Source organism: Heloderma suspectum, chromosome 7, assembly GCF_057233095.1.
Source record: "Heloderma suspectum isolate Gila_16-S chromosome 7, 16-S_ref, whole genome shotgun sequence".
Lineage (NCBI taxonomy): Eukaryota > Metazoa > Chordata > Lepidosauria > Squamata > Helodermatidae > Heloderma > Heloderma suspectum.
Window position 1 is genome coordinate 48,087,681 of NC_139464.1, and position 72,089 is coordinate 48,159,769.

Consider the following 72,089-nt stretch of genomic DNA (forward strand, 5'->3'; position numbering starts at 1 on the left):
CCCACAGGCCTCTATAGCCATGTTCAGGACTGGCCCCAAGACATTTTGCTGAGGCAGAGCAGCAAATGGTGCCTTTTCTCCTACTCCAGTCAAGGTGCATAGCAGTACTCAAAGCTAGTCAAGTGGTTTTGGCCCTGGAGGCAGAAAATCCTACAAGCACCTCTTAATTCCAGTGAAAATACAATACAATGAATAAATTAAATAATGAATAATTTGCTGCTTTTTCATGACAGCCCAAATCAACTGTCTACGACAGCTGCCTCAGGCTCTAAATGTGTGTGTGTGTGTGTGTGTGTGTATTTCAAGGACCCTGTCTCCTAAGGAGACCCCCTATTCATAAAAAGGGCTGTATGGATGGGGTGAGGAGGGCATCTGATTTCAGAAAAATACCTCAGGCAGAAAGATTCAAGGGCAGCAGCAGGAGGAGAAGCTGATGTGGGCAAAAAGCTAGGGAGATCATATGTAACAGAGATCATAAGGGCTCCCGTACCTTTCTTTCAGCATATGCCATTTTTCTCCAGTTACATGAAAAGCAACATCTTATAGAATACCTTTCTGTACAGTGGACTCCTGTCCATGAAAGCTTATTATGCCATAGAAATTTGTGAGTCTTTAAGGTGTCACAAAGCACTGTGGTATTTGAATGCGAAGGAGCAAGGAGCCCCTATTCTCCTCCCACATTTATTCACCTTTCTCTAGCCTTGTGCAAACCCCGATGCCAAGGAGGACCATGCACCCACCAGAATCTGGCCACATGGATCATGCAAAAAGTAGGTGCATTCCAGAAAGATGACTGCAGAACCAAGGAGCTCCAGACACATGCAAGCAAACCAGGGCAAGCTGTGCACTTATACATTACCTTGCCCCAAGTTGCTGCTCATTCAACCCCTTTTTGCAAGCAAGCCCACTTCTATTTCCACCCAAGGTAAGGGGCCTGGGCCAGCCTGGAGGAAGCAACAGATGAGGAAGGCTCTGGCACTTCATCTGAAATGTGAGCAACCAATGCACCTGCTTTTTCTCTTGTCAGGACCTCGCTGTCTACAATGGCCCAGGGCACAAGTGCAGTTGTCCAGTAGCAATTGGCTGGGCAGGTCATCTCTCTGCAAAGTCAGGCACACTCTGAGAAAGCCAAGTGATGGTGGTGCTGTTAGGCAATTTTGGACTCTAGAATTAATGAAAATAATGACCAGATTGTGGAAGGAAAAGTGGCAGTCTCCCCTCTAGTTTAAAAGGCTGGTGCCTTCATGCTATATTCTAACAGGGAGTGAATCTGCTTAGGGAGTGAATCCTAAGGTCTCATAGTAACTGCAAGGTTACTAAGTTCAGAAGGAAGGAGCAGGTTGTATTAAGGCAGATGATGGCAACTAGAGTAACTCTAAAGATCCGGACCACAGCTCAGAAAATCTGGAGCCCGTGCCCCAGTATGCCATTCCCTAACATCACCCATGCTTGGGAGGTGTGATATTACATTAAATAAATAAATAAAAAAGGGTAGTGTCATGCACATCTCTTTGCTGGCCTCCACTGATTTCATGGTGGATCACGTTGCTGTTCATGCAATTCAATGACATTTCCCAATAGTAACAGGAATGCATTTTTTAATTATATATGGACTTTTTAAAAAAACAATTGTTTAATTAAGGTTGTGATTTGTATTTTGTATTTTATCTTATTGTTCAGGTGACCATAATAAACTTGCCACTGATTGACTGGTCATTACATTTAAAGCCCTAAACAGTTTGGGATCAGGCTATCTAAGGGCTGTTCCCCCCACATGATCTTTCCTGCCCACTTAGGCTTTCAAAGGAGGCCCTGCTCTGTGTCCCACACAAATAGTGGTGTGGTCCATGGGTATGTGAGAAGGATAGACTATAGAACTCCCTACCTTGGCAGGCATGTTTACCCCATCTTTTGATGTTTCTTTAGGCTGCAATCCTACCCCCATTTACCTGGGAGTAACTACTATTGAACTCATTGGGACTTGCTTCTGAGTAGACATGTGCTTTGCTGTAAAACCCATTTGTTCTAATAGGGGTATGGCTTATGGAACAACTTAAATGTTCCCCATATTTTGATGCTGGCTCTCTCATGCTGTGCTTATTTTTTTGCTGGCAATGTTGTTTTGATTTTTGATTACCCGTGGCTGTGTTTTAAATGTGGTTTGTTAGCTGCCTTGCAGGTTTTCTATCCCATTTTGTGGGTTAGAAAGGTATAATATAAATATTTTAATTAATTAATTAAATCTACTTTACAGACAAGGTTTATGAAGGCAAATTTGTTTTAATGTCACATTTCTGTGTATTCAAATATAACTGGTTCATTTCCAGGCAATCAGGCTAAAGTAAACATTTTCTTTAAAATCTAAAGCATTCTGTAAAATTTGTTTGTTTGTTTTTATTCTTGATAAATGCTTTAGTTTAACCTCCATTTTAAAAGAGATTTAAATTCTTGCAGAACTTATATTTTGTCTTGCTCTAAGCTAGTTTGCTAGGAAAAAGGTAGTTAATGACACTCCATAAGGATGACAAGGGGATCTGTCAGCAAACAGAACAGTAGTCATTGATTGATATTGCTTAATTTTATATTAAATGCTGAAGGATAGAAATTGCCTAGTGACACTTTGACACCAGTGATGAGTAGTATAATTTAGTTAAGAAACATGCAATCACTACATTTATTTATCACTTGGATGATCACATACATTGCTAGCCTTCTGGATGTGAGGACCAAAATGGATGTAACATTAATCACTTTTTAAAAATAGTATATTTAGGAATAAAAAGTAGCTTTAGGGGCCCTAGTGTGGACCAGGGCTGAATCTTTGAGAGAGGGGAAGTTTGACCCTTCCCCCTTCAGTGATGGCCCAAATCATTTTGCTGTCTGAGGTGAAAGGATAAGATAGCACCCTGCCCGTGGTTTGCACATTAAGGGAGCAATCCTATGTCCCCTAGACAGTGTCAAGCTCAGAGCCAGGAAACCATGCTCCCCTCCCCCTTGTAGCTGACACAGAGAGAACTGCGCTAGCTGCCTCTCCATGCTCTGGAAAAGGAGCGCAGAGATGCAGTCATTCTGGGGGGCAGGGAGGGGAGGAGACCGGAGTGGCAGCCATGCGAGATACGAGATGTCCTCTGGCCACCCAAGCCTCCTTCCCTCCCCCTCTCTGAAGTCTCTGCTAGACGGGCAAAATGACTCTTCTAGCTCAAATGCAGAGAGGTGCCTCCCACTCTGCATTGGGTAAACATAAGCCTCCGAGTTTGGAGGCTTACGTGTACCCAGAGTGGATCCCATAGGACTGCACCCTAAGCTAACCCATGGTTTATTTAATCCATGGTTTGTTGCCTACTGAGGCTTTAGGTGGGTTCGCATGTCACTTTAAGCCATGATGGTTTATAAGCTACTCACAATAGTTTATTTTGAAAATAAGCTACTATTATCCCCCACATGATCAGACAAATAAGCTACTGTGCGTAGCTTTCCCCCGCCCTCGCCCCTCTACAGTCCTACCGCTTGGCCAGGATGGTATCCTAGCTTCCTTTGTGTTGGAAACCTTTCCCTGATGACCCTTGTGCTGCAGGTACATCATGTTCCTCTCTCTGATTGGCCGGCTGCGTGCTAGGGGGTGTCTTCTTCTGTCTCTGCTTTGTTGCTGCCGATCTCACCCCAGCGCTTCCCAGCTTCCCACCACCACCATCACCCCACCCAAGCTGCACTGCACCCCACGGTCCCCAGCTGGATTTCTATGCTTTGCCCTTCCACCCTGCTCACCTGCCTCTCTGCACTAAGCATGGTGCAGGAGTCCAAAAAGGGGGTGGATTCTGATGGACTCCCCCCCCCCTCCAGCCTCCTGGAGCCTGCTCACCAAGGCCTGGGCACTGACAGACCTGGCTGCCAAGCACCCCAGCACTCTTGCTCTTGCCTCCTTGGGAAAGCCAGGGTGAGAGCGTAGGGGGCTGGCCGTGCCAGGATCCATCCTGTCTGTGCTGGCTGTCAAGGGTTTCCTTAACAGCCAGAGCAGGGAGGAAGGGCCTTGGTGGCACCCCAGCACTCTCACCCTGGCCTCCTCCCATGGAAGCCAGGGCAGGAGCACTGGGGGCTGGCCTCACTGAGAACTTGGCAGTCAAGCCCTTGTGTGCATAAAGTACAAGGACTTGACTGCCAGAGTCTTTGGCACAGAGAGGAGGCGCAGCTTGGTGGGTGGAGCGAGCAGGGAGGCTCACTAAGCGGGTCCGGGCTGCATGAGCTCGGGGGGTAGCTCATCGAGTCCCCCCCCCCAGATGGAGATATGTCCATCCATCCCTACTCTTTGCACTGCTGCGGTGGTCTGTAGTGCAGCCATTTTGTAGACCTTGAATTTTCTCTCAGCATCCAGCAACTCTGATCAGGGAGTTTGTGCCATGCCACACTTTGGTGCATAAGAGCAGGCCAGGCTGTTTTTCTTTTAACCATTTGGCAATCCATGCTTTCCCCCTGCCTGCCTGCACCAAAAAGGCGGTGGCAGCTCTAAACCCTTGGAAGTTTGCAGCACTGGAGTCCAGTTTTATTCATAGGGGCCTCTTGTGGGGATGCACCCAATGCACAGTGGAAAACCTCTGCTGCTATGCCTCCACAAGCTAAAACACCTTTGCACTAAAAAGGGACTGGCGGCTCTAAATCCTTGGAAGTTTGCAGGAAGGGATAAAATTTCACATACAGGTTCCTATCATGGGGAGGCACCTGAGGCAGAACTAAAACCCTGCACAGCTATGCCTCTCTGTGGGAAACGTGGGGGTTTGACACTTTGGAAGTTTGCAGAGCACACTGTCTAGGGAGGGGTGAGGGCAAAGATGGGCAGAGAGGGCAAAGATGAGCGGACAGTGCAATCTGTTGCCAGGCAGAGCTTGGAAACACAGATCTGCCAGCTGGAGCACAATGGCGGCCATGGTTTTGACCGCTCTTGCCAAGTGACTCTGTAAGCAATCTTAAACCACTCTTTAAGCCACCATGGAATGCCAGATGACACAATAAGCCATGATGATTTAAATAAGCCTCTCTGCTTATCAGGGTGGCTTATTTTGGCTAAATAAGCCACTGTGGTTGGGGAAAACCGCTTGCAGATGACACAATGAACTATCATGGCTTATTCAGAAAAATAAACCATTGTGGCTTATTGTGACATGCAAACCCAGTCTTTGTCTAGCAGATGATTGAACAAACTATGATTTGTTTTCTCAACTGATGGATTGTCTGTTTCCCTGTTTCTTCACCTGCTCCTTCCCTGTATCTCAAATGTCTTTACAGTACTGTAGTACTGGCATGTAGAGTGGCTGGTTTGTTTGTTTTTTACTGCTCTTGCCTGCTGCCTCGGTAGCCTAGTGAAACAACTCACAAACAACCCCCTGGGTTCATAGGTAACGACAGCCTATGGTTTAAACAACCCATAGTTCACAACCCAACAACAAACCATGAGTTCTCTTCCTGGGTTGTTCGTGGTTAACAAACCTTGGTTTGTTAGCATAACCACAGTCACACATCACAACTCGGAATTCAACAACCCATATATGGGTTAGCATTATATACAACCAAGGCTACTACAGAAACCAACAAGACTGGCAGCTAAAATGTATTTCAGCAGCACTAGTGACAGGACAGTTTGCTGCCCCTCACTTTGCTTTATGGTAAAAAGGTAAAGGTAGAGGTGTCCCCAACCAGTCGTGTCCGAGTCTAGGGTGCGGTGCTCATCCCCATTTCTAAGCCGAAGAGCCAGCACTGTCCGAAGATGCTTCCGTGGTCATGTGGCCGGCATGACTGAACACCGAGGTGCACGGAATGCTGTTACCTTTCTCGCTGAGGCGGTACCTATTTATCTACTTGCAATTTCTTGCTTTCGAACTGCTAGGTTGGCAGAAGCTGGGACTGAAGACGGGAGCTCACTCCGTCACGCAGCACTCGGGTCTCGAACTGCTGACCTGCCGACCTTCCAGTCTGCAGTTCAGCGTCTTAACCACTAAGCCACCGCGGCCCTTTTGCTTTATGGTAGGGCCACACATCTCATGCTATTTTCCTGCCAAAGATTACTCCCCTGAAGGCCCTCATTTCTGCAGATACTGCCATTGGTGGCAAATAGAAGCTTTGGTGGGGGTGATCTTTGGCAGGAGAACAACATGGGGAAAGGGTTAACTCCCCATGATACAGGATCCTGAATTGGATCATGGCTGCTTTTTGTAACGAAAGATATGTGGCATTCTTAAGCACACAATTAAAAACCCACAATTAATCCTCCAATTACTGCATGAAACAGGGTTTCTGGCTCCAGAGAATAAAGCAGGGTTGTTCCCTGATGTGATTCATCATCCAAGAATTTGCTGATTCTCCTATTTCTACTAATGATTGGGGGGGGGGGATTCCACAAACAAGCTACAGCCTGCCTGTGAGAGATGGTTCATTTCACAAAAACGTATTATAAATGGAATAATTAGAGATACTTACTTCCAGGTAAGTGGATATAGCATCGCAGCCTGAATTTCTAATGTGCTCTGTGTTTCCTCACAGGTATTCACAGTGGCAGCTGGCAACTTTTTCAGTTAATGTGGTGGTGGTGGTGGTGGTTTAAAGGTATCTTAACATCTATACTTGTTTTCATTGGCTTTGCTCTGTCCTGGAAATGCGAAGTAATAACTTCTGGCCATGTGCAGAGTACCCCTCACCACTTTGTAATCACAACTAGCCTCTATATGTCTGGGATTAGGGAGAAAACTTTTGACGTTTGAGCTGGGGAACAGGCTTGCGACACTTAAAGTTTTCATTTTTGAAATTTACCGATGAACTGTCCTTCAAATAAAGCCAGGGAATACAAAGCAAGTGGCAAAGTAAAGACCTTGTTTCCCAGCACCAAGAAACTACAAACAGGACAAACAGGATCCCCCCTGCACGGAGGAGCTCTTTATGTGCACGTTGGGCCATGCGTAGAGCTCCTTCACACATGTTCTGAACACGTGGATGGCATGGGTGTGTGGCCACCAGGTGGAGTGATGCAGGGCTAGCCTGTGGCCCCCTCACTTTGAATGTGTGATGGGGTTCATGTAAACCCCCTTAATATTTTTCAGCCAGGTGAGGGTGGGGGCTGGCATGGCAGCTCAAGGCAGGGCAGCAGAGTTCAAAACATCAGTAAGGCTGAAGCAAGGCTTATTATGGAACTCAAAACCAGGCAGGAAAGAGAGAAGTCTGATGACTCAGTTTGCCCCATCTTTTTGGGAACTGCATCTAGGCAACAGGTACCTCCCACACAGTCAGCTCCAATGAGCTGGTGATGGGCTCTGAGAGTGTCTGTTTTCCCTTAGCTCTGAGGGGCAAACATTGTATTTGCCTTTGCCAAGGGGGAAGTAGAGAAGGAGGAGCTAACAGGAATCTAGCTGCAATGCTTGGGCTGAGAGAAAATAAAGCCAGTATCAGCGGGAGAGATTATGCTTGTCACCAGAAGATGTCATAAACTTATCTCTAATAAAGGTGTTACACTTGCCAGACAACACTTTATTTAAAGGACATATCCTGTATAGATAATTTAAAAAGAAACATTTCAAAGCAGCTTACAATGATTGAAACAACCAAATGATTTAACAGTACTTAAAAACAATCACTTGATGTAGCTGCCAAAATAGTAATGATTGTCTGAGATTTTGGTATCATCCTCCAGCCCCACCCACCCACCAACTTTCCCACCCTCTCCTGTAAAGGCTGTTTGTGGGGACCTGGCTTCTATCCTAGTGGAGACCCAGCAAGCTGGGGGCAAGACACTGAGAAACTCATTAGATAATTAAACAGCAACTCTGACACTTATACTGGATGAGAGAGATGTGCTTGATATTCTCCATACAGGGAAGAGAGGAGATAGAAGAAGAAGAGGCTTGACTTTGCAGCCATTTACTCATTTGCTTCTGCCTAGATTAGATTATTTTGTTTACTAGGGTAGCTGTTGATCAGAACCTTTTAAACATTCGTTCTTTTGGGATGGAGTTAATATTGAAGTGTAATTTTACAACAGCACCAGTAGTCCTGAACAAATGACTGAATTGTGAAATAATTCAGAAGGGAAATCAGTGACTGTGTTTGCATGTAAGGCTAAGCCATGGTTTATGTTAACCATGGTTTGTTGCTTTAGGCATGGAATTGTCTTGCAAAGAAGCAAACAAACTGTGGCTTGTTTTGGTATTTCTGGTTTGTTTGTTTCCCACTAATTTTGCCAGCCTTCAGAGTGGTTTCATTTTCAGGTTGCTTTACTAGGCACCTCTGTTTCAGGGCAAACAGCAACACAAACAAGCCGGGGATAAGTCACAATTCTGGATTCAGACATCACAACAACCTATGGTTTCAACAAACCAGAGACAAACCAAGATTTGTATTTGTGGTTTGTAGCTGTTTAACAAAGCATGGCTTATAGAATCATAGAATAGTAGGGTTGGAAGGGGCCTATAAGACCATTGAGTCCAACCCCCTGCTCAATGCAGGAATCCAAGTCAAAGCATCCCTGACAAGTGGCTGTCCAGCTTCACCTTGAATGTCTCCAGTGTGGGAGAGCCCACTACCTCCCTAGGTAATTGGTTCCATTGTCGTGTTGTTTAACAGTCAGGAAGTTTTTCCTGATGTTCAGCCAGAATCTCGCTTCCTGTAACTTGAGCCCATTATTCCATGTCCTGCAGTCTGGAATAACCGAGAAGAGATCCTGGCCTTCCTCTCTGTGATGACCTTTTAAGTACTTGAAGAGTGCTATCATATCTCCCCTCAGTCTCTTCTCAAGGCTAAACATGCCCAGTTCTTTCAGCTCTCCTCATAGGGCTTTGTTTCCAGTCCCCTGATCATCTTTGTTGCCCTCCTCTGAACCCTCTCCAATTTGTCTGCGTCCTTCTTAAGGTATGGTGCCCAGAACAGGACGCAGTACTCCAGATGAGGCCTCACCAGTGCAGAGTAGAGGGGAACTAGTACATCATGTGATTTGGAAGCTATACTTCTATTAATGCAGCCCAAAAGAGCATTTGCCTTTTTTTGCAGCCACATCACACTGTTGGCTCATATTCAGCTCGTGATCTACAACAATTCCAAGATCCTTCTTGCTTGTAGTATTGTTGAGCCAAGTATCTCCCATCTTGTAACTGCGTTTGGTTTCTTTTTCCTAGGTGCAGAACCTGGCATTTATCCCTATTAAATTTCATTCTGTTATTTTCTGCCCAATGCTCCAGTTTATCAAGATGATTTTGAATTTTGTTTCTGTCTTCCAGGGTATTAGCTAACCCACCCAATTTTGTGTCATCTGCAGATTTGATCAGCATTCCCTGCACCTCCTCGTCCATGTCATTAATAAAAATGTTGAAGAGCACTGGGCCCAGGACAGAGACCTGCGGTACCCCACTCGTTACCTCTCCCCAATTTGAGAAGGTCCCATTGATAAGCACTCTTTGAGTCCGATTCTGTAGCCAACTGTGGATCCACCTGATCATTGTTTCATCTAGCCCACTTTGAGCTAGTTTGCTCATCAGGATATCATGGGGGACTTGTCAAAAGCTTTGCTGAAGTCGAGGTATATTATGTTCACAGCATTCCTACAGTCCACGAGGGAGGTTACTTGGTCAAAAGTGAGATCAGATTAGTCTGGCAGGATTTGTTCTTGACAAATCCATGTTGGTGTCGAGTAATCACTGGATTGTTTTCAAGGTGCTTACAGATGGATTGCTTTATCATCTGTTCCAGAATTTTCCCAGGGATTGATGTCAGACTGGTCTGTAGTTCCCAGCTTTTTGCCCTTTTTGAAGATAGGGACAACATTAGCCCTCCTCCAGTCATCTGGCACTTCACCCGTCTTCTATGATTTCTCAAAGAAAGTGGTTCTGAGAGTTCTTCTGCCAGTTCCTTTATTACTCTAGGATGCAGTTCATCTGGCCCTGGAGATTTGAACTCATTCAAAATAATTAGGTGTTCCTTGACCATATGCCTATCGATCTCAAGCGCAATCCTGTCCCTTCAGCCTGTACTTCACCTTTCCCAGGGGGGTCATAGACCCTCTTTTGGGAGAAGACTGAGCCAAAGTAGGAATTGAGCACTTCCGCCTTTTCTTTGTCATCTGTTATCATTTTGCTATCCTTATTTAATAGCTGAACAACCATTTCTTTCCTCTGTCTTTTACTATGCACGTTGCTAAAGAAAGATTTTTTGTTGCTTTTGGCATCCCTCGCTAACCTCAGCTCGTTCTCAGCTTTAGCCTTCCTGACGCCATCCCTGAAATTCTGTGCTACCTGCCTGTAATCTTCCTTTGAATCCTTTAATTCTCCCTAGTCCTTATATTCAGGGGTCTGCCAGTAATTGCTTTTCAAACGGGGACCAACTGTTCTAACTTAGGGCATAGGGATGCTGCTGCTCAGATCTAGTCGCTACCTGTAGAGCTGTTAAGTTGTAAAAGAAGAATAAAGCTTTGAAAAGAGTTCCTTTGTCTGTGTCTGGACTTGGCTACTGGATTAGACTGAGAGCCCTCCAAGGAGCCCTTGACACTCCCACGCAATAGTGGGGGGGCTGGATTCCAGGCTTATCTCCCCAGAACTTTACCAAAACAAAAAGCTGTACTGGGACTCCTATTTTATAGGAGAAAACAGGGCTGACGTGTTCTATAATAATATATGCTTTAAGAAATATCAACAACCTCTGAGGGATGATTTAAGAAACGTTAACAATATTCGAGAACATCTGAGGACCTGTAAGATCTGTTTGAGAGAAACATGTCTGTGCCGAGAAGAAAGGAACTGGCATCTACTCCCCCCGCATCCTCTGTGTCAAAAGTGTCAAAGACAGAAGATATAGGGGAATTCTTTAAGCTGATAAAGACTTTATCTTTGCAATTTACGGAGCAAGTCAAAAGGCTGGATTTAATCCAAAATTCCATCACTGCCCTGCAAGGAGCTGTAGATTTAATTAATGAGTCACAGCAAAAAATGGAGATGAAAATTAGTGAGCTTGAAAACCGAGTGGCAGGAAATGAAACTACATCACAAATTTGTTTTTAAAATATCTCTGGTAGAATCTCCCAACTGGAGACCTTCACAAAAACATCCAGTGTACGGATAATTAGGATTAAAAATCTGCCTAATGATGTAAAATTGCCTATTTTTGTGGATAAACTTTTGCATGACATACTCCCTATTTCATCTGATTATTTACTTGATACTGAGCAGGCATTTTGTGTGCAAATTGCAAAAGGGACTGATTACACCATCATAGTTCAATTTGCAAAAGTCTCCACAAAGAATTATATCCTGCGCTTGGCAAGGGAGGCTGGAAGCCTTTCCTGGAAACAAGATAAAGTTATGTTATTCCCAGACTACATCAAAGAGGTGGCGAATAAAAGAAGGCAATATATCAAGGCAAAGAATATGGCAAAACAAATGAACTTACAATATTACTTAAAATATCCTGCTATGCTTTGTATTGTGTCTGAAGGTCAGATGAAGAAGTTTTTAAATCATGACATGGCGAAGGCTTGGCTTAACGTAAAAATGCATGAGAATTCTGTTACAACCCCATGAACTGGAATCTTTAAACAAGTTTTGTTAACTGTTTGTGCTTAGTCTATATGACTCAGGCTAATTCAAAAGGCTGGCCGATCCTCTAGTTCCTTCCTCTACTTTCTATAGGAGGAAGTTATCCGCAACACAAGTCAGGAATCTCTTGGAGGTTTTGCAGAATTTGTTTCCCAACAAATATTGGGGAAATTGAAGTCCTCCATTACTACTACATCATGCTTCCTTGAAACATTGGCAATTTGCTTTTCAAAAGTTTCATCCTCATCTTCTCCTTGATTGGGTGGCCGGTAGTAGAAGGAAGCATAAAAGGAACCACCATGTTCTTTTTATTCTTTGCTCCATTTATTTTAACCCAGATGCTCTCGATTGGGGTACCAAGCTCATCCTCCTGTATTTCTGTGCAGAGATATGTATTTTTCACATACAGTGCAACCCCACCTCCCTTTCTGTTCCTCCTGTTCTTTTCGAACAAGTTATATCCTTCAGTTGCTGTATTCCAGTCATGGGAGTCATCCCACCAAGTTTCAGTTACACCTATCAAGTCATAATTTCCCTCCTGTATTAAGAGTAGGGATGGCGGAGAATTTCTCCACGAATCTTCGGGAGGCCGAGCACCAAGGCATTCGGCCCCCCAAAAGTGTTGGGGAAATTCTCCGCTGGCCCCCCGCCCCCCCCCCGGGATGGGACTTACCTTCAGCGAATGTCCCTCTCGGCAGCGGGTCCCGGCAGCGTTTCGGCGGGGGCGGCAGCCGGTCTCCCGACCGGCTGCCGCCGCCACCATTACAAAATAAAAAAGTAAAAAAACAAAACAAAACACACACCCGTGATAGGCTACGTGACGATTTACGTAGCCTATCACGGCTAGATTTCCAAAGTCAGCCGTGATAGGCTACGTAAATCGTCACGTAGCCTATCACAGGTGACTTTGGGGGAAAAAAATAGCGTTCCCTTATTTTCGCCGTAGTCTACGTAAATCTTTACATAGACTAGACATGCCAAAATAAGGAATGCAAATGGCGGCGCCCATGGGCCGCCGCCATTTGCGTATGCGCTTCCCCCCCCCCCGAAGTCACCCGTGATAGGCTACGTGACGATTAACATAGCCTATCACGGCTGACTTTGGAAATCTAGCCGTGATAGGCTACGTTAATTGTTACGTAGCCTATCACGGGTTTTGTTTTTTACTTTTTCTTTCGCGGCCGGGGAGACGGGGCGCTTCTCCCCAGCCTGAATTTTGGCCGGGCGAGGCGGGACGCCTCCCCCCGCTCGCCTGAACTTCGGGGGGAGAAGCGAAGAGCCTCCCCCCCACCGCGAAGCAAGCTTCGAGGACAGGTAAGGGACTTTCGCCCATCCCTAATTAAGAGTTCAAGTTCATTCTGTTTGTTTCCCATACTCTGGGCATTAGTGTATAGACATTGAAGCCCATGTGGTTTCTTGTCTGGCTTTCTTCCTACATGTTTGTGAAGACTATTATTGGACGCAATTAGGGCTGTTCTCTCTGTTGTGGTGCATGAACCTTCATCCATTGTTACCCCCAACTTTATGTCTCCCTCCCCCGTAGGATTCAGCTTAAAGCCCTTCTGATGAAGTTCTTCATGCTGTGGCCAAACACATTCTTCCCAACCTTTATGGAGTGCAACCCATCCCTTGCCAACAGTCCATTTTCCAGGAAGTATAGCCCATGGTCCCAGAATCCAAATCTCTCGCATCAGCACCACCTTCATAGCCAGTCATTCACCCGGAGTATTTTTCTTTCTTTTCTTTCTGCTTGTTCGCAGGGATGGGTTTGGACACAACGACAAGCCAGATTTCAACAAACCACACCATGACTTAGTGTTATGTACAGTGTCAGCTCCAGATTTTTGAGGCCTCTTGGGCAAGACACCCTCAATGGGCCCCTCCCTCAGTGAGTCTACCTTCTCACCACCATCATTACCAGCTGCTATTGCTCCACCTCCTCTTTCTCAACAGTGCTACCACTTGCTTACTTGACAGGCAGAAAGCCAGCGAGCAAGTGGGCAGCAGCATCTGCTGCTGCTCCCTCTCACCACCACTACCATTCACTGGACCAGAGGGAGAGGCAGGTGATCAAGCAGAATGCAATGATGAAAAGGAAGAGCACCTCCAGGGGGCCCATGTCAGTGGGGGCCCTGGGCAGGTGCTCAACCATGCCTAATCTTGATGCTGGCCCTGGTTATGTGTGAACCAGGCCAGTGTTTTCTTTCCCTGTTGAAGCCACAGTCAGCTTTTGAATTCTCACTGGGGGAGTTGGGAGTCTGAGATCTACTGACTCCCACCTTGTTCTGTGTACAAGTCAGGAACACAATGCTACACAAGGCCACTTATACTTCTCATGCATGTCATCTATTTGCCCTTCATACAACTTTGATATTCTTGTTTATATTAATGAGAACTAGCAGGAAAGTGATGGAAGAGTTGGGAGAAAGAATGAAGGGGAAGTGTTCTATTAATTAAGAACTGTTTAATTGTACTGAGCCGGGTTTTTTTTTTACTCTCAAATGCTTCATCAATCAACAATATCAATAATATTAATCTAACATCAAAATAATAAGAGAAACAATATTAACAAGTTAACACACATATTTAAACATCAAACAGATTAAATTTAAATCATCCCCAATATAGCTTTTTCTACTGAAATAGCATGATGGCTTTTTTTATGTCTTTCCTGGAGTGAAACATTAAATAGCATGAGCCCAGAAAGTCTGATGCAGAGGTCAGAAAATAACAATGTTCATGCTTACGTGAGTCCTTTGTCATGAAATTTGAATTCTTTTCCTTGGCAATGCAAAAAATGCAGCCTTACTTGTTTTGCAGTGGTGTGCATACTGAAAGAACAGTCATGTTCTGAACGGAGAATGTTCTTTGTAACAGTTCATTTTATGCTATTTTATTTCTCATTCTGAAGGGTTGCTGTTCCCCATTTTAGAGGCTGGCCTTTGACAGAAATGCGGCAATGAACAGCTCCTATACTTTCTTCACTGTACTGCTGTTCTTACTGGCCAGTGCCTTACACTTCCTCTACCACGTGGTCCAGGCATGGCTCATCCTCCAATGGAAGTAGAATATAGGTGGAGAGGAAGAAGGCAGGCATGGAGACGAAGCTAATTTTCCCCATCCTTATTGTAGGATTCCAGCAATTCTGTTCTCCATCTGATCATACTGAGAGCCATTTACAAATAGCTCCTTATATAGTACTAAAACTGGGAGTATCCTAGTACACATGCTCCGGGGCTGGCTGGCATCATAGGGGAGATGGAGCCAGACAGACTGGAGTCCAGGATGGGTGTGTGGCTTGGCCTTCAGCTATTGTTATGGGAGGCTGGCTGGGAGAAATGATTTACACAATCATGCGTCTGATGAAGTGGGCAGTAGTCCATAACAAATTTATTGTGGCAAACATTTTTAAGTCTTTAAGGTGCCACATAACTCTTGATGTGTTTTACAGAATCAGTTATCCAAGAATAACAATCCCTTACCTCACTTTAATTTCTAATTTGTTTCAGGACTGAACCAAAGGCTGGCCACAGGCTGAAGCAAGCTGAAAAATCCCTGGCAAAATCAATGGCTCTTGTCTTACTGTTATTTTATCTCTGCATAGGAGATCATGTAAACAATGGCGGGATTCTTTTTTCTGATTTGCAAAGTTGAATGGCGTGCAGAGTTCCTGCTGCTGCAAAGTGACCAATAAATATGACAGTGAATAAAAGGTGTGTGACTGGAATTCTTTGTACCATATAGGCAGGCCTGTTGATTCATAACAACCCCAAATAACAGTCTTTGAGGGCATTTTCAGACATGAAGTTTAAAGCAGCTCTTCAGTCTGTTTGTAATGTGAATGTAATTGGTGGAAGCAATAGGCCCCTTCATAGGGGGAATCGGGCCCATGTGATGAGGGGGAAACAGGGTCATGCTACTGGCCCTGCCCTCCGTGTCATGCAGACAAGCTAGCCCTACCCCTAATGTCCATGAGCATGGACATCTGAGGAACAGCCTCTCCGTATGAGTAGCTGCTCATTTGTAGTGGCTCCTCTTCAGGTATCCATGCTCAGGTGGATGTTGGAGGCGGAACTAGCCCAGCTATGTGCTGCTGGAGATGGGGTTAGCGCCCCACTCATTGTGTGGAACCCCTTCAAGTGTTATACATGTGAAGGAGGCTAATGTGGTGGCCACTTCAAATGCAGTTTGGCACTTGGTTTCCAACTGAATGTTGTCATTTACGTGAGAAGTGGCAGCTTCTAAATAGGTCTTGTCCCATAAAGACTCTGGGTAGAGCATCTTCCTATATCTCTGTTTTGGTCCTACCCCCTACTCCACAATGCAACTTTCAAATGGGAACCAGAAGTGAAGGATGTATCCTACTCTAGTATTTTCTTAGCTCTGTAGTGGTAGCAGACTTGTAATCAACAGAAGCTAGTCATATGGTAGAGTAGGGGTCCCCCAACTTTTTCAGCCTGTAGGTGCATTTGAAATCCAGCATGGGCACCAGTGACAAAACGGCCACTGTGTATGCATGGCATGGCTACTCACAAGATGGCCACCATGGGGGGGGGGGGTCAGTTCAGAAAGACCACAGTGAAATAATTCAAATGTGAAGTTATTTACTAACAAATAAAACAGAAATACAAACATCCAAACACTATCAACAAATAGTTATAATAGAAATACAAACATCCAAATATTCCTGGCAGAGAAATACGAACAACAAATATCCAAACATTCCTGCCACAGAAATACAAACATCCAAACTTGCCAGCACAACCGTAGCATGTATAGAAGGATCAGAGACACGGATCATCATGATTTTTATATGGAATCTCCCTCAAACCAACCTGAAATTGCAGTTCTGTGATTTTAAGGTAGTTTGGGGAAGATCAAATGTAGGAATGATGAGTAAGAAAGTGCCCATATTTAATTCTATGGGGAAACCAAACTTTTCCCCAAGCTTCCAATAATAAATTTATTTTTGCATCTTGAGAACTCTTTTCTTTACAATTTGCATTCAAGGGGAACACTTACCTTTCCCTTCCAACACAGCCACCCACCGGTCATGCCCACTCTGACCGAGCAGGCATGGAAAGGGGGTAAGGATTATGTATTTATTAATTTGGCCAATCAGAGAGCAAGGGTGTGTGTCAAATGTAAAGCAACCAAGAAGTTAGCAGCCATGCCTTGTATACAAAGAAATCGCCACGAGGGCACCATTAAAAGCCTTGCTGGCACACCTGAACTCTTGGGAGCCCTGTTCGGGAGCCCTGTGCTAGAGATATATTGCTGCTGAGAGATTGCCTTCCCACTATAATCAGGAAGTGGAATAAAAATGTGATTCCACACAGCATTTCAATATATTCTCTATTTAAAACATTTATGTACTGCCCTTTCTCCAGAGATATCATGCTGGCTAAGAATAAAAGTTTAGTGTAACCGGCGTGAGCCGCAGGGCTTCTGTACTTCCCCTCCCCTCCGCTGGTATGACAAGGAGGAGATCAGAAGCCCCCACCCTTGGCCAACTGCAGCCACTAGCCATTCGTGAACGTAGAAAAACTATGGTTAATCTCAACTACAGTTCTCCTCCAAAGAAGCAGCTCCTGGACCTTGCCAAAACATATGTTTAAAAGAAGCATTAGCTGTACTGCAACACCAGCAATTCGCCAAATTAGACAATCCCTTATTAAAGAGACATTGCGGTGTTCTATAGACATGAAAAAACTGTTTTTGCTTAATAAGATATAACTTAAGATCCACAGATATGACAGATTGACGCAAAGCGGCAATCCACTGATTAGGCATTTTGTGGTGGTCCCCACAGCATGGTCTCAAATTCCCAAATGTGCCCACGGGTCCAAAAAGGTTGGGGACCCCTGCTGTACCTTATTCTAGCCAGTAAGTCTTTGTAATCCATGCAGTCTGGTGATGGCCAACTTTATTTAGGGAAGAGTTCCACTGAGAAGGATAAAATCAGCCACTGACTATGCAGTGTAAGATGTCTTGGCCTCATGTAACTGATTGACTTAAATGTGGAATTTAAAAGCAAATATCTTCAAGACACAATGAATTTTCCCAAAAATAAGAAGTGGAAGACCCCTGCAATTTCCTCAAATTCTTGATGCATTTAAATGGACAAGGGGGAAAAAACATCCAGAAGATATGTTATAGGGGTACAAAAAACATTCAGAAGCAGATATTTGCCTTTTAATCTCAGGTAAGAGATCAAGACACATTGTGCCTGCAACCAGGCTACTGTCTGAGCTATAATTGGACTATTCTGTATAAGGGGACCACTACTGAACCTGTTCTGAATATGAGGTCTTACCTCTGGAGTAATAATAAACATGTATAGGGTACATTTCCATCACAATTCGGTAACAAAATGCCCACTCCGAACAGCCAAACTTAGGAGGCAGGATTAGGAGGGAGGGTTTCCGGGTCAGGCAGTGCCCTACAGCTTTCCTTATTAACCACTTTCTCTGTGCTGGCTCTTAGGACTACTCCATCCATTTATGTGCTTGATCACTGAGAACAGATTTTGCTGACTATCAAAGGGGCAAGCTTACACTTTAACTAACTGAGTTAATGTATACAAAGAAAAGCAAGGGACTCTTGTGCTGTTGTGTTGCTCCCAGGACTTTTCACAGAAGTATAGGTTGCTCACAAGAGCTCAGATGAGGAACAACATACCAGGGAGAAGAGACTGTGCATGTGGCTGCATCAGAAGCTTTTGCACACTGCTCTAAAGCCTAGTTTTGCACACGACTCTAGCAATTCTGTTGACCGAAAAAAGAAAAGGGGGGGAAAAGGCTCCTGTTGCTGTGATACTGTTGGAGGCAGATTACTTATGTTACTGGGAGTGGTTATGAGTTGCACATTCAAAGTATAGTATGTCAATTTGGACAGCAGTTCCAGAGAGGCGTGGTTACCAGTAGCTTCAGCCGTTTCTAGTAGGGGGTGGGGATGCAGTCAGATTTGTCTGCAGTGGGGGAAGGGCTGAGGAGTAAGTATTGTACTGTATATGATCAGCTGCAAGTCTCCAGGATATGTCTTTCCTTTTAAGGTTTTTGTATTATTTTTCTCAATAATCTGTGTAATAAAGTCCTCCCCAAAAGAAGCTGCTCCTGGACCTTGCCAAAACATATGTTTAAAAGAAGCATTAGCTGTATTGCACCACCAGCAATTAGCCAAATTAGAGAATCCCTTATTAAAGAGACGTTGCGGTGTCCAAGAGACATGAAACAAAACTTTTTGCTGAATAAGACACAGCGTAGGATGCAAAGATGCAACAGGTATATATTTTTATAAAGATACCTTTATAATCAAAATTTATGCTTGTGAAAATCCCGTTAAGCACCAGCATATGCATACTTAATGCACACAACAGATATGAAGCCATAAATTGGTTTGGGAAATGCCCTTTAGCATGCTTTGTCATAATGAGATCTCTAGTTGGAAACCCATACCTGCTATCCCACCCCCACCCCTCCTAAGGGGGGATGCACACCCATAAGCAAATTGTAGAGGAGAACTAGTTCATATAATATATACAACAAGTAGATGCATTTCCCCCACAGAAATTCTGGAAAGTTTGGTTCACTGGGAGATATGGGCTCTTCAACATGTACTGTGGAGACTACCGTAGTGATGGGACTTTTGTCTACCTGATTAAGAAGTTTGGACAATACTCGCTTAAATTACCTTGTTCCTTGTCCCAGAAAATAAGTCGTTTGGATGGGACTCAACGGCCACTCTGCTTAATGCTGCAACCCAGATGTTATACTACCCAGTGTGAACAAAACCCAAGCATCATGCTAGCACAGCTGTATAAATAAAAAATGCCATGCTAGCAGCAACACTTTCTAGATGTGGTATTGTGCAAATCTGTTTCCTGGTACAGAAATGGGCAGAGTCAGGTAATAAAAGAGGCATGACTGTGGACTCACCGAATGCTTCATCCTAATGCTCTCAAGCCACTGCTGAGCTATCTCAGCACAAACCTATTCAGGTGATGTTGGGAAGTAGGCGGGTAGAACAGGGTTGGAACCGAAATGTAGCATAGCAGGATGAACCTGCTCTCCTTGCCTCACGGAAGGAGAGAAACGTCTTCTGTTTCTATAGAAGAACTATAGGACTATACCACACAATACTCTAGGGACATAGAAAGTTGCATTGCACCAAGTCAGACCATTGTTCCATTTAGCTGGTAGCAGCTCTCCAGGGTCTCAGACAAGAGTCTTCATACAAATTGTTGTTGTTCAGTCGTTCAGTCGTGTCCGACTCTTCATACAAATACAGCGGCATAATAGCTTTATAATCAAATTATATCTTTATAATCAAAGTTCATTCTTGTGAAAATCCCGTTAAGCAACAGCATATGCATACTTACTGCACACAACTAAATACATTTGACATTCGAGATTCAATTATTATGTAATGCATAGAGAAGCAACCGTTTGAGGGCCAAACGAGATGTGACACTAAACTCATCATGAGAAAATCTATCCTTATTTTTTAAATTCTCATAGCTGCGTGGCAGGGGGATTTTCATTATGACTACAGCACACAGAGAGATGAGGTTTAACTGTTCCTTTGCCAGCCATAATCCTAAAGCAAATTGCCCACCCCCTGCTGCTATTAGCCTTTGAAAAAAAATCCCTCATTGGTGCCAATGGGAGCTTTTCCCCGTAGGGCTAATAGGAGGATTTTTGTTGGGATCACAGTTGGAGAGGGAAGTTTAAATCTCTCCTCCCCACATGCTGTGGTCCCAGTGAAAATGGGGCCTTCCTGCATTTAAGCATTTAAAAAAACAAAACAACTAAACACGCTTTCTAATAGTATGTTTAGTATCACATATAGTTGGAAATTATTTTTTACATGTTTCTGATCATTTCACGATATATTTGAATTTGAACCTCTTAAAAATAATACTTATCTGTGTTTTATAAAAGCAGCAAGAGTAGAATGCACCAGGAACACATCTCTTGCACAAGTTCCAATAAGCCTGTTAGAAGTGATGAAATAATAGAATTGTGCAACTCCTGTTTACTCTAACAGGTTGTGCAGGAGATGCCTCCAGCATGCCTTCAATAAATTCACAGTGCAGAAATGGGTGGTGGCAGCAGAACATATCCTTCTTCTAATTGGTTATAATCTAGCTGGATCACATCACAATGGTACTTCAGTTGAGGAAAACAAGGGCCATTTGTTACAGCAAGTAGGTCACATGATGGAAAAGCAAAGCAGTGGATCAAGCGCTCTCTGACCTATTTATATAATCTCCCTCAGAGAAACAGTGTAGTCACTTGAAAGCCACAAAGATCTAAACAGTGCACATAAGTATGCATATTTCTGTAAGTGTGTGACTTTTTTTTTTAATAGTAACTATTTTTTCTAAAGGGGGGGTGGGTGGTTAGTTTTACAAAGCTTGTTTTATCTTTCGAATACCACATGGCTCATGTTGAAGCTCCTGCACAGCCTCTTGCTGTTGAGTTTCCCCTTCAACGAATCGTGCATGGTAGATTACAGTCAGTGAATGACTCATCACTTAAATATGCACTGTGGGAGGAGGGGAAGGAGAGCCAGCATTGTGCATGCAAAGACTTTTCACATGTTTTAGCAATGCACAGGTCGAGCACTATTTCTGTGCAAGGAAAAGCTCCAAAGTGATTGCAGCAGAGAAGAACATTTCATTTCTTTCAGTTAAATGCAAATGTGCTCCCTGACCTTCTCACTCCTAAAGAAATAAGCTTGTGTCTCCATATTCCATTGAACTACTTGTGATCCCTCTTCCATCTTCAACTGGTGATCAGAGACTACAGTTGTAAAATGTGTGAACAACTTATTTGTTGCTTCTTGGTATCATAGATTCAGACACCATACATCTAGAATCTTTTCACTGTTTGTATCTATAAAACAAAAACATGTAGCACACCATAAAATATATAAAATAGGCTTGTCACTAACATCAGTCTAATTTATGTTTTAGTATATGTAGCTCATATACTTGTTGCTTCCTGGCAAGAAATAGGAATCACCTAGAATACTCCCTCTTTTCATTAACTTCTTTGCATAAAGTTGTTATTTATCTACATCTATGGGATTTCAGAAACAATTAGGTACATCATGAATGAAGAGTAGAGTAACAAAAGCAAAAGCACATCAAAAAGCCAAATAAGATCTTTGAATCAAGTACAGATGTTTCAGCCAGGGTTCATTTAAGCGTAGGAGATCTAGCTGAATGTTCTCGCAGAACAACCCAGAGGGGGAGAACATAGCACCAAGCCTCCTTTGCAGCAGAGCTTCTCCTCCCCCATCCTCCTGCTGCCAGTCAGGCAAAGTGCTGCAGCAGGAGACACAGAAGATTGGCTCGCCTACTTGCTAGCAGGCACAATGGAAGCCGCAGCTTGATGTCTTCCCCTCCCCCTTTCCTCAAGGGTACAGGAGCAAGACTACAGCCTCAGTATAAATTCTGCTGCCAGAGCTGGTTTTTGTTCTCTAAAAGTTGGGAAAGCTTATCAGTTAAACCCCGGTTTTGCACTATAACTTGCAAGATATGAAGGCAGCCATTTTGGGCAGAGTATATCATCCATGTTGAGATGATTGAATGTTACCTTACAGTCCAATTCCCTGGGACTCACGGTCCAAATTTCCCCTTAAAGGTATATCAATTAGCTTTTAACGGTAAAACATTTAAAATGCCCTGTTAGTCAGAGAGCCTATACAGGGATACAGTGGCCCTAGGACAAATTCCACTTACTTCCACATGCAACCAAGGCACAGTAAGCCTAACTAAAATTCAATCGTGCTCTTACTCACCCACCCATCATCCGCTCCTGTGCTGCCATGTTTCCCCTCAGACTCTTGGAGCTACCTACCTCAAATCTTGGATGCTGGTGAACTCCACACAGCCTGAGCCTCTGCAGGCCTAAACACCACAAATGAAGCTTGTCATGAAGAGTACTTTTAATAAATAACTATTTATAGGATGCGCTGTAGGTCAAAGATTCAAAAAGAAAGGTTTCCATAACAAACAGCTACAGAGACTGGCTGAACACTACAGTGCACGGGCCGGGCAGGGGGGAAGACTCTGTAGTATAAAAAAATGCTGCCCGCTTTGCTCTCCCTTCTTCTCCCACATTGTTTTCCTTCCTGCCAGCTGCTTCCCAACCCTCAGAAAGAACAGCAGTTTGGATGGACTCAAAATGTAGAAACACCTCTCACATATATTTACTTAATTATTATTAAATTTATTAATCGCCCATCTGGCTGGTCACCCAGCCACTCTGGGCGATGTACAGCATACAATAAAACAGTTTAAAACAATAAAATTCTACAATAAAAACATTTTCTAAAATACCCTAACCCACCCCAAACGCCTGCCTGAACAACCATGTTTTTAATGCATGGCAGAAGCTCATTAAAGAGGGGGCATGGCGGAGTTCCCTAGGGAGGGAGTTCCACAGAGTGGGGGCCACCACAGAAAAGGCCCTCTCCTTCGTACCCACCAGTCTAGCTGTCCTGGCTGATGGGACAGAGAGAAGGCCATCCGAGGCTGATCTTGTTAAGTGGCCTGTCTGGTGCTGCTGGAGGCGGTCCTTAAAATAGGCTGGGCCGGAACCATATAGGGTTTTAAAGGTCAAAACCAACACCTTGAATTTGGCCCGGAAAACAACTGGTAACCAGTGCAACTCCTTCAGCAATGGAGTGATGTGATATCACCGGCGGCTGCCTGTAATCAGGCGAGCCGCCGTGTTCTGTACCAGCTGCAGCTTCCGAACCGTCTTCAAGGGTAACCCCACGTAGAGCGCATTACAGTAGTCTAAATGAGAGGAGACCAGGGCATATACTACTGATGGGAGCAGATGGTCGGGAAGGAAGGGGCGCAACCGCTGTATCAGATGGAGTTGCTACAGCGCTGTCCGGCTCACAGCTGACACCTGAGCCTCCATGGACAGCTGGGAGTCCAAAATGACCCCCAGGCTACGGACCTGGTCTTTCAAGGGTAGCCGTACCCCATTCAACACCAGGTCAACATCCCCCAGCCTCCTCTTGTCTCCCACCAAAAGTACCTCGGTCTTGTCAGGGTTCAGCTTCAGCTTATTCCTCCCCATCCAGCCACTCACCGTCTCCAGACATTTGGACAGGGATTCTACGGCCAACCTTGGTGAAGATGTGAATGAGAGGTAGAGCTGCGTGTCATCCGCATATTGATGACACCGCACCCCAAACCTCCTGATAGCCCCCAGCGGCTTCACATAGATATTAAATAGCACTGGGGAGAGGATGGAACCCTGTGGCACCCCACAAGTGAGTGGCCACGGGTCCGAAACCTCCTCTTCCAGTGCTACCCTCTGGTACCTGCCGGAGAGGAAGGACCGGAACCACCACAATACGGTGTCTCCAATGCCCAACCCCTCCAGGCGGTCCAGGAGGATACCGTGGTCAACGGCATCAAAAGCCGCTGCGAGGTTGAGGAGAACAAGGAAGGAGCATTCACCCCTATCCAGAGCCCTCCTCATATCATCTACCAAGGCGACCAAGGCCGTTTCTGTCCCATGCCCAAGCCTGAAGCCCGACTGAAATGGGTCTAGATAATCAGTTTCTTCCAAGTATGCCTTCAACTGCATCGCCACCACCCTCTCAATCACCTTGCCCAAAAATGGCAGATTTGAGACTGGGCGAAAGTTAACCTAAGACATGTTAGGTGTCTTGTTGGTTCGGGCCTTTATGAACCAGTTTAATTAGTTGGATCTTTATTTTAAACCTGTTTTGTTGTTTTAATTAGGATGTTCCAGTTTGCATTCTACAAATACATTAAATAATTATTCAGATTCTGTTCTAGTATTTGGGAGGGGTGAGGTTCCATAAATTTTTTTATAAAAGTTCAGGTCTGGATTTATTGCCTGGTGAAGCAGAAATCAAGGATCTGCCAGAGTTCTTCCTTTATGCCCTTTTGAAGTGCATAATGATCCCCACCAGACCCTAACTAAAAATCAGTGTAAGTGAGTGAGCTAAAGGGCCTTTGCCTCTTACCTTGCGTAGGTGAGTTAGTGGATGGAGCCAGTATTGCTAGTCCATCAGCATTGCTACAGTTCAAAACATGCCCCCTTGCTCAAAATTATTTGCCAGCCAAGGACTTACCATTTTGCTAATTAGACACACACAAAATCCACTGAGAAAAACTTAATAGACAGGCCTATTGTAAAAAAGCCCAGGGCTGCCCCATTATCAAAGCAGTCTATCACCTATTCAGAGAGTAGGGGAAGGGAACCTCATTCAGTTATCCCCACCCCACCCTCACTGGTGTTTGACGTTGTGTGTGCAGGTCCAATCCAACAAGAGGATCCAAGTGCATGTCTCCAATTTTGTTTTGAGGGGATATAGTAAGGAAAACTACCTGCTTCTGTCTTATTACCTTTAGTGAACTGGGTGAAGATTAATACAGAATATTTGTAAAGGGGTATGCATGTTTTGGTTACAGTGGGGAGTATATTTTCTTCTTAATACCTGAGCCTAGCAGCTACTAATGATTTACAAATGATTTATTCATTATTCATGGTATCAGGTAGAGAAATCCTAACCCCATTGGATGGATGGCTGTCTGAGAGGGGTAGGATGAGGTGGAGGCACCCCTCCACTAGTGGAGGGGCGCTATGCATGGAGGGGCACGTTTGCCCCAGAGGCCCCAATTATGCCTGCAGAAAGTTCTGCAGACATAAATCTATTGCTGGCAGTGTTCCCATTGCCAGCAGATTGCAAGAGGTCTGGAATGGGGTGTTCCATGCATGGGGGCAGCTTTAGATCCACTGCTGGATCAACAGCCCTCCATTCTCCCATGGAAAACAAAGGGAGGGGAAATAAAGAAAGGAAAACCCCCAGCAAGAAACCACCCTACCACCTACCACCCTGGCCACTTGTGTGCCAGCAGGGCGTTGGATGCTATGGTGCCTCCATGGCAGATCTACCCATTTAGGATTGCATTCTCAGTAATTCATTTTGTTTCATGGTTATGTGTGGGTGAAACCAATGTGTTTATGCATAGTATAAATCAAATTAAGGGCATTTTTCAGAAGCAACACAGTTTTGGTCTCCCTATATCCTTGCCTTATACCTGTAAAGTAAATGAAAATGTTTTTTAGAATGTGTGTTTGATTTACTGTGCTTTCAGTCATGTATTAACTTTTGCAAGTGACATCCGCCGGGTCTTAGACTCCAGTATTACAGCAGGTGAATCAGGTGAGGTATCCAAGTACAGCCTTGTCCAGTTTTCTTGGATGAGTTTCAGTTGGTACAGCTCAAGGACAAGGTGCTTGGACAGGTTCGTGCAACCACTTCCATATTGGATCCTTGCCCCTCTTGGCTAATAAAAACTAGCAGGGAGGGGACAACTGGCTGGGCCAGGGAAGTGAAGGAGGCAGTAGTAAGACCACTCCTGAAGAAATCCTACCTGAACCCAGAAAACTGTAGTAATTACAGGCCGGTGGCAAATGTTCCATTCCTGGGCAAGGTCCTTGAGTGAGTGGTTGCGAGCCAGCTCCACTCTTGGATGAGACTGATTATCTGGATCCATTTCAGGCCTGGTTTTGGCACAGAAACAGCTTTGGTTGGCCTGTACAATGACCTATGTTGGGAGAAAGACTGGAGTGTGACCTTGTTGATTCTCCTTGATCTCTCAGGAGATCAAGGCTTTTGATACCATCAACCATGGTATCCTTCTGGGGCAACTGTCTGAGCTGGGAGTGGGAGGCACTGCATTGCAGTGGTTTCGGTCCTACTTTGATGGTCGGCTCCAGAAGGTGGTGCTTGGGGAACATTGCTCACCCCATGGATTCTCCAGTATGGGTTTCCGCAGGGGTCTGTTTTGTCCCCCATGCTGTTCAACATCTACATGAAACCATTAAGTGCAGTCATCCGGAGATCTGGAGTACGTTGTCATCAGTATGCAGATGACATGCAGCTCTACTTCTCCTTTTCATCTTCATCAGGAGAGGATGTGGATGTGCTAAATCGGTGCCTGTCTGCTACAATGGACTGGATGAGGGCTAATAAACCGAAACTTAATCCAGACAAGACTGAGATGCTGTTAGTGGGTGGTTCTGCTGACTGGATGGAGGGTGCTCAACCTGTTCTGAACAGGGATAACCTGGTTTCAGTAGTCTACGCTCTGGTAACCTCCAAGTTAGATTACTGCAATGCAGCCCCATGTAGAGCGCTTTTGAAGATGGTTCAGAAGCTGCAGCTCGTGCAAAATGCGGTGGCCAGATAATGGGGACCAGAAGGTCTGCCCATATAAGACCTACTCTTTCATCTCCCCGATGAGGCCCGCCTGGTACCAACATTGTTATCTTTTCGGTGCCAGGTCAAGACTTTTCTCTTTTCCCAGGCAAGTGGCAGCATGTGATGAGTTTTAATTGATCCTGGATTTGTTTTATAGTTTGGCTGATTGCTCAAAGTTGTTTTTAGATATATGTTGTCTTTCTGTACACTGTCTGCTTGTGTGTTTTTATATTTTAAATTTTGCATACTGTACTTCTAATGTTTTAACCTTTGTAAACTGCCCAGAGAGCTTTGGCTATGGGGCAGTATAGAAATGTTAATAATAATAATAATAATAATAATAATAATTATTATTATTATTATTCAGGCTAAAAATCAATGTGTCACATATGGCTTCACAACTCTAAAACACAGAATTACTGAGGTTTGAAAATGTTCTAAAGCAGATACTAAAACTTAGATTCATAAGGCTCCAGTAAAGTGCATGTGGTGCAGCAGGGGCTACCTGCATGGAGCCCTTTTGAAAAAGATTTAATTCTGCCAAGCAGTTGTGTAGCAAAGGGAGAGCTGGAAGGGCTGCATCCAGCATTGCCCGCCCTCCCTTGAAAAACTTGCAGGATTCCTAGTTTTTCTGAAGGGTTGAGCTACATGCATACAGCTGCAGTTGCTGGGTTGGGCTGGGGAATCACCCATGTAACTTCCATTTGCAGGCATGATTTCCCATCCAGCTAGGGGATCACACATAGGAAATGGTTCTCATTCATGGCTTCCTAGCTTGACTGATGTGTAACTCTGTAGCTCAACAATTTTTGTTGTTGTTGCTTTTGTTTATTGAAGGTTTTTTTTTTTTTAAAAAAAGGTGTTAATCTAAAGATGGCTACACATTTTGTCTTTGGTAAACATTTCTTAAGACAGTATAAATAATATAATTGACAGCACAATCCTATATGTTGGTAAGTCCCATTCTGTTCCACGGAGCTTACTCTGTAATAAGTGTGTTTAGGATTCCAGCCCAAGAAGCAGAATTTCTGTGCACATGAAAGCACAGAAATTGAACTTACCTGGCATAACCAAATATGGATGTCAGGCTCAGTTATTTGTATGTTGCTATAGTGACCTTGGCCTTCAATAAAAAGACCCCATTCAGCTAAACTGCACAGAATGCTGTGGATAAATAGTCAATGAGAGGAGACTTCAGAATATGGTGCTGGCTGAGGGAACCAGCAGGGCAGTTTGAAATGACAGCTGGACTGTTGAGGTGACAGTTGGGAAGACAGACTTAACAACTTAACACAAGAAAGCTGAAGTGTAATAACTGTATTTTACTGGAATTACCTTGGTTTTTTTTTAACCCACATCTGTTATATGGAGATACTCAATAATTAACACAATAACATTATTGATCCCAAAGAACAAGAGATAACAAGGTGACTAATTTCTGTTGATACAGCAGCTTTGAAGTACCATAAAATGTTTTGTCAGTCAGGATGTGGATATAGCCATACAGAGAGAGCAAAGTTGATTATGAATGCAAATATTTTACTTGCTTCAGATTAATAGTGACTTGGTGACAAAAATCTCTTCACTTCCAATACATTGTCGTAGTACCCTAAGATCAAAGGTTGGTATTCAGTGCAGTGTTCTGTCACTACTTTATATATGGAGATTCAATCATCTTTCATCAGAGATATGTGATGTTTTATGTCAATATCACATCTGTCTGCAAGATTCTTTGTCAATTTTACACCCCAACTTTTCCATGCTTCAGAATACAATGTGTCAGTGTAGGGTGGGCCAACTGCCAGCCAGTGAGAAAAATGCACCAACAGGAATTTTCCATGTGAAAAATTATCTTGCCAGTCTGGCTGGGGTCAAATGAGGGGGACATGGAGACAGAAACATTTGAATGTGGGAGGAAGTGGAGGCTGGCCAAAACTAGGGACAGGGAGCAGGGTGCCTGGGAAGAAGAGTATGTGTATGTTAGGTTTTGGGCTGGTGAATGAAACTCTTCTCTTTACCACATTGGACCAGTGATGTGCCACAAATTCTGCCTGTATGTATGTACTGTATTTCTGCACCGCCTTTCTGCCAAGGCACCCAAGACAGTTTACAATTTTTAAGCAACTAAACAAACACTACCAGAAAACGCCACAATCCAAACTAACACCAGAATCTCAGGCTGATTCAGGAACTGATGGCATGACCCCCCCCCCCTCGCGGCCTGGGCATCTCCTCTTCTGCCTTCCCTCACTGCATGTAGTCTGAAGTAGCCCCAGGGAAGGGGCTGCCCCAGGAGTCCTCTCAAGCTGTTGATGGTCTCTTTAGGAGCTGATGGTACAAGCTCCCTGGTCTTAAGTTTCTCTTAATATGGCTGAGGTTAGACCACCCTCTGTTAGAGGCTGGGTATCAGCCCTGAAATCCTCCCCCAGCCCCTCCCAACAGCTATAAATGAGCACAGAGAAATGGGGATTGCTGGCACCTACCATAGACTTTGACAGACATAATGATGTTGGAGTTTAGACAGCAATGCTGTAATATATAGGTAGTACAGCTATAAGCAGCTTTCAACAACTTATATGTATTAGTGGAAGCAGGGGTCTTGAAATTCTGTTGGCCTATACTGGGTGTGAGACAAAGCCTGTTTAGGGAGTTCCACAGACTAAATTAATCTCATGTCCAAAATGAATTATTTCTTAGGAATGTAACTGTAATACACTTTGGGCTAGCCCTGTTCCAAAGGTGGGATATGACATTCTCTCCCATTCACAATTGGAAATGGTGCTTCTCTCATTTCAGAAAATCAGACAGTGCTAAAGCAGGATATACCAGTCTTTGTATCAGCCTCATTATGTTATTGTGTGTGTGAGAGTGTGTGGTTTTTTGTTTTTATTCTTTAGCACATCTTCAGAATTTGTTTCAAATGAGAAGCAACATATAAATATTGCAAATCAATAAATGGCAATATAATAATCTATATTATAATATGGCTATATGCTTTTGTTAATATATGTCCTTTCTGTATTTACTGGGAAGTCCCTTTATATTCAAAGGAACATATTCCCTAGTACATGTGTTTAGGACTGCAGTATTACAGAGCAATCCTGAGTGGGGCCAGTAAGTTTACAAGGCAGATCTATCACCTTGTCCCCAAAACAGATTGAGCTACTCTAGGGAAACAGAGTGGCTTTCGATCCAGTGGATCCAAAGCTAGCTTCCTGCTACCCCCACCCACATAACACCTCATTTTAGGGCTTTCTGCCTGCTACCACTAGCAGGAAAATGGCCAGTAGCAGCATTCTGCCTGCAGACCAGCAGCCCCCTCAAAACAATGGAGCCCCCCCCCCCAGTGGTGCTTCTTTCTGACAGCTTCACTAGCAGAGGCACCAGCACACCATCCAAATCCCCTCCAACCACCAACATTGAGGGATTAGGATTGTGCTCCCAATTACTTAGCAAAATTTAGTGCAATAGTTTTATTGTTGCCTGTGAGTCCCCGCCCTGCACCTCCAGACAATGACGGCCCTGCCATGATTTCGTGGAATGTTCACACACATTCTAACTTCTGGGGATAAAGTGTCAGCAATATATTGTCAAACAGTGCAAATTCTGTAGTGTGAAGAAAGTTAAAGGCTACTTTTGCTGGGAAAACCTCAAACAAAAACCACAAATAGGAAGAACTTGTGGCAAAAAGATGGGACAGAGGCAGAGATGCTGTCCTGGCAAAGAAAAGAGGTCTGGAAAGTCAGTGGGATGAGAATACCGGAGATAGGGGAAGTAGGCTTTGAGGAACGATTGCTAAACAAATGGGGCACAATAGTCAGTTTGCTGAAATGCAGAGATCTTATAGAAGGAAGCAAAAATTCAAGGAAAAGGCTGCAAATAAGAGTGAACAGCAGCCTAAAGTAAACAATCACAGAGGACCTACGGACAGAAAGGTCTCTGTGCTATTGGTAGGAAAAGGCAAAGAAGCTTTGGAAACATGGGAGAATGTTGTTCATGGAGTCAAGAGACGCAGGAAGATTCTAAATTTCAGATACTTAAGGCTCAATCCTATGCATGCTTAGACATAAAAAAAAAAAGTCCTACAACTCCCAGAGTTCCCCAGGCAGCTGGCTGGGGAATGCTGGGAATTGTAGGACTTTTTTCTGTCTAAACATGCATAAGATTGCACCCTAAATAGATCTAACTAACCCAATTTTTGCACATGTTAAAGATGCTAAATAATTTAATACATTATATAAAACCATGAGTTTTCTATTCTTTATTTGTTGGATTTGAATTTAGGGTTAAATATAAGGTTGATAACTTAAGAAACATTGAAAGAATCATGCTTTACCAGTTTTAGTACAAGTGACTGGCATTTCTTATGGTTACTATAGAAATATGAAATTCTGAACAATTGTCTTCAGAGTGAATCAAACCGAACTATTTGGAAATAAAATATATTGTGATATTAATGCAGTCATATTATTTGGTCATTAGGGGGTACTGGGCAGATGATTTGTGATGGGCCCCTCATTCATAGTACCACCACTGTGTAAACGGGTATTTCACCTCCTACATGATCAGGTGCAAATGTTTTTATATCTGTGGTGTCAATTAGAAGACTTATTTCACAGCTAATATAATTGCTCTTAGGTACTTTTTTTAGGAGTCATAAAACTTGGGATCTGAAATTAAAATAAATCAGAGGAGGCAAATTATCTGTATGAAATATAATTTTCATACAGATAATATTCATTTTCCAACAATTAATTATGTATATTCTTTTTAATGTCTGAAAACATCACTAACTCCTTCGTGCTGTGAAAAATATTTGATAGATCTGATCTACCTAATAAGAGGCATAATGGTTTTAGTTTTTAAAATAACTTTGTCTTGTCTTGAAAAATTATAAATAGTAATTTATTTATTTAATTAAAAGTATTTGTATCCTGTTCCTCAGCCAAAAAGGCTTCCAGAGCAGCTTAGATATAATCAGTAAAATAAGATAGTGTCTGCCTGCAGGCTTGCTGTCTAAAAAGACACAACACACAATGGCCCTGCTTCCCCTCTCATTGTCTTCTGTACAGCCTGCTGGAATGGCTGGTGGTGGTGACAGTTGAGGGAGGAGGAACCTTCATGGAGGCCCTTTGGGCATCTCTACATCAGCCCAAAATCTTGCATTTAAAACAGGACTTTCTGCTTCCGTTTTAAATGCAGGATCACAACTGACTCCCTTTGCATGAGCTTCCTTCTCCCCATCCCCTTCCCCTTCCCCCCACCTTCTCCCCATATCTGAGTCTTCCATTATCTTTCATTGATCTCGCTTCTCTTCTTTCCGCTTTAACTCTTTTCATGGAGGAAACTGAAGCAGAACACAACGAGGTAATTTGAGAGCTCATTATCTGAGATCTATTTAAAAACAAAACAAAGGGCATCCCTGGAGGTTCACTGTTATGTAAAGAGCCCGCAAACTTCCATGAAGGAGCAATCTCAATTGCAGGATAAAAGCTCCATGTAAAGGACATCTCAAAGCTGCATTCTATGCATTTACCAGGCAATATACCTGGTAAATCTACCCTCCTGTAACTTATTTACTTATGTATTTTTTAAATTTTTGTGAACCGCCCAGAGAGCTTCAGCTATTGGATGGTATACAAATGTAACAAACAAACAAACAAACAAACAATAACTCCTACTGGCTTCAGTGCTAGCTACTTCAAAATAAGTGTGCCCAGGATTGCAGCTGTAGACCTCAGAAGCAACCACAGATCACCTATGACACAAGTAGGCAGACTTCGGCCTTAACAGGATCTATTTTGTATTTTTTTTACTAAAAAGGTAAAGGTAAAGGTGTCCCCAACCAGTCGTGTCCGACTCTAGGGTGCGGTGCTCATCCCTGTTTCTAAGCCGAAGAGCCAGCGCTGTCCTAAGACGCTTCCGTGGTCATGTGGCCGGCATGACTGAACACCGAGGTGCACGGAACGCTGCTACCTTTCCTGCCAAAGCGGTACCTATTTATCTACTTGCAATTTCTTGCTTTCGAACTGCTAGGTTGGCAGAAGCTGGGACTGAAGACGGGAGCGCACTCCGTCACGCAGCACTCGGGTCTCGAACTGCTGACCTGCTGACCTTCCAGTCTGCAGTTCAGCGTCTTAACCACTAAGCCACCGCGGTCCCATGATTTTTTTTACTAGCACCCCAAAATTCAGCAGCTGGAGCCTGGTGCCAAAGACATACACTCTGAATTAAAAGAATTCTGAGACCAGGAATTTATTTTGAGTACCAGAACTGAACAGACTGCAAAGTCCATCCACATAAAAATCTACCCAATTTCATCAGTATATTTTAGGGATCAAGGGGTGGTAGTGGTCATTTTGTTGCTGCTATTGCTAAACAGTTGGGAGTCAGAAATACTTGCTGATCTACTGGAAATCACCCAGAAAACTATGGCAGCAGTGGGCATCCCTTCTTACCCAAATCCTTCTAGCCTTGTATTGCCTTGTGGATTGAGGAGCTCTCTACAGAGGAATCACACTTTTGAGGACTCGGACATAAATATTTGTTGCTGGGAATATGTACATTTCACTGGGAATATGTACATTTTGCCACCATTAGTATATTTCAAATTGCCATGTATGTGCCATAAGTATCATGGACACTTACTCATTAGTGCTTATGACATCACTTGAGATTAGGTCTCCTCCCATACTGAAAACTTCTAAAAAGATTTAAAAGATTTAAATTTATATTTTCTATTATATTAACTGCTGTGCTACTTCAGTGGGACATAGAAGGGTGGGACAATGTAGCCTTATAGGAAATCCAAAGATGACCAGCAAGGCATCTCTGTCTTACAATTTTTTTTTAATTTTTCCCATTTTTATAAGGGTACTGGAGTGGTGCCCCTCCTAGTACAGAATTACTGTCATAGAGTTGGCAGGAACCTCAAAAATCATCTAGTCCAACACTTTGCAGAGAATAGAAATCTGCTGCTACATCTGTATGGCCACCGATCAGCATCCCTGATAGGTAATCATTCCACCTTTACTAGAAAACCTCTAACAAAGGAGGCAGTCTGTTCCATGACTGAACAGCTCATACCATCAGAAAGTTCTTCCTAATGTTTCATTTAAATGCCTGTTGTTGGTTCGGGTCCTACCCTCTATGCCCTGTAATGTCTATTATGTCCTACTAGTCCAATGCCTACTAGTCCTGATGGCTATAAGCTACCTCCAGTATCATAGGCAGGGTGCCTATGTACACCAGTTGCTGGGGAACATGAGCGGGAAGGTGCTGTTGCACTCAAGTCCTGCTTGTAGGCAGATGGTTGGCCGCTGTGTGAACAGAATGCTGGACTAGATGGACCCCTGGCCTGATCCAGTATGGCTCTTCTGATGTTCTTATATGACCAAGAAACAGAATGACACCATTACTTCTCATGATCTGGACATTATACTTCTGTTGATGCAGCTTAGAATGGCATTAGCGTTTTTAGCTGTTGCATTGCACTGCTGACTAATGTTTAGTTTGTGGTTTACTAACCCCCTACATACTTTTCAGATATACAGCTGTAAAGCCAGTATCAGCTATCCTATATGTGTTCATCAGCTTTTCTTCGACCTAAATGCAGAACTGTACATTTATCACTGTTCAAATTCATTTTCTTAGTTTTGGTTCAGTTCTCCATCCTGTCAAGATCAGTCTGAATTCTGTTTCTGTCTTAGAATCATAGAACAGTAGGGTTGGAAGGGGCCTACAAGACCATCGAGTCCAACCCCCTGCTCAATGCAGAATCCATGCCAGAGCATCCCCGACAGATGGCTGTCCAGCCTCAACTTGAATGCCTCCAGTGTGGGAGAGCCCACTACCTCCCTAAGTAATTGGTTCCATTGTCATATTGCTCTAACAGTCAGGAAGTTTCTCCTGATGTTCAGCCGGAATCTGGCTTCCTGTAACTTGAGCCCATTATTCCATGTCCTGCATTCTGGGATGATTGAGAAGAGATTGTGGCCTTCCTCTCTTTGACAACCTTTCAAGTACTTGAAGAGCGCTATCAAATCTCCCCTCAGTCTTCTCTTCTCAAGGCTAAACATGTCCAGTTCTTTCAGTCTCTCCTCATAGGGCTTTGTTTCCAGTCCCCTGATCATCTTCGTTGCCCTCCTCAGAACCCTCTCTAGCTTGTCTGCATCCTTCTTAAAGTGCAGTGCCCAGAACTGGACACAGTATTCCAGATGAGGCCTAACCAGTGCTGAGTAGAGAGTAACTAGTACGTCATGTGATTTGGAAGCTATACCTCTATTAATGCAGCCCCAAATAGCATTTGCCTTTTTTGCAGCCACATCCCATTGTTGGCTCATATTTAGCTTGTGATCTACAACAATTCCAAGATCCTTCTTGCTTGTAGTATTGTTGAGCCAAGTATACCCCATCTTGTAACTGTGCATTTGGTTTCTTTTTCCTACACGCAGAACTTGGCATTTATCCCTATAAAATTCCATTCTGTTGTTTTCTGACCAGTGCTCCAGCTTATCAAGATGATTTTGAATTTTGTTTCTGTTTTCCAGGGTATTAGCTAATCCACCCAATTTTGTGTCATCTGCAAATGTGATCAGCATTCCCTGCACCTCCTCCTCCAAGTCATTAATAAAAATGTTGAAGAGCACCTGGCCCAGGACTGAGCCCTGCGGTACCCCACTCGTTACCTCTCCCCAGTTTGAGAAGGTCCCATTGATAAGCACTCTTTGAGTCTGATTCTGTAGCCAACTGTGGATCTGCCTGATCGTTGTTTCATCTAGCCCACTTTGAGCTAGTTTGCTCATCAGGATATCATGGGGAACTTTGTCAAAAGCTTTGCTGAAGTTGAGGAATATGATGTCCACAGCATTCCCACGGTCCACAAGGGAGGTTACTTGATCAAAAAATGAGATCAGATTCGTCTGGCAGGATTTGTTCTTGGCAAATCCATATTGGCTTCGAGTAATCACTGCATTGTTTTCAAGGTGCTTACAGATGGATTGCTTTATCATCTGCTCCAGAATTTTCCCAGGGACTGATGTCAGACTGACTGGTCTGTGGTTCCCAGGTTCCTCCTTTTTACCCTTTTTGAAGATAGGGACAACATTAGCCCTCCTCCAGTCATCTGGCACTTCACCCGTCCTCCATGATTTCTCAAAGATAATAGACAGTGGTTCTGAGAGCTCTTCTGCCAGTTCCTTTATTACTCTAGGATGCAGTTCATCTGGCCCTGGAGATTTGAACTCATTCAAAGTAATTAGGTGTTCCTTGAACATTTGCCTGTTGATCTCAAGCGCAATCCTGCCCCTTCAGCCTGTACGTCGCCTTTGCCAAGGGGCTCATAGACCCTCTTTCCGGAGAAGACTAAGCCAAAGTAGGAATTGAGCACTTCTGCCTTTTCTTTGTCATCTGTTATCATTTTGCCATCCTTATTTAATAGCTGAAGCAACATTTCTTTCCTCTGTCTTTTACTATGCACGTCGCTGAAGAAAGCTTTTTTGTTGCTTTTAGCATCTCTCACTAACCTCAACTCATTCTCAGCTTTAGCCTTCCTGACGCCATCCCTGCAATTCTATGCTACCTGCCTGTACTCTTCCTTTGCTGCTTGTCCTTCCTTTCGCTTCCTATATGTGTACTTTTTTTGTTTTCAGGTGAACTCTAAGCTTTTTGTGAAGCCACATTGGCTTCTTTTGTTGTCTTCCAACTTTTTTTCTTGTTGGAATTGTTTGTAATTGTGCCTTGAGAATTTCCTTTTTTAAAAACTCTCACCCATCTTGGACTCCCTTTCCCGTTAGAGTTGCTTGCCATGGGACCTTACTTATCATTGTTCTGAGTTTATTAAAATCAGTTTTCCTAAAATCCAGGGTATGGGTCAGGCTACACTCGGCTTTTGCTTCCATTAGAACCATGAACTCAAGTATAACATGGTCTCTTTCCCGCAGAGTTCCTGTAACTGCTACTTTACCCACTAAGTCATCTCTGTTGGTTAGAATCAAGTAAAGGATAGCCGATCCTCTAGTTCCTTCTTCTACTTTCTGTAGGAGGAAGTTATTTCAAGTCTACTTTCTGTAGGAGGAAGTTATTTCAAGTCAGGAATTTCCTGGAGGGGCCATGTTTTGCAGAATTTGTCTCCCAACAACTATCGGGGAAATTGAAATCCCCCATTACTACTACATTATGCTTCGTTGAAACATTGGCTATTTGCTTTTCAAAAGTTTTATCCTTGTCTTCTCCTTGATTGGGTGGCTGGTAGTAGACTCCGACCACCAGGTTCCTTTTATTCTTTGCTGCATTTATTTTGATCCAGATGCTCTCGATGGGGGTACCAAGCTCATCCTCCTGTATTTCTGTGCAGAGATACGTTTTTTTTACATACAGTGCAACCCCACCTCCCTTTCTGCTCCTCCTGTTCTTTTTGAATAAGTTATATCCTTCAATTGCTGTATTCCAGTCATGAGAGTCATCCCACCAGGTCTCAGTTATATCTATCAAGTCATAATTTCCCCCCTGTATTAAGAGTTCAAGTTCGTTCAGTTTGTTTCCCATACTCTGGGCATTAGTATATAGACATCGAAGACCATGTGCTTCATGGTCTGGCTTTCTTCCTACATGTTTGTGAAGACTATTATTGGGCGCTATTAGAGCTGTTCTCTCTGTTGCGGTTCATGAGCCATTGTCCATGGTTACCCCCAACTTTACTTCTCCCTTCCCCGTAGGATTCAGTTTAAGCCCTCCTGATAAAGTTCTTCATGCTGTGGCCAAACACATTCTTCCCAGCCTTTGTGAGGTGCAACCCATCCCTTGTCAACAGCCCATCTTCCAGGAAGTATAGCCCATGGTCCCAGAATCCAAATCTCTCTCATCGGCACTACCTTCGTAGCCACTCTTCTAAGGTATTAGTTATTCCTCCCATTTTGTTGTCACCTGCAAATTTGGTGAACAGCCCCACTATTCCTTTGTTCAGATCATTTATGAAGTTGTTGAACAACACTGGGCCTAGGAGAGAACCCCACTTGTCAATTCAGGTTGATGAGGAGCCACTGATGAAAACTCTTTGGATGTGGTACCTCAATGAGTTGCAAGTCCACTTAACAGTGGCATCACCTAGCCCACATTTCACCAGGTTGTCAACAATATTGTGAAGGCTCTTGTCAAAAGCTTTGCTGAAATCAAGATATACTACATTCGCAGCATTCCCCTGATCTACTAAGCTAGTAACTCTATAAAAAAAATGAAATAAGGTTAGCCTGACATGACTTGTTATTGAGAAACTCATGCTAGCTCTTCGTAATCGCAGTGTTCTTTTCTAAGTGCTCACAGAATGCTTAATGATCTGCTCTAGAACCTTGCCAGGTATTGACATCAGGCTGTTTTGTATTTTACTACTGCTCCTTATTTTATTTTTATTTATCACACTGGTATACTGTCCTTCCTCCAAGAAGCTCAGGGTGGGGGGCATACCTTAAAATGCCATAGTACCATAACAAGACAATTCAGAGCTTTATTTACACATTCTTTTCAGGGTACAGAGAGTGGGTGCTTCCAGACAGAGGACTCTTAGTGCTACCAATTAGAAAGCATAGTGCCGTTATTCCATCTTTTTAACCTTAACAGATTTTTGCAGTAAGAAAAAATATAGAAAATGGTTATGAGTGGAAGACGTCATCATCTGCACCCCTACATAAAATTATGTAAATGAGGCAGGGCGATGGAAGCACCCAGTATTATTATCTCCATAATGGTTTGTTTGTTTTTCATAAGATAATGTTACACTTGTACTAATTCTTCATTAAAGTCCTTTATTCTTCTGCAGGATTGTTTTTGGTTACAACTAGTCCATGGACAGAAACAAATCTTTGTGATGAGGAAAACAACTGAATCAATGATAGATAGCGTCTCATAATGCTGCAGGGATGAATCAATTAATAGGAAGGGTTGTGTTTTCCCCTTCCCCTGCCTGCTGATCTTCCTCTAAAAAAGCCCTTCCCCTAGTTTATTTTGAGCCCATTCCCCCTAGCTAGGCTCTGAGACCAGAATAATCCTAGCTGCAGGAAAACAACTGGGGGGAGAAATGGTAGGCAAAGGAAGGATTAATATCCTCCCACTCATTGATTCTCACCTGCCCATGCATTCATATTACCTTTTCAAACATGGGTTTGGGAACACAAATTTGTCAAGGTAACGTGAAGTTCCACCCTTAAATATTAAAACAAATCAGTATGCAGAATGGTTATGCCATATTGCACTGTAATGTATTATTAATTCATACTGTGAAAACTCTAGCCACATATAAATATACATACTGTGCAATCCTGTCACTTGAGGGGTTTGTTATTTAAAATAAAGTTTGACCCTTGTTGTCTGAGGTCCATTTTGCTGGAAGCAATTTAGCCTTTCCATAGTTGTGGGCAATTATTAAAAACTTGAACAGTTAAAAAGGTATATCCAAGTATATCGGAAGAAAATTTGTATAATGGACCTAGACAAAAAATTAATTTAATTACCTAGATTCAAACAATGTGTTTGAAGAAAGATTTTAATTTTCTGGAGAATTGAATAGAATGTGCACATTCCTATATCGGTGAATCACACTTATTCATATACAATATATAAAAGATATTTTACAAAAAGAGACTGTCAAAACATAATTGAAATCAAGTATTTATATTACGGCACAAGTTAACATTGAATGGATGAATAAGAGGAACAGTCCCTTCTTAACTTTCTAGATAATTAACCTTTATGTATCCTCAAATGTTTTTATTAAGATGTATTTGTTTCAGCTTGAAGTGCACATTGAAGTGTCGATATTTTGTGTTGTCTTTATATTTGTATCGACAGAACTATGGATATACATGTTTCTAAGCCTAGTATTGCACACGCATTTCTTGTGCATGATGTAATATGACCTTTGTTCTGCACATGGGCATTCTGCCTGCCTCAGTGCTGGAAAAATCCCACCCAGTTATGTTTAAACTTGTTACTTTGATTTTATGTTAAGATATGGGAGTTGTGCTGCCTGTGTGTTGTTCACACATGTCTATATGCGTATCATGTTTTGCAACTGTGCCTGGCCTTTTCTGGGAAATGTATCTGTGGCATGCTCTCTATTTTTGGTGTTAGTACAGCACGTTTCTATTGTGAATGCGTGTGAGACAAAAGGAGGCTGTTCCCCTCCCCCGTGATGTTTCCCACATTCACTCTGCTCACAGACAAGCTGGCACCCCTCCCCCACACGTTGGTTCTATACCAGCTGCTCTCACTGAAAACCGATACTTGAGAGGCCTCTTTTCCCCCTAAACCAGTTCTAGCAGGAAGGTGGAGAGAGACAAAACCCATATTGGATTCAGAGCTGGAGCAGCTCTGACTCCTCTCCCTGCAGGCAAAAGCTCCAGCTCCAGGCATAAACCCTGCCCACAGCTTCCATTCGACTCTGCTGCTATTGGCATTTGCTCAGAGCTCTGGCTCCTGTAGCATATTTTAGCAGAGACTGCGTCTCCTGAATGTTCTGGGGTGATCCACTCCAGAGATTCCAGTCAGCCGTGGTGCGGCAGAACCTCAGCCTAAACAACAGTTGATGTCTCATTCCAGCTCAGCAACCAGTCTCAACCGGCTCAAACTGGCTTTGGCCGGATAGATTGGCAGCTGAGTCTGCGCCTCCTCCTCTTTTCCTCCCATGAATTTTCACTGCCCCACCCATGGAGAAACAACACTGAAAATAAGCTTATTTCTATTTTTATGTGGGGATTCAGTGCTAGACTTGAACCAATCCGACCCCAGCAGGCAGAGATGCAGAATCTTCCTCTGCTTCCCTGGACAAAGGGAAGAAAGTCACGTTTATTCCACCCCCAGCCTACACACCACACACCCACTACTCTTGTGACGGAGATGCACTGCCTCCTCACTCCCTCCACCCCCAAATCACTGGAGGAGGAATACCTTTCCACAAGCACTAGTGCTTCCCTCTTTCCATAATTCCTGACCATGTACAGAATACTGAGGGGTTTTTTTCCCCACCTCTATGGGGGCCGAGGAGCTAATGGTATTTACTGGCCCCCATAGAGGTGGGAAACCCCCCCTCAGTATTCTGTACATGGTCGAGGAGCTAATGGTATTTATTTACAACCCACAACTCCGCCTGTCACATCCACCACCTCCCACCTGTGCTTTGGTAATAAAAGCTGGATTAAATGCCTGGAAAGTTTGCTGTACCGGATGATATAAGATACAATTCTGCCTACTCTCTCCATTGTAAACAGCCAAAGCGGAATGGGTAACCATTATATAAATATTCCCAATAAGCCGCAAATCCTGCTGCTCTTTGCTAAATGTTAAGTAATGAGGCGGACTACAGTGTACTCCCTTTCCTCTGATAATGTGTTCCTCTTTGAGAATAACAGGAAATAACTATTCCTGCTTAAGAAATCTAACAAAGACTCTTCCTCCCAGGTTCAAGTGAGATAAATGGCTATCAATCCCATTTCCTTTAACAAAAAGATAATATATTTTACAAGTTGCTTCAAACTAAGCCAGAGTTCGAGGTTTATTTACATAATCTATTATCCTGGGATAACAACTGTTTAATTTCTTCCAGTCTTAGATCTCTTTTATATTATCAAAGGGTATATCTGAGGTTGAAGTGGGTTAAAAAGCAAAGGAGTACCCCTGGATATCACACCTCTTTTGTCCTCATAAAAGCATGTACACTTCTGTACCTGTATGACAGAGGAGTGGATGGGTGGAATTTCCTCCCTCTCTGTTAACCCGGTGCCCATATATTGTGCTCTCTAGGGTTGGTACACTGACATTTGAGACACCAATCTATGCTGAGGTAAATTTGTTGACATGGGAGAACAATATCAGTTTAGCAACATTTGTAACAACTCAGGGGCATATGATCATGTAAATGAGCCTCAAGCTACAACTGACAGGCCCTCACAGACCAGATAGGTGGGAAAACAAATTTTTTCACTGTATCATCCAAGTACTTCACCACCCTTTCAAACAATTTATACTCACAGCACCCCTTTGAGGTAGGAATAAGTTACTACATGATTGTACTGAAGGAATGCTAGGACATGGGGAATTGAGTGATGCTGCAATGTGGTGTGTGTGCAGCAACCCACAGCCCTTTGCATATATTGTAGATAAAAAACAGAATGGCCCAATTCACACAATCACTTGGCTTAAACAAGACATAGTGGCTTGTGTAAGACATGGTATGTGCCAGTGCATGCCAGGCACCATTTGCCTAATTAACTGCCTGGGTGCAGCTTCTCCTGTTGTCCAAACCTGGGTGGCATGGCTTGTTTGAAGGGGAAACAACATACAAACCGGGCCAATATCTTGGCCATGAACATATAGAAAGTGTGTGGTGAAAGAAGACATAAAATATAGACCACAAAATTGAGGTTACAGCTGTATATCTGCACCACTGCTGTTCTCTGGGGAAAATGACATAATATGGAAGGGTGGGGTGGGGAATGTGATCAGAGAGCCAAATTGATTGAATGTCTACTTCATCTCCTCACTAAATCAGTGAGCAGTTACGAAGGCTCCATATATACATGATCAAATAATACTAGTGAGTTAAGCACCACCAATGTTATTTAGACACATAAACAATCTAGTAATAGTTATTACTGTTGTCAGTGGGGAGCAGGAGTTTATGAATTAAAATATTTATTAGTCTAGCTAATTTTATTTAATTCTATTAACCTAGCTACAGTTATTCACACTCTGGTAACCTCACATTTGGATTACTGCAATGCGTTATATGTAGGGCTGCCTTTGAAAATGGTCTGGAAACTTCAGCTGGTCAGAAATAGGGGATTGGCCAATATGATCATATTATGTCAGTGCTTTATGATCTGCACTGGCTACCAGCCTGTTTCGGGGCCCAATTTAAAGTGCTGGTATTAATTTACAAAGCCTTAAACAGCTTGGGGTCAGCTTACCTAAAGAATACTCCCCTTCTATGGGGCTATGTACACATAATGTCAGCAAATTGTGGGTTAATTAACTCACAATTTGCTGCAGCACTTGTCAGGCACCTTCCACAGCCTTTTTGAATATTCAACCCCTGATCAGGCCAGTGCCCCAATGATGATGTCTGAACCCAGACACTATAAGTCAATCATGTGATAAACAGCCCAAAGTTAACCTAACTACTAATTGTAGATTTACTGTGGGTTGTTTAACCCATGATTACACTATAATGTTCTGGTTCAGACATCACATAGCAACCTCCGATCGGTCTGGAGTTCAATATTCCAAAAGCCTGAGGAATATGCCCAGCATGCACAGTGGCAAATCTTGGGTTAATTAACCATGGTTTGCTGCTGTTCTGTGTGAACTGGGTCTATATATATGTACCCGGACCCTAAGATCATCCACAGAGGCCATTCTCCAGATGCCCATGTCAAATGAGGTGAGGTAGGTGGCTACTAAGGTGCCTTTTCAGTGATGGCACTCTGGTTGTGGAATGCCCTCCCCAGAGAGGGTTGCCTGGCTCCAACATTGTGGCCTTTTCAGCACCAGGTGACCTTTTTATTTTTCCAGAATCTTTAGTCCTTTAATTAAAAAAAAATGTATTAGTGCATTTTTAGATGTTTGCAGAGCTGCTGGCTTTTATCTTGGTTCTTACTTTGGTTTTATTATTTTTTAAACTTATGGTTTTACTATGTTATTGTATTTTGTGGTTTTAAGTTTATTTTGTGAACTCACCAGAGAGCTTTGTCTAATAGGTGGTATAGAAATGTTATAAAATAAATAAATGTATCTCTCTCCTTTCAGCCCCAGCATAACCTCCAAGATGACTAACATATACGCTCTGATTATATGCACATATTTGCTGATATCTACATTTGTTTTCCAAACTGAGTAAGACAAACTGTCTTCCTCAGCTTGGAAGTATTTTGGGAACATGTATTCCCTTCTGTAATTCTCTCATCCTCTGCTGTTTGGGTGTTTCAGACAAACCATCCATATCTGTGTCTCTGGCTTCTAAGCAGAAGACAGGGGGTGGGGCTGAAGCACTACAGAGAGGCATCTATTCTACTTCCATCTGGAATCAAAAGAACACGGTCACAGATACCAGGGCTGGCATCAAAGGCAGGCATGGTTGGGCATCTGCCCAGCAGGGGTCCACTGACATGAGCCCCTGGACATGTTCCTCCTCTTCACTGTCAGAACATGCTCTGGCCCAGACAAAGGTGGCGGTGAGAAGGAGGAGCAGTAGATGCCACTACCTACTTGCTCCCTGGTTCTATGATGAGAAAGAAGATAAGAAACAGCGCCTGGTGACAATGGGCAGAATTCAATGTTGCCCATCTGCTATTGGATCTGGCCGCTGATTCTGGTCTGTGCCTGGCCAGCCCTGCCAATTCCATTCTGCAAGTGACCCTTGCCACTTGTGGAACAATAATTTAGTGGGGCAAGCCCCCAGATGAACAGAAACACTAGTTTCTAGTGTTTCTAGGAAGGGGGGAGGCCAGCAGAGGTCCCTTATGTGAGCTCCACCAACCTGCCCCCTTCCAGAAACAAGTGTTTCTGCTTGTTTCAGTTTGCCCCAGAAGCACTAAATTGCCACTCCACACGGTTTTCAGCTGCTTTTGGAACAGAATTGGTGGGTCTGGCCACTCGTGCAAGGGCAGCATTGGATTCTGCCCAATAGCAGTGAGAAGGTAGACCTGCTGAAGGAAGGGGCCCATTGAGGGTATCTTGCCCAAGGGCCCTCAAAAACCTGGGAGTGGTACTGATGGATACGTTTCGAACGAAAGCTGATAGGATTCCTTCAGTAAGTTTTTTTGTTCTTAGGAGGAGCGATTCAGTGTCACTGACTATCTCCATTCCTCATGATATCGTAAGTCTGTGATTTTTGCATACATAAACGGTTTCAGTAGCACAGGAAAAAATTACACTGGGCAATCCCAGGTGGATTTCAGTTTGCTAAAAAAAGATGGGCAGTAACTGCTATGAAATATGGGCTCAGGGAGACCTTATGGGAGATGAGTACTTCCTATTATGGTGGGGAAAGGGAAGTGGAAACTCAGGAAACCCATAATAAATGTTTACGTTGCATAAAATCTCCTGATTTTTAGAGAAACCTCTCAGTTTTGGTTCCTGATTTTTGCATGCCAACCTCTAACAGATATCCAGATTTTGTCAGTACAGAGCCAGATATAATATGCCTGTGCTGCTTCCATTAATTCTGTAGGTAGCATATATAGGTATTTGTATCTGGGCAGTGTGTTATTTTCATGCATTCAGTAAGCATTTTTAAAAAATTACAAGTGTGAAGCTCACTGTCACATGATACATCAGTTTTAAACAAGAAAAACTTGGTGGCCCTTATTAGATAATCTTAATCTAATTTCAGAACAATATTTGATTTAGTGGGAAAGGAAGTAACCTGCCAATTTGTAACTTGACACCATGGTGCACATATCCCAACTGGTTTTTCTTTTATTCAAGAGGGATAGCCCCTTGGAATTAAATATTTTCTCCTCCCTGCCTTTGATGAATGCTCTTGAAACACTTTTTTTTCAGAGACACTGAAAGGTCTTTTTAAAAGCCAAAATTCTCTTATTATTCCTTTTGTTTAGAGTGTGAACATCCACTCTGGAGCAGAGAACTATATCACTTTCTTTTATACATACTCCTGATCTGACACTTAAAGCTTTTCTTTAGGACAGGAGTTCTCACACTTTTCTTGTCTAGCCCCATTTCCTCCCCACCCCCCACCACATCATAGGTTGCTTTTCATATCCTGAATGCACTGAGCTTCCTTTTCTTGCATATCGGCTCCACAGCCATGACTATATTTGCATATGCCCACACTTACCTTTTGCGTGTGCAGTAAAAAGCACACAGTCCCCCTTCTTGCATAAGTACACACACTGCTTATAAGTCACTGCTCCAACCCATGTGTTTATGTCCTCTCCACTTGCAACCCCCCTCCCCTTCAATGCAGGGTCACTAAGTCCAGAGCATGTAGAAACTACTGATTGTACCTTTGCTAGGAACTCAGCCATTTTTCTTCCTCTTGGCAGTTCCCCTCAACTGGGCCTTATGTGTGGGAGGAGGTGCCTGTTAAGCAGCAGCAGTTGCGTTTTCTGTCTGACTCAGTCACATCCTGTCAGCCAATTTTATGATACTGTGTGAAAGCCAGGCAGCTGCAGCTTCTTGTGATCAGGCTCCAGTGCCTGTAGGCACCACATATCCTCTTGCCAGGAGGACTCAGGTGGCTACATTCGGAAACCTGTATCTAGGGAAAAGCCTGGATTTCTACCTATATCTATAAGCAATATAAAATAAAAGAACATCTTCAGAAATCATAATAACTTAATATTTATATAGCGCTTTCAGTATCCAGAGTTCTTCATATACATTATCACAGTAATTCTTACAACATCCCTTTAAGGTAGACCAATACTATTATCGTTGTATAGAAAAAGAGGGCTGTGGCTTACAGATAGTAGCTAGCTTAAGGCCCTCTAATGAGTTTATGGCTTTGATGGAATTTGAAATAGCAACATCCTGGATCAGAGCTCATTCTTTTAGCTGTTACACTACACTAGTTCTCTCCCTCCCTCCCTCTCTTCAGGAAACATTTCACATCAGAATTTGATATTGATGGTTTTGTGTCTGACAGTTTCTACTTGAGCTCTCTGAAAAAAGATCTAGAGAGTGCCTGCGCTTATCCTATCGTATCCTGCCGCAGTTCAATTCAACACACTCTTGGAAGTTTTCATTTGTCTCCCTCTGCTGGTCAAAGTTACTCTTATATACTTGCTTAATGTTATTGTTATATTGCAAGCGTTTGAGGGCTATAGTCTTCCTATTTCTTCATGAATGTGTTTGGCCTTTTGTCTAATCAACCATGTTTCATTTTGCCATTGTCTATATCTGTCTATGTTTTGTGTCTGTGTGAAATTGTGTATTTAAAAACTAATTAAAGACTAACTGATTAACATTCACCTTCAGAATATTTTAATGGCACTTAAAATTTGCCATGTGTCAGAATGTAAGCCAGGGGAAAATTGCTAACTAGAGTGTTAAATTTCAGTCATGCATAAGGCACTGAAGAGATGCCAAATATAGTACAAGGGAAAGGTGAAAACATGCACTGCCTTGGAGGGTGAAGGAAGGCTAGATCCTGGCAAATGAAAACAATTTGTAAGCTTCTATAGAGCAAAACTTGGGAAAAGTTGAGAGCAGCCGGGAAACATCCAGTTTAGAACAGCACATCCTCTGGAGATGAAAGTGTAAATGTTTCAGATAATCAAAGAGGGGATAGGGTAGAATTTGACAATGAACACACAGAAAGAAATTACTGCCAGTGAAATCATAGGGAAAATTGCACATTAAAAGGAAGCTGGAGAGGGATGAAATATATAGGTGTTTATATGTTACTGCTAGAAGCCTCCAAGCCAAGATGGGGGAGCTTGAGTGTTTGATGCTAGAAGAGAACATAATATAGATGGTGTGTTGGAAACCTAGTGGAACAGAGATACAATTAGTGGGTGTTGTTGTTCTGTACGTTCCATGAATGAGAGAACTCAAGTGAAATAAACCCAATAGAATTTCTGTGGGTGGAAATGTCAGTTCCGAAAAGTAATTTAGTACTGAGGGCATACTATTGCTTCCCTGACCAAAACTCTGAGGGTGACCTTGAGTCACATTGCTACAATTTGAATGAACAGTTAGCTACCAAAGAGACAATACTTCTAGTTATGATTGATGATTGTGTGTTGGAACAGCTAGGGTAGAACCAACTAGAAGGCCATAAACCTTAGTCCATAGTGGTACCCAGGATTTGCTGCAAGATGTCTTGTTGAATTGATTTGGAACCGTGACCCCAGTGTCATCAAACTGAATGTATATGTAAGTCAGGTGTCCCCAACCTTTTTGAACCCATGGGCACATTTGGGAATTTGAGAAACTGCTGTGAGTACCACCACAAAATGCCTGATCAGTGGATTACTGCTTTGGCATCTACCTGTCACGTATATATGGCTGTGTTTTCTTCAGCAAAAACATTTGTTTTGTGTCTATTGGACACTGAAATATATTTAATAGGAAATTATCTAATTTGGCTAATTGCTGGTGGTGCTTCTTTTAGGGCACAATCCTAAGTAGATAGGTGGCTGCCTCCGACCTCGGAGGTGACCGCCTATCCAAAGCAAGGCAGGAGAGGCATGGGGGGATTGTTCCCTCTGCGCCTCTCCTGCCTTGCTCTTTTTTGCTAGACAGCCATTTTCGGCTTTCTAGCGGCGGGGTGGTGGTGGTGGCTGGGAGAGGAAGCTGCCGTACGACACATAGGATGTGTCATATGTGCAGCTCCACTCTCCCTGCCCCGGAATGCCCCCCAAGCCCTGCCCCTTTTCAGTCGCTCCGCACTCGTCTTAAAAGCGCAGCAGACGGGGCTTCTCCAAGGCAGCGCGCACGAGGGGGGAGGTCGGTTCCCAGAATAGACCATATCCTATGGCCCGCTAGACAGTGTCTAGCAGGCCATAGGATTGCTGTCTTAAACATATGTTTTGGCAATGTTCAGTAGTTGCTTCTTTTTGAGGGGAGCTTATTACACAGATAAATGTTGTACTGGAACAGTCTTTAATATTCACTGATGTACACGGTCTTTTAAATTATTTACCTGCTTCATGGACATTAACAAATGGTCAGCTTAAATGGATTCACTGCACTATTTTGACAGCTAAAACACTGGACAGCTAAAACATTACAACATTTGAGGATAAACACTCACCTGCAATGGACTGAGGACACTTTCAATATTTGAACAGGTGGCATATAGATGCCACCTTCAGATGGATACTTATTTGGATATCTGGTCTGCTTTTGTTGAAGCCCACATATAATTGCTAGGAAACTGTATGCATTTCATACAAATCCATGTACATATATTTTTAAAAACAGAAAATAAAATAATTTTTTTTGGATGCCTCCAGGCACCGTATTGGGGTGCGATTGGGTTTTGCGAGTGCCATTAGAGATGGTCGCAGGTGCCATGGAGACCCCTGATGTAAGTGAAATGAAGCCCAGAAAGTCTAACATCATCATATTTAATTTCAAAAGATGAAACTTAAAAGAAAACAAAAACCCACAATCAGGGAATTATGTGAAAAGGAAGCTGAAAGGGGATTGACAAGAGCGTTAAATCTCTTTAAAATACTCCAGAGCTATTAAAACCACTATAAAAAGAGCTCAGATAGACTGTATTCCACAGATGAGGAAAGGTACCAAGAAGTCTAAGGGGATGCCATTGTACTTAATATGCAGAGTCAAGGAAGCTAAATAAGGCAAGGTGGAATCCTTTAAAAAGTGGAAGTCTTGACCAACTTAGGAAAATAAAAAGATCCACAAACATTGGTAAACCAATGTAAACTGACAATTAAGCAAGAGGAAATCTGAGTATTACTAAAAACATTTAAGACAAATAATACAAAGTTAGGGCGTAATCCTATGCAGATAGGCGGCCGCCTCCGAACTCAGAGGTGACTGCCTATCCAATGCAGGGCTGGAGAAGCATGGAGGGGATCATTCCCTCCATGCTTCTCCTGCCCTGTATTTTCAGCTAGACAGCTGATTGCAGCTGTCTAGCCGCAAGAGGGCAGAGCAGGGGATGAGGCTGCCATATGACACATAGGATGTGTGGAACGCCCCGTTACAGCCACTCCATGCTCCTCATGCAAGTGCGGAGCATGAGGCTTCTCTGCGGTGCCTGAGAGGCAGCATGCAAAGGGGGGAAGGTTGGTTCTCTGGGAACCGACCTTGGAGTGTGGGCTCTGAGGTCGGTTCCTGGAAAACAAGATATCCTATGGCCGTCTAGCCGCTGACTAGTGGCCACAGGATTGCTCCCTTATTCTAATACATCAAAAGCAACAAAGTAACCATCCTCTTAGAAGGCAAATATATAAAAGGATTACTGAAGGAGGATAGGAATAACAGAAAAGCTATTTTTTTCCCCAAATGTCTTCAGTGTGGAAGATGTTTTTAATTTCGTTTTTAATGTGTTACTATGTTTTTATTTCCCCTTCATGGATCACTGCTTTGTTGTGGCGAAGGGGCTTGTGTAACTCAGTGAAGCCATAAGCTATGCTATGCAGGGCCACCCAAGACAGACAGGTCATGGTGGACAGTTCTGACAAAATGTGGTCCACTGGAGAAGGAAATGGCAACCCACTCCAGTATTCTTGCCAAGAAAACCCCATGGAATGTATCACAAGGCTAAAAGGTATAACGCTAGAAGATGAGCCCCTCAGGTCGGAAGGTGTCCAATATACTACTGGGAAGAGCAGAGGGTATTTCCAAGTAGTGCCAGAAAAGAGTGAAGCGGCTGGGCCAAAGCCGAAAGGACACTCAGCTGTGGATGTGTCTGGTGGTGAAAAGAAAGTCCGATGCTGTAAAGAACAATATTGTTTAGGAGCCTGGAATGTCAGATCAATGAATCAAGTTAAGCTGGAGGTGGTCAAACATGAGATGGCAAGATTGAACATCGGCATCTTGGGAATCAGCGAACGAAAATGGACAGGCATGGGCGAATTTAATTCAGGTGACCATTATATCTACTACTGTGGGCAAGAATCCCTTAGAAGAAATGGAGTAGTACTCATAGTCAACAAAAGGGTGGGAAAAGCAGTACTGGGGTACAATCTCAAAAACGATAGAATGATCTCAGTACGAATCCAAGGTAAACCATTCAACATCACAGTAATTCAAGTCTATGCCCCAACCACTGAGGCCGAAGAAGCTGAGGTTGATTGGTTCCATGAAGACCTACAACATCTTCTAGAATTAACACCAAAAAAAGATGTCTTTTCATCATAAGGGATTGGAATGGTAATGTAGGAAGTCAAGAAATCACCAGGATAACAGGTAAGCATGGCTTTGGTGTACAAAATGAAGCCGGACAAAGGCTAATAGAGTTTTGCGAAGAGAACACACTGATCATAGCAAACACTCTTTTCCAATAGCACAAGAGGCGACTCTACACATGGACATCAACAGATGGTCAATATCGAAATCAGATTGATTATGTCCTTTGCAGCCAAAGATGGAGAAGCTCTATACAGTCAGTAAAAACAAGACCTGGAGCTGACTGTGGCGCAGATCATGAGCTTCTTGTTGCAAAATTTCGGCTTAAATTGAAGAACGTAGGTTAAAACCACTAAACCATTCAGGTATGACCTAAATCATATTCCTTATGAATATACAGGGGAGGTGATGAATAGATTTAAGGGATTAGACCTGATAGAGTGCCTGAGGAACTATGGACAGAGATCAGTAACATTGTTCAGGAGGCAGCAACTCAATCCATCTCAAAGAAAAAGAAATGCAAGAAAGCAAAGTGGCTGTCTGATCATGAGGCTTTACAAGTAGCTGAGGAAAGAAGGGAAGCGAAAAGCAAGGGAGAAAGGGGAAGATATATCCAACTGAATGCAGAGTTCCAGAGAATAGCAAGGAGAGACAAGAAGGCCTTATTAAATGAACAATGAAAAGAAATCGAAGAAAACAATAGAATGGGAAAGACTAGAGATCTCTTCAAGAAAATCAGAGATCTCAAGGGAATGTTTTGTGCAAAGACGGGCATGATAAAGGACAAAGGAGGCAGGGACCTTACAGAAGCAGATGAGATTAAGAAGAGGTGGAAAGAATACACAGAAGAACTATACAGGAAAGATCTGAATGTCCCTGATAGCCATGATAGTGCGGTCACTGAACTTGAGCCGGACATCCTAGAGAGTGAAGTCAAGTGGACCTTAGGAAGCATTACTAACAACAAAACTAGCGGAGATGACAGTATTCCAGCTGAGCTATTTAAAATCCTAAAAGATGATGCTGTTAAAGTGCTGCACTCAATATGCCAATACATTTGGAACACTCAACAGTGTCCACAAGACTGGAAAAGGTCAGTTTACATTCCAATTCCAAAGAAGGGCAACACCAAAGAGTGTTCAAACTACCGTACAGTTGTGCTCATTTCACATGCCAGCAAGGTTATGCTCAAAATCCTACAAGCTAGGCTTCAGCAGCATGTGAACCGAGAACTACCAGAAGTACAAGCAGGATTTCGAAGAGGCAGAGGAACCAGAGATCAAATCGCCAACATTCGCTGGATCATGGAGAAAGCAAGAGAATTCCAGAAAAACGTATATTTCTGCTTCATTGACTATGCTAAAGCCTTTGATTGTGTGGATCACAACAAACTGTGGCAAATTCTTAAAGCGATGGGAGTACCAGACCACCTTACTTGTCTCCTGAGAAACTTGTATGAGGGTCAAGAAGCAACAGTAAGAACCGGACATGGAACAACCGATTGGTTCAAAATTGAGAAAGGAGTATGACAAAGCTGTATATTGTCGCCCTGCTTATTTAATTTATATGCAGAGTACATCATGAGAAACGCCGGGTTGGATGAATCACAGGTCGGAATTAAGATTGCCGGGAGAATGATCAAGAACTTCAGATACGCAGACGATACCACCCTAATGGCAGGAACTGAAGTGGATCTAAAGAGCCTCTTGTTGAGGGTGAAAGAGGAGAGTGCAAAAGCTGGTTTGAAACTCAACATTAAAAAAACTAAGATCATGGCATCTGGCCCCATCACTTCCTGGCATATAGAAGGGGAAGAAATGGAAGCAGTGACAGATTTTACTTTCTTGGGCTCCAAGATCACCGCAGACGGTGACTGTAGCCATGAAATTAAAAGATGCTTGCTCCTTGGGAGGAAAGCTATGGCACACCTAAACAGCATAGTAAGAAGCAGAGACATCACCTTGCCGATAAAGGTCTGTCTAATCAAAGCTATGGTTTTCCCAGTAGTAATGTATGGCTGTGAGAGCTGGACTATAAGGAAGGCTGAGCGCCGAAGAATCGATGCTTTCGAACTGTGGTGCTGGAGAAGACTCTTACGACTCGCCTGGACTGCAAGGAGGTCAGATCAGTCCATCCTAAAGGAAATCAACCCTGACTGCTCATTGGAAGGACAGATACTGACACTGAAGCTTAAATATTTTGGCCACCTAATGCGAAGAGAAAACTCCCTGGAAAAGACCCTGATGCTGGGAAAGATTGAAGGCAAAAGGAGAAGGGGACGGCAGAGGATGAGCTGGCTAGATAGCATCACCGATGCAATGAATATGGACTTAAGCACACTCTGGGAGAGAGCGGAGGACAGGAAGGCCTGGCGAGCTATGGTCCATGGGGTCACGAAGAGTCTGACATGACTTAACGACTGAACAACAACAATGTTTTTATTTGACTATGGTTTTAATGTCTTAAACTTTTTGTAGTAATTTTTTTGGGCCTTTATTGGTCCCAGAAAAGCAGTATAGAAATAAAATAAAATAAATAGAATATACTTATGTCTGAAATAGGTTTTTGGGTGGAAATAAAGTAAAGGTGACAAGATATAGCATTTTAGCACTGTCACAAATTAAAAATTAACAAGTCATGGAGTCCAGATGGGATAAACTCAAGAGTTGTTAAATATCTTAAATGTTACATTGCTGATCTTCAAACAAAAATATGCAACATCACTCACATTGGCTTCCTTACTTGAGAACTGGGGTGTGGGCAATGCAATACCAAGTTTTTAAAAAGATTCAGGGGAAATTTGGAAATTTCAGGCTTATAGTCTAATGTGAGTTCTGGTAAATTGGTGGAAAAATTATTGCAGCTAGAACTATTAAATGTATAAAAGAATAAGCCTTGGTGAGGAAGAATCAGTATGAATCAGTATCATACTGATCAGTATCATACTGATCAGTATTCAGTCTGATACTGAATCAGTATGAATCAGTATCATACTCTTTTGCAAAGGGAAGTGCTATCTCACAAATTTCAGGACCATACATGTATTTTTAAAAGTGTGGATTTCTAGGGTGTTCCCCCCATTTTAGATATGTCTTTTTGTTTGTGGTGAAAGACTGTGGTAGTGCTGTGGGAATGGAACTAGAACAAAGTGTATGTCTGGAGAAATCTGTGTTTTGGGAGAAGGGAAGTAAAAGGAGCAAGATAATGAGAGTTTTAAATGATTTCTTGTTTTTAGTTTGGCCTCCTTTGTTTCCTAGGGCCATACAAATCTAATACTTAGATTGTGAACTCTTTGGATATAGAAACAGATAGTGAAGAAAATGCTGTAAGTTACTCTGATAAAGTGGTGTACAGATTTTAAAAAAAGAAAAAGGTTTTTTAACAGCACAAGTCTTGTTACCAATAAAGAGCCACCGAGCATACTGGCCATCTGAGGTTTAAAGAGCCTCATCAAGATCTGTAAATATTAATAATTTTCATACAACCACCATAGCTAGTTTTATAAAGTTTTCTCAAAGCAATTTCTCTGCAGCATGGTCAAAATTGTACCCACTCCACACAGTCGACAGCCTTTTTCGACTATAGAGAGAATTTGCATAGGGCTGAGCCAAAATATTTCATCCAACCTCACCACACAGTTCCCAGGCTGCGAAGACACCCACCCCCTATTCCATAACTTTTTGGGAAGCCCTGTAAACTGGGGCAAAGTGTTTGTCCAACCTACCAGTAGTGGCCACTGTGTTCCCCAGTGCTGCTTGGCACCATTTTTTCCTTTCACCCTTCCTGCCGCTTGTCAGGATTCTCCTTTTGCCTTGCTAAGAACTCCAATAACCAAATCAACACTCAGACAAGGGGCTGCATTTCCAAGGCTTTAATTCCATTGACCCTAATGAGGCATACAGATGCAAATTGCTAGAGACTCACAGACTACAAAGGAAAAGCCTTCAAGGAGTTCAAAGGGGAGCTATGAAAGTTGGTCTCCATTTGGAGAAAGGGTGGCAAACTCTCTTAACTTAAGGGGTGGGAGGGGAAGCTCTCCCCCTCTCCCGTGACACCTCTAGGTGCAGCTGTTGATGCCGAGCCAATTGGGCAGAGTGCCTAAGCTCAGCCCCTGCGATTTCCCACTTGTGCCTGCGTTTGAGCCTTGTGTCTAAGAGTTCAGGTTGTCCTTCCCTTGCCTCCCCCTGTTCGCTATCACTCACAGGGATGTGTGAAGGGAGGGCCTCTCTGTCCAGCTGTGCCTCTGAAGCCTGGGAAAGTTCCTCTCCCACCCGTTGCAGCTCCTCCTCAGAATCTGAACTGCTCTGACACTCTGTATGCTCAAAGGCAACCCTGACACCGCTATGCCAGAATGAGGACAGGAAGCATTGCTCTTACTTTGATTTGACTTTATGAAGGTGCCATGTAGTTAGTCATATTTGGCTATGTGATTGCATCTCAAAAACAATTTAGATTAAGGACAAGAAGCATTACTATCACTCTGATTTGGTTTCAAAACCTTCTGGAACTAATCTGGATCATAGATTGCTTATTCTAGCTAAACTTTTATGTACTGAAAATAGTGTAAGGATTCATTCCACTTCCCCAGCATCTCTGGAAAATAGGACCTGGAACAAGGATGCACCTCAAGCCTATACATGTTTACTGGGTCTTCAGTTACAATAATTTTTTAAGGAGGTTATACATATTATTGCAGCTAATAATAACAATAATAAAAATATAATGCCAATTCATTATATTAAAAATGTGCAGACAAAACATATCTTATTCCAGTAATCCTCAAATTAAATTTCCATATAAGAATACATTTCAATGGACTACAAGAATAAGGGGAAAATATTACAAAATATATACCACACTCTGTTAACATAAACTTTTCAGCAAGAATCTATAGAAAAATAGTAGATCACATTAGGATATGTTAAGTTCTTTTTACAGTAATCAATAAAAGGTTTCAACATTCCTTTAAAGGTATCCCATCTCTATCTTTTCTCTTGTGTTCTAATATAATGAGTTAATCTGGCAATCGCTGCTACGTCCCATGTTTTGTTGTACCTTTCTCAGAAGGAAGTTTTTGGGATCTCAGGTTCATCGCATACAGTATCCTAGCAACAGCAAATATATAAGACACTAATTCCTTGTGCTCGTGAAGTACTGACCCCAGAATAAAGTTCAAAAGAAAAATTACCATGTGTCCAAAGAAATTTCATATCCTAAAACCTTTCCTATAATAATAGAGCAAACCTATGTCCCCTAGATAAACAAATAGCAGCAGGAATGTGTAAAAATACCTTTCTCATTCACCCCTTTCCACTGATTTATGTGCTGTGCTTCCCCCCCCCCTTCTGTTATTTCTCCTCCATTTAGGGCACAATCCTATGCATGTTTAGACAGAGAAAAGGCCTACAACTCCCAGCATCCCCCAGCCAGTTGTAGGCCTTTTCTCTGTCTAAACATGATTAGGATTGCACCTTTACTGTCCTGTCCTCCTCTTTCTGCATTTCTCCCCCTTGTCTTGCTATTGGTCTTTCTTTCCTTATTTTATTTCTGCTCCATTTACTCTGTCCTTTTCACCTCTTTCTGCATTACTCTCTCTTGCCTTGCTTGCCTTCCTTTCTTCTTCCTTTTTTTCATAGCCCCAAAGTGTGCCCCCCCCCCAGGTATTAGAGAGGTTACGGAAAGTGAAGGGATCTGTCTGTCATGAGGTGTGGATCATGGAATATGCATAGGAATCTTAGGTGGGTCTAATCAGAAGCAAGTCCCATTGAGTTCAGCAGGGCTTATTCCCATGTAAACATGCATAGGATTGCAGCCTAGGGCAACAAATCAGATGAAAGCAGGAGGTGTGAATCATGGGATTTGTGCTAATTTTCTTGGACAAGTTGTCTCTGAGCCTAACCATGTTGCCTTGTTCAACAAGAATAGATTTTGGGAACTGTTGCAGTAGCAACAAAGTTTTCTCTGGATTCGTTAAGTTTTTATGTGTAGCAGGTAAGTGGTCCCATGTAAGTGTGCACAGGATTTCAGTTTAGGAAGAACGAGGGACAGATGAAGGCAGGAATTGGGGTGTGCGTGCATGTGCGCGCACGTGCGTGCATGTATGAGTCATTTGTATTACCTTTGCAGCTATGTGATACTTTTGCAATTGGCTGTATTACTCTCCCTCTAAACCAAAATGCAGCCTCAGTTTGTCTTTCTCTGAAATGGGTTTCTGTTGCAACAGAAAAACGTGAGTTCAAACAAATGTTTTCGTGTGTTAGTCCTGCCTACGCCTGACCTTGGCTACTGTTAGCTCCCCTGCCCTTCACCCCAACAGCCACAATGAGCACCAGCCACCGCTGTATTGGAATGATGGAGGGAAGGAGCAGGGGTGGGGGGAGATTGATAATGTGGTGGAGAGGGTGGATAATGGCAGGAGAGATGACAACTACAAGTTGGAAGGAGACCGGATCAAGGTGGCATATGGAGGGGTTTGATGAGGATAATAGGGTAGCCAACTCATCAAATATGGCAGGGAAGAAGTAGAAAGGGCAGAAGGAGGTGCTAGAGAAGGGAGAGGCAAAGAAAAGAGAAGTAGAAAGGGCAGAATGGGTGGATTAAATTTTAGCACTGAGGAAGAAGGCAGAATCTTGAACACAGGGTGAAGAGCAGGGGAGGGCTAGGTCTTAGCAGGGCATTAAAGGTAGAGAGGAAGTGCTTGCTATTCATAGAGTTGGGCCAGATCTACACCTTGTGTCATATCATTACGATCCCATCTAGGTAACACTATATCCCTCTTGCACATTTATACCTCGTATGACATACAGTGACATTTGTTCTGGTATATTGGATAAGGTGGAAAAAAAGCAGGAAACAACACTACAAAAGTGGCATATCTAATGTATAATGTGCTCCAACAAGTATCAATGCACTTCAATACTGCTATAAAGCATTACTGTAGATCTAGCCTTGGTGTGGAGCAGAGAGGTGAAGCAGTTTGTTTAGCCAGGTTGATGGAAGAGGAGAAGCAGTGGAGGGTGAACTGATAATGGACAAAGTCAGCCAACTCTTGTTCTCTTCCAGAGGGGTTCAGCTGTACACCTCTGGAGGATATGGAGATATCAAATAGAAGAAGTGAGCCAGGGCTGGGGATGAGAGGGGTGAGTAGTTCATTGGGAGAGTGGGGCAAATGTGTCAAGAGTTAATGAGAATGATGGATTGAAGGTGTAAACTGCACAGTCTGATGAACAGGAAGAGGCCACAGCAGAGAGAGGCTAGGACAATGCTTCAGAAGGAATGGTAAAAGAAAGCCTGGGGGGATAAAGAACGGCAATACAACATGCAGAGAGGAACAGAGGCTAACACAGTGAACCTCAAAGGAAGAGCAGCAGTGAGATGAGCAGAGGCTGGAACTGGCAGAATTTGGAAAGAAGGCGGCTGACACCACCACTATGATCTTCAGGGTGAATTGAGTGGGAGAATGAAAGACCCTGAGGATGAGAGCAGCAACAGTGGCAGTATCAGAGGGGTGAAGCTAGGTTTCAGTGAGGGCAAATAGCTTGAGAGACCAAAAAAGGGGGGAAAGAAAACATGGGCTGTAACTGCTTTCTGAGGGAGTTGCAGTTCTAGAGGGGAGAAGAGAAGCAATGATGGTGAGGGAGGAGACAATGAGCAGGTATGAGACTTGGACAGAAAGAGGGAGGGCAGGTGCTATAATGTTTGAAGGAGGCATCTCATGTAGTATCAGGAGTTCAAGCCATCCTGATCCACCTGGACATATGCTGACTCTTCAGGGGCCTCTGAAATTTACTGAAATCCACATGGGAGGAGACAAAAAAAACCAAGCAGTCCCGATCCACCTGGGCACAAGTTGCTGGAGTTCTTGAGGTAGGAGGGGCCACACAGCAGCCACTGGGGCAAAATTGTCACGCTTGAAACACCTGGGCACACACATAGGGTCTTCAGAGGCTGCTGAAGTTCTAGGAGATTTCCAGTTCAGGTAGCTGGAAGAAACATCTGGCTTATGTTAAACAGAGGTTCAAGTATTCCATTGCTATGACACTTACATTCTGGAAAACAAATTGAGGGAAACAAGTCTTCCACATTTTCAAAATCCTAAATTCTGTCCTTTATCCACAGATATTGTTTGGAGGTGAAGTTTGAAGATTTAAATGGTCTTCCCTCTCAGATCCTACCAGAATAATCTTAGGCACCCCAATGAATACTTCTTCTCTTCTTTTGTGCTCTGAAACAGTGATGTTGTCCATAGATATGAATATTTATTTACAAAATCTTCTTTACATGTATTCTTTATTTACATGCTTAATTAATGGATTAAAACTATGAGCATGACAGCCAAAAACCTCCCTAAAATTTGTCTCCTGGAAGTTTTATGTTATTTGCTTTGGTCTGACTACTTGGATTCAGATGTTGACTTGGATTATTAATTTGCGTGAATTTTGTCTTGAATAATTTGTTAGACTGCAACCACTGGCAGTAAAACCAGGATTTAAATGAGAACAAAGGCCTATGCAGTTGTTCATCTGCTTGCATGTAGGGCTAAAGTGTGTAGGGGGACATGGGTATGTACATAAGCCTCGCCTCCAGCATCCCCATGTGCCAGGTACCTAGTTAGACCTTTGCACGTTGAGTGCGAAGGTCTGAAGCAGGTTGTGTAAGCACATTCAGCTGAACGTGCTTACAGAGTTCCCATGATTACGAACCCTGCCTTATCAAATCTGTGAAAGCTACCTGGAGTCCAGGGAGCACACAGAACATTTGTTGTTGTTATATAACTACTTCTGGGGTTAACAATCAAATAATGAATCGTATTTAATGAGCATAGTGGGTAGCATACATTCACTGGTATCTGCAGTGAATTTTTAGAGCTCTTTTAATTCTGACCCTCCCTATCCCCATTTCCGGGTAGCTCCTGTGGCTTGCTTCACCTTCCCTTCCCCTCCTGTACCCCCCTTCTTCTCATATACACTCTTTCTCACTCAACACTCCAGCTATGCATCTTTTCCTTCTATACTTTCTTTATTTAAAACATATTTATCCTGCTCTTCAGCCAAAAAAGTTCCCCAAATGGCTTACGTATGCTCAATAAAAACAAGATGGCCCCTGTCCACTGGCTTACCATCTAAAAACACATAACATAAAAGGATGGGAAGGGAAGAGGGAAACAAACTCAGGCACCATTTCTTAAAGTTAAATAGTAGTTCTTAAAATGACCAGCTAGAAACAGTTCAGGAAAAGTAGGAACCTGATAGAGGTAGTCTTTCAGCAGAGCTAATGGGCTTCTCCACACTGGGCTTTTATCCTGCTACTGGTTACTCACAGAAGTTTGCGGGTCCTTTACATGATGTCATCAACCTCCAGGGCATCTCCTGCGCTAAATGACTTTTATCACATTTTTTTAAAATATGAGATATAAGCTATCAAATTACAGTGTCTTGAGTTCCCTCATGAAAAGAAGAAATCCCACAATAAGAGGCACTAGACCACAGTGCCATCTAGTGGCTGTATAATGAAATATGTAGAACAACACAGATAAGGGGAAAAGGCAGGAGGGGGGAAGCACATGTAAAGGGAGCCTGTCATGATCCTGCATTTAAAATGGAAGCAGAAAGTCCCGGTACAGTTGCGAGATTTTAGTCTGATGTAGAAATGCTCAATGGCTCTGCTTCCCATCTCTCTCTGCTGCAGCCTGGGTCACTGTCTAGTGAAAGTTGAGGGAAAAGCCCAGTTAGTTGGGTGGGATATTAGAGAAGGTAGGTACTGTTGTAGGTTTGTTTGGTTTGTATTCTGATATTATCAAAATGTTTCAATAAACCTCAATTCAACAAAAAAATTAAGACTGCAGCAATTTTTTCTGGCATATCAGATGCATGTTACAATTATACTTTGTATAGTCTAAAGTTTTGCATTTGTGGGGCTATATGGAAGACATGATCCATTACTTGCTTGAGTTTCCCATCAATGAAAAAATAGGATTGAGGGAGCAATCCTATGGCCGCTAGTCAGCAGCTAGATGGCCATAGGATATCTAGTTTTCCAGAACCTGACCTTGAAGCTCGCACTTTGAGGTCGGTTCCTGGAGAACTGACCTTCCCCCACTTCTGCGCTGCCTCACAGGCAGCGTGGAACAGCCCCGTGCTCCACACTCACAAGAGGAGTGCAGAGTGGCTGAAAAGGGGCATTCTGGGGTGGGGAGGGTGGAAATGCCTGTACGACACATCCAGTGTGTCGTATAGCAGCCTCCTCCCCCGCTCAGCCCTCCTGTGGCTAGACAGCCGCAATCGGCTGTCTAGTTGAAAATGCAGGGCAGGAGAAGCGCAGAGGGAACGATCCCCTCTGTGCTTCTCCTGCCCTGCATTGGATAGGCGGTCACCTCCGAGTTCGAGGGGGCCATCTATCTGCATAGGATTGAGCCCTAAATTTAATTAACTTATTTGGAGGGATTATGCCATCTAGTCAAACCAGCGGAAGTTAGAACAGCTGCTGGAAAGAAGCATTGAACTGAGCTTATTCAAGTGACTTTTATTTTCCTCTTCACATTGTAAATTACCAGGATTATAACCCATGGTTATAATTATATTGTTATGAAACATCAACAAAAGATAATTAATGAGAATGCTGTTGATGGACAATGGAGTCCTATTTTTTATTATGTTAACCAGTATGATAGACAATTCACTCTTAAGTTGCTTTTTCAGTTTTTTGGGATTTTACATTTCCAAAAATCTAAAATGAGATGGCTGCAGTTTTAATTTTGAGATTTCTTGGATTTTAATATGCAGAATATGCATGTCTCTTGCCATATTTAAATAGATTCATTCAAATGTTTAATATTTTTTTTCCAGTCCTGCTATTCTTTCATATTTCAATAATTTGCTTAAACTCTGGAATGGCCTTTTCAGGGATTAGCAAGACTTTGTATATAGTCTACGTATACATTTGTGGTGAGGAGTATTTCATTAATTTTGACTTCACCACCTTTTTTCAGCCAGTGATTCCATAGCAATGGCAAGTAGAATAGGGCAGGCGTAGGCAAGCTGGTCCACTCCAGATGTTTTGGACTACAACATGAGTAAGCCCAAGCGAACATGACCAATGGTGAGGTATTATGGGAGGTGTAGTCCAAAATACCTGGAGGTGGTCAGGTTGTCTACCCCAGGAATAGGGAATAAGGAGCATTCTTGTTTTGTGCCCCTGTGGAAGTTAAAAAGAGGTTGGGTCTAGGGTCTTCACTGACTGTGAATACATTTGTATGTTAAGATTCATACAGTTCAGGCCAAATTTCAATTTGGTTAGGAACATTATTAAGAAGGGCCATTCTAATTTATCAAAAACCTTAAAGGCAAGTAAAGCTACTGGTGTGTGTGTGTTTTACTGGCTGCACTATAGTGCACTATTTTAGGATACGCCAAATGGAATCTACTAATTGTCTTCCAGGCATAAATCTCACTTGGTCTGCTTTTATATACTTGGTTACAAACTATTTTGTCTGCTGGCCATGATTGCTTTAATATTTTAGCATCTTGATTCAGTAGTGGAATATGACATTATGAAGCTGCAGTTCTTTCCTGGTTTGGAATGACCACCATCCTAGCCTTTCTCCAGGAATCTGGTATTTTCTTCCTTTCCAAGATAGAGTTGAATAATTGTTTCAAATATGGCATTAACGTTTCTCTAAACTACTTATAAAATTCACCGTGAATCCATTAATCCTAGAGGCCTTTCCTCTTTTCAATATTTAATGACAATTAACATTTGACATTTAATAAAAATTAATTTTATTTTCTGAAATGAATTGATTTAAGTAGCTCCTGTGTCAAAGGTTTCTAAACCCCGCCCCTATATATATATATATATATATATGGTAAAGGTGTCCCCAGCCAGTCATGTCCGACTCTAGGGAGTGGTGCTCATCTCCATTTTTATATATATTGTTTGGATTACTGATGGATATAGGTATGTGTATGTATATGTTTGTGTATAAAAAACTCATTTCTTTTCTATTGTGGATTGTCTCTCCATTATCTTTCTAGTGGTTTGAATGGCTCTATTACTCAGGGTTGTTTTTTTAGGGCTCTTGCTTACGCTCTCAAATTTTTATTTCCAAATTCATAAAATTTCCTGTCGGTATATGATAATAAGATCTGCATTTTTCCTATTTCAGCTGCTAGCAGTTCAATTCTTTTACCAGTTAATAACCTGCACACTTTCTTGGTCCCTGTTCTTTTATTATTAAAATCTAGTTTGACTCTTCCAGCATAGTAGCCATAGCATTCTCTGATTGTGTCTTTAAATTGTTTGCTTTATTTATGCACACACCATGTATTATCACTTTCATAACATCTGTAATGCTGTCTGCATAACTTTGGGATCTTTGTTTGTGATCAAATATTGTGTAATTTCCTTGGTAATTTTATCTGTTATTAGTATTTAAGTAAGTACTTTGACATCTCCAGGTTGGAGGACATTATTGGAATCCAGTAAAGGATAGTGTAAAGGGATACTGTCCGGAAGGTTCAATTGGTACAAAATGCAGCAGCTACGCTGCTAACTGATGCATGGTATTGGGACCATATTACCCCTGTTCTGAAACTGACACTGATTGTCAGTTGCTTTCAAGGCACATTTCAAGTATTGGTTTTTATCCAATATTCTGAGGGAGGCTTGGAAGACAGCAACAAGGGAGAGCGCTTTCTCAGTGGTGGCCCCCCAATTATGGAATGTTCTCACCAATGAGGCTTCCCTGGCACCAACATGTTATCTTATTGGCATCAAGACTTTTCCCTTTTCCCAGGCAATTGGCAGCATGTGATGAGTTTTAATTGATCCTGGACTTGTTTTATGGTTTGGATGACTGTTCAGAGTAGTTTTTCGATATATGTTGTATCTGTGTATACTGTCTGTTTGTGTTTTATATGTTTTTAAATTTTGCATATTGTAGTTTTAATGTTTTTAACCTCTGTAAACCACCCAGAGAGCTTTGGCTATGGGGTGGTATAGAAATGTAAATAATAATAATAATAATAATAATAATAATAATAATAATAGCAGCCCTAAGTGGCTTAGGATCTGGCTATCTAAGGGTCCCCTGTCTCACTATGAACCTGCCCAAATATTAAGATCTGCAGGAGAGGTTCTTTTGAGGGCGCCATTACCTGCAGAGGCCAGTTAGTCAGGCATGTGTAAAAGGGGTTTCTCCTGTGTTGCTCCCAAACTACGGAATGTGCTCCCTCAAGAACTATAATTGGTCTCTACTCTCTTCACCTTTAGAAGTGGTGTAAAGATGCATGTAACATCTGCCTGTTTTGTTGTGTATGTTTTTATATTGTTAAATTTAAGCCAGGTAAGATAGGGTTAATGGTATGCCAGAGAGTAAGTGAAAGGTGGGAGGAGCCTGTGTGTATGTGAGGATTCTGAGGTTATATAGGGAATCAACTGGCAGTTAGCTAGTCAGCTAGGACCTTAGGAATCGTGGAAGTAGCATCTACTTAGTGGGGTTTGTGTATAGGATTTTAGAAGGGGTAGAGTAGGTAGGAAAGTTAGGACCAAGTATTAATGGATGATAATAACATATAACTCTTGTTGTGTTAAAGACACTTTTATTTGTTTGTTTTTAAAAATCTGATGTCCTACCGGTAGTTTGATTTTTGTTGTTGTTCAGTCATTCAGTCGTGTCTGACTCTTCGTGACCCCATGGACCATAGCATGCCAGGCCTTCCTGTCATGTGCTCTCTCCCGGAGTGTGCTCAAGTCCATATTCATTGCATCGGTGATGCTATCTAGCCACCTCATCCTCTGCCGTCCCCTTCTCCTTTTGCCTTCAATCTTTCCCAGCATCAGGGTCTTTTCCAGTGACTTTTCGCATTAGGTGGCCAAAATATTTGAGCTTCAGCTTCAGTATCTGTCCTTTCAATGAGCAGTCAGGGTTGATTTCCTTTAGGATTGTCTGATTTGACCTCCTTGCAGTCCAGGGGACTCGTAAGAGTCGTCTCCAGCACCATAGAGTTTGATTTTACTCTACCTTTATTATATCTATTTCCTGGTTATTTCTCCTGTAGCAGGTTGAGAGAACCAATTGAGTATACTGAGTTTCTCTGGAACCCAGAGAGAGTAAAAGAGCTGAAGCTTGTGGGACAGTGGGTACAGCTGTCCCAGAGTGAAAGCAGGTGTCCCTGTGGGGTTTGGTTCTCCATTTCTGAGGAGGAGGCTGGGGAAAGGTGGAACCCTGGGTGGGAATGTCACAATGCATCTTTTCAGTAGCCTTTCAAAATGTGTAGTTTTGATGTTTTAACTGTTTTTTATGTTCTTGTTTTTATTGTTTTAAATAGTACACTGCCTTGATGGCTTTTTAGGGGGTAAGGTAGTATATAAACATTAATAATAAATAAATAAAGCTAATAGTGGTGTAATCTGACATGTCAATGTCAGTCCTTGTAAGCCTTGTCAACAAATCCTTTGTGATCAGTATAATCCAGCTTGGAGTAAGTGCTGTGTTTAGCTGAATAGAAAGTAAAATATTTTTCAGCCCTATTACATGCCCTTCCAAGAGTCTGCTAGAACTTTTGAGTTAATTAAGGTAGCTAAGCATTTGGAGGCTGTTCTCAGTCTAGTTACTGGGGTGCTCTTATCTAGCTTCTCATTTAATATTGTATTCTGATCCTGTCCTAGTATTACCATTCCTTGCTTAAAACTGTTCAGTTTTGCCTGTTTGTTTGTAATTAATAGCAATTGTTGCTTATTTGGGAAGGATCCTCAAAGACAGTGGTTTTTCTTGTATTTGCAGAGAGGAGGAAAAGGGAAGTCTCTGTGTGTCTGTCCTTGTGTGAATGGGTACATGAGCTGCTTGTTTGTGTGAATGGGTGGTGTGTGTGAGAGAGAAAAAGATTGGGCGAATGTCACAGAGAACGGGGAGAGAGAAAGAGTTTGCCTTCTGTGAAACGGTTGGTGCAGAAAAGTGTGGGTTCAAAGGAGCTGTTTTGTGTGTTGGGGCTCAGCTCTACCTCTGCTTTGTACTAAGTCTTTTGGGCAGGTTACTTGTCCTTTGTGAATAGCCTTGTGTCTCTCTCATGGCAGCCATTTTGTGGTGGTGCCCAGGACAGTTTATCAAATTCCAAATGTGTCGACAGACCCAAAAAGATTGGAGATGCCCTAAGTTAGCAGAACAAGGTACAGCAAAAGTGGGTGCATCTGGGAGGAGTAGATGCTGCTTCTCAGGTCAACATAAACTGATCTCTGCAATGATCCTTGATATGTACTGTTTCCACACTAGGAACTTTTAGTACAGTTGAAACATTGCTTTTCTGGAAGTGGAATTAAAAGTGTAGTTCCGCATAGCTGTTAATACAGTCCAATACCCTGTAATAATCCTACTAAGCTCCCCCCACTGGGAAGTTGCTCTGTATGTTTATTCAGAAGTAAATCCCACGTGTTCAGTGTGACTTAATACACAGAAAGTGGATTTAGGATTGCAGCCCTCAATTAGCAAAGGCCTCCCCATTTGCTATGGTTTAAAAAGCAGCTTTGGCTTTTTCTGATTTCAGCTTTTCCAGGCTATGTCCTTTCATGGGTCATTTCCTGACAGTAGCTTTCAATTAACAAAAGCCTCCCCATTTGGTGTGTCTTAAAACAGCTTCTGCTTCATCTGGCTACCAGCTCAGAAAATGACAGAAGTAGTTGCCCCACCATGGCCTCCCAAGTCAGACAAGGAAGGATGCCCTGCAGTTACTGCTGCTAAGCCCCACTAGCTTGGTTGGCCCAGTGGAGTTGAAAGCAGGTGTGTCTAGAAGGAGCAGCTCTGCTGCTATGGTGACACGAATGCTGCCTCTTACAACTGGGGTGACATAGCCTGCTCTCAGCAATTTTCGTTGACGTTGGACCTTTCCACACAGCTGAGATTACACAGCCTGATTGAAAGGTCTTTGAAGAGTATTCAGAAACTGCAGTTGTTTCAAAATTCAGCAGCTAGATTACTGACTGGGTCAGGGCTAGGTAGGCATGGTCAGGCACCTGCCATGGGCCCACACCCCAGCAGGGGCCCACTGAAAATAATTATCTGGAATTGCTCCTGCTCTTCACCATTACAACCTGCTTATTCACCTGCCTCTCACTCTGGCCCAGTTCAACAGTGGTGGTGAGAAGGAGGAGCAGTAGAACCCACTGGCTTCTTGCTTACTGGTTCTCTGCCTGTCAAGCAAGCAAGTGATAGCAATGATGAGAAAGAGGATGAGGAACAAGAACAGTAAGAAGTTACACTCAGTGAGGGAGGGGCCCCATGGAGGGTGGCTTGCTGAAGGGCTCTCAAAAACCTGGAGGTGGCACTAGACTGGGTGTAGGGGTCATATTTTGCCAATTTTGAAACAACTGTCTTCATTGCAGAAAATATAGGACAGATACCTATGCCTGAACTGATGTTTTCAGGAAGGCACTCTGAGGAACTGAGGTAAATAGTGGTGACAAATGATGAAGTTTTTTCAAACTTTTTGACAAATTGAGAGTCAATAAATCACCAGGCCCAGATGGTATCCATCCTAGGGTTCTTAAAGAACTGTGAAATTCCGAATTTTCTAACAAAAATATTAACATATCTCTAAGATCGGCCTCTGTACCAGAGGACTGGAGAATGACCAATATAACACCATAAAGGGATTGCGAAGAGCTCCACAGTTCTCCAAACTGGGAGAATGGGCATCAAAATGGCAAATGCGATTCTGTATAAGCAAGTATAAAGTGATGCATGTTGGGGCAAAAAATCCCAACTTCAAGTATAAGCTGATGGGATCTGAGCTAGCAGTGACTGACCAAAAAGGAGCTCTTGGGGTTGTGGTGGACAGCTCGATGAAAATGACGACCAATGTATGGCTGCTGTTAAAAAAAAAGAAAGTAAATTCAGTGGTTAGGCATAATTAGGAAAGGTATTGAAAATAAAATTGCCAAGATCATTTTGCCAAGTAACTGAGCACAAGCAGAGGAACTCCAAAGCCAGTTCACATATTTGACCCCACAGAAGCACAACAAAATATCAATTTAATGTTGCAATCCAATGCATGTTTACATGGAACTCAATGAAAATTACTTCTGAGTAGACTACATAGGATTGCTCTTCTTATCTTATCTTATCTTATCTTATCCACACACACTTTTCTCCCACTCCTAAGGAAAGGAAAATGCTTCCAGACCCAAAATAAAAGAAAAAGATTTTCGAACCTCAAACCCAGGCTCACTACACCATTCCCCACCTACGCTACTACTTCCTCTTCTACACCTGGGAAGGTGCTCTGTATGTGTGTGAATGAGAGAAGGAGCTGGGAAGGGAGAGAAAAACAGCAAGATTAGAGGCTGGGAGGAGCAAGAAATAGCAAGATAAAGGGGTGAGAGGGAGAGAAAGAACAAGGCTAGGGACTAGGAGGGAGGGGGAAATAGTGAAAGAAAGAGCAAGGCAAAGGGGGAGGGGTGGGGAGAAATCGCAAGGTGAGAGGCTGGGAGTGGAGAGAGAACAAAGGGGAAAGGTCAGTGTGGGCAGAAGAAGATTGGGCAGGGCCAGGAGGCAACTCTTTCCTTCTCTTCCTGCCTGCCCGACCACTGATTAGCAGCATGTTCAGGGACATGAAGGAGAACCTGGCATCCTAACAAAGTGCAAAGCGCCTTTGAGGCCCCCGCAGCTGTGAAGGCATTGTGGGTGTAATGTTGGGGAGCCCCAATATAGGTAATTTATAGTTCAGAGGCTTTACAAGTAGCTGAGGAAAGAAGGGAAGCGAAAAGCAAGGGAGAAAGGGGAAGATATATCCAACTGAATGCAGAGTTCCAGAGAACAGCAAGGAGAGACAAGAAGGCCTTCTTAAATGAACAATGCAAAGAAATCGAGGGAAACAATAGAATGGGAAAGACTAGAGATCTTTTCAAGAAAATCGGAGATCTCAAGGGAACGTTTTGTGCAAAGACAGGCATGATAAAGGACAAAGAAGGCAGGGACCTAACAGAAGCAGATGAGAGTAAGAAGAGGTGGAAAGAATACACAGAAGAACTATACAGGAAAGATCTGAATGTCCCTGATAGCCATGATAGTGCGGTCACTGAACTTGAGCCGGACATCCTAGAGAGTGAAGTCAAGTGGGCCTTAAGAAGCATTACTAACAACAAAGCTAGCAGAGAGGACAGTATTCCAGCTGAGCTATTTAAAATCCTAAAAGATGATGCTGTTAAAGTGCTGCACTCAATATGCCAACACATTTGGAACACTCAACAGTGTCCACAAGACTGGAAAAGGTCAGTTTACATCCCAATTCCAAAGAAGGGCAATGCCAAAGAGTGCTCACACTACCATACAATTGCGCTCATTTCACATGCCAGCAAGGTTATGCTGAAAATCCTATAAGCTAGGCTTCAGCAGCATGTGAACTGAGAACTACCAGAAGTACAAGCTGGGTTTTGAAGAGGCAGAGGAATTAGAGATCAAATTGCCAACATTCGCTGGATCATGGAGAAAGCAAGAGAATTCCAGAAAAACGTCTATTTCTGCTTCATTGACTACGCTAAAGCCTTTGATTGTGTGGATCACAACAAACTGTGGCAAATTCTTAAAGAGATGGGAGTACCAGACCACCTTACCTGTCTCCTGAGAAACCTTTATGAGGGCAAGAAGCAACAGTAAGAACCGGACATGGAACAACCGATTGGTTCAAAATTGGGAAAGGAGTACGACAAGGCTGTATATTGTCACCTTGCTTATTTAATTTATATGCAGAGTACATCATGAGAAACGCCGGGTTGGATGAATCACAGGTCGGAATTAAGATTGCCGGGAGAATTATCAACAACCTCAGATATGCAGACGATACCACCCTAATGGCAGAAAGCGAAGAGGATCGAAAGAGCCTCTTGTTGAGGGTGAAAGTAGAGAGTGCAAAAGCTGCTTTGAAACTCACCAATAAAAAAACTAAGATCATGGCATCTGGCCCCAACACTTCCTGGCATATAGAAGGGGAAGAAATGGAAGCAGTGACAGATTTTACTTTCTTGGGCTCCAAGATCACCGCAGACGGTGACTGTAGCCATGAAATTAAAAGACGCTTGCTTCTTGGGAGGAAAGCTATGGCATACCTAGACAGCATAGTATGAAGCAAAGACATCACCTTGCGGACAAAGGTCCGTCTAATCAAAGCTATGGTTTTCCCAGTAGTAATGTATGGCTGTGAGAGCTGGAAGGCTGAGCGCCAAAGAATTGATGCTTTCAAACTGTGGTGCTGGAGAAGACTCTTACGAGTCCCCTGGACTGCAAGGAGGTCAAATCAGTCAATCCTAAAGGAAATCAACCCTGAGTGCTCATTGGAAGGACAGATACTGACGCTGAAGCTCAAATATTTTGGCCACCTAATGCGAAGAGAAAACTCCCTGGAAAAAACCCTGATGCTGGGAAAGATTGAAGGCAAAAGGAGAAGGGGATGGCAGAGGATGAGCTGGCTAGATAGCATCACCGATGCAATGACTATGAACTTGAGCACACTCCAGGAGAGAGTGGAGGACAGGAAGGCCTGGAATGCTATGGTCCATGGGGTCATGAAGAGTCGGACACAACTTAATGACTGAACAACAAAAACATAGTTCAGAGGTAGGCAACTTTGGGAGGTCCAGGGCCCATTTTTGCCACCATCTTCTGGACGATCCGAAAAAAAGCAAAAAAAAATTTACTTCTTTTTTCTTTTTTAAATTAAAAAATGGCAACTGGAGCTGCTACGGAGCCATAGAAAGGTCAAATCTAGGTTGCAAACAGTGTTCCTGGGGCCATTTTCTCTGTGTGTGTGTGTGGGGGGGGGGCTGCACTGGAAGGCCTGCATATTGCCTACCCCCCCCCATAGTTGATTGTCAGCCAACAATTCCACCACCAGATCACGAGAAATTTGATCAATATGTTGCTGAAGAATATATGCCAAGAACTTTTCTCTAGGGTCCAGATACATGGGGCAGAACAGCTAATATTGTACCAGATCTTCAGTCTTTTGGATGTAAGTAAACAGCACTGAGTCTGTTTGCTTTTTGGCACAAGGTTAAAACCTGCTTTAATGCTGCTGTACTACTGACTGTTTTATCTTCCCTGCTTTTAAATTGTTTAACGTGGCTGGCCTTGTTTTTATTATTGTTTTTATTGATTTTGTGTTTCATTGTAAACCGTTCTGGGAGTGCTTGCAGGCTGACGAGTGGGATAATAGGCAACTAAAACAAACAAGCAAATAAATAATGACGGAAGAAAAAAAGGTTCAAATAATAGAAAAATGGAGGGAGGGAGGGAAGGAGGAAGGAAGGAAGGAAGAAAGAAAGAAAGGAAAGCACTATCTGCAAAGAAGATAACCCCACTTTATTGGGGGTTGTCTTTTCAAAAAATGTTTTAACTCTTTTAACTTGCTGTTTTATTCTTTTCCCCTGTTGTCCACCGCTCCAAAACCTTCTGATGTGGAGAGGTATATAAATATTATAAACAAACAAACAAACAGGACTATATAAAGTGAAGTGTATTTTCCAATTGTTTTCAAATGGTTTACTGGATAGCATTGAATTAAGCAGACCCAAGCTGCATTCCTGCATAGTTAGACTGCTTAAATCCAATTGAAGTCCATGGGATTGAAGCAGTTTAGCCGTACACAAGAGTGTGGGCTCATGGTGCAAATGTGTATAGTTTAATAGATCTGTTTTTCGACTGAAGTGGTCAGACTGCCTCACAACATTTCTAGACTACGATGGATACATTACAGACCATACATTTAAAACAAAACACCACAAGGCCAGCTGGAGCAGGAGCAGGCCTGTAGTATTTTCTTCACCTGCCTCTCATTGCTGGCTCACTGCTCACAGGGCAGTTGGTGTTAGTTGCTGGTGATTCCCTGGCTGATGAACTGAGCAGGAGCCTTGTTCTCTTCACCAGTTTCTGCATATAGGGACATGTGCATTGAACTGTATCCATGGATGAATGTCCCTACGTTGATTGAAGCCCTTATTGTTCCTCTTGGAATCAGTAACTAGTAGACATAATGGTGATGTTGTGTTCATGAGAATCTGTCTCACATATATATGAATGCTGAGTAGTTACCTACAAGTGTAAACTTGATTGCCCTAGAACTGCCTCTCCCTTTCTCCTATTGTTTAAGGGCACAGTCCTATCCAGACAGGCGGCCGCCTACGAACTCAGAGGCGACTGCCTATCTGAAGCAGGGCAGGAGAAGTGCAGAGGGGATCGTTCCCTCCATGCTTCTTCTGCCCTGCATTTTTGGCTAGACAGCCGATTGCGGCTGTCTAGCCACAGGAGGACGGAGTGGGGAAGGAGGCTGCTGTGCGACACACTGGATGTGTCGCACAGGCATTTCCGCCCTCCCCACCTCGAAACACTCCCCAGCCACGCCCCTTTTCGGCCGCTACGCACTCCTCTTGCAAGTGCGGAGGATG

The 72,089-nt window shown here is 43.0% G+C and overlaps 1 long non-coding RNA gene across 1 annotated transcript; it reads right to left on the bottom strand.

Moving 5' to 3' along the window:
* Nucleotides 1–12,700: 12,700 nt before the first annotated feature.
* On the bottom strand, nucleotides 12,701–45,894 carry LOC146339723 (uncharacterized). Its single transcript, XR_014784329.1, has 3 exons — nucleotides 45,839–45,894; nucleotides 22,424–22,473; nucleotides 12,701–21,454 (listed from the first exon to the last, which is right to left on the bottom strand). It is a non-coding gene; the product is annotated as an uncharacterized LOC146339723 (long non-coding RNA).
* Between the last annotated feature and the right edge of the window lie 26,195 nt (nucleotides 45,895–72,089).